This window comes from Heterocephalus glaber, unplaced genomic scaffold (assembly GCF_053883595.1).
Source record: "Heterocephalus glaber isolate CG9 unplaced genomic scaffold, H.glaber_assembly_v1.0 deba00001773, whole genome shotgun sequence".
Taxonomy (NCBI): domain Eukaryota; kingdom Metazoa; phylum Chordata; class Mammalia; order Rodentia; family Bathyergidae; genus Heterocephalus; species Heterocephalus glaber.
This window is the reverse complement of record NW_028258463.1, coordinates 10370393-10435357: the sequence shown is the minus strand read 5'-3', so window position 1 is coordinate 10435357 and position 64965 is coordinate 10370393. Positions and strand designations below refer to the sequence as shown.

Sequence of the window (64965 nt, the reverse complement as noted above, 5' to 3'; positions counted from 1 at the left end):
AGAAAAAAATAGAAGAGAGAAGACACAATGAAAATATCTGAGGAACATGAGGCCAAAAAGAGGAAGAAGGGGGAGGTGAGAGCCGAGCCAACAGGGCCTTGTATGGGCCCTAGGCTGTGCCTCTGCCTGCACTCAGCATTAGTTGTTCACGTGGACTGCGTTTCATGTTACACTTACACCAGGGCTGTGATGAACACGACTGTGGTGTACGCACACAGAGAAAATAAGTCTAAAAATGTCGCATAGCTTGCTTACAGTCACATAACTCAGAAGAAAAAAATAAAGGACATCTGACCCAACTCTATCTGACTCCAAAATCCATGAAGAGAGAATTGAGGTAAGGAATTAAAAATAAGGAAAAGGAGTCAAGTTCATAAGATTTTAAAATGGCTACTTCAGAAGCTACGGGCTTCAGCATGAAGTCACTCTTTTCTGGTTGTTTGGTTATTGTCCCACAGCTCCATGCCCTGCTTCTCCATTCAGCTTGGTCATGCTGGTGGTCACGCACTGCAAATTATATTCCTGCTTTCCAAGTTGCCCCATGGTGGACCTTGCTCAAGCCTGCCAGCACCCCATCTTCAAAGTCCTGAATCCTAGGCCCCTGGGGACTGTCCTCAAGTTCAGCTCACCAAGATGTGCCAAGAAGAAACGTGAATGCCAGCTCTGCAGGACCTGGCCTATAAACTTACACATTTTAATAGCTCCGGAATCTTTCCTCCTTATAGTTTCTATTTCCATGATTAGGTTAGAATCTTCCTTTCAATCATTTAATTACTGGTCAAAACTTTTATGCCTAGGAAATCATTCTTTATATATTAAATTCTCTTTGCTGGAATGACTGGATTTTGGTTTTCCCTGGACTCCAAGTGACAGAAGAGTTTGTACCAGACATGGTCCCAGAAGTAGACCTTCGAGAAGGGAATGCTGGTTGCTTGCATAGAGATCCTGAGCTTGCATACAGGACTAAACTTCTGACTAACAGGAAACGGGATGTATGGCACTCAAGAGTACCACAATTATTACTTTAGTTGGTTTTTAGATAAAGCACCTACTGAAGCAAATGGCTAGGGGGCCCAAGTGGTGCTGCTCTTGTCTCTTACAACAGTCACGATGAATACAAGGGACCCTGAGGAGGATGTCTTCTTCCGACTGTACTGCAGCACTTTCTAAAACAAAATAAACTTGAGATCTTAATATCTGAGATGAAGTCATAATGAGAGACACATAAAAGATTTTATGAAAGTTCTAAAGGATCATTTGTTTCCTGTCACCACAGGACTGATGCTGCCTCAAGTGAACACTAAATGTCTTTGTGTGGGCTGCACAATTGAAAAGTCAGTTGACTGATTCTCATCTGGGTCCTGGGACTTCTTCCAAGCTCACTGTTTTTTTGGCAGATTTGTTTCCTTCTCTTCTTTTCACAAAACCCCATCCAGCTTCAAAACAGCAATAACAGGTCAAGTCTTTTTTATATTTTTAACTTCTCTAGCTTCTCTTTCTGTAGCATCGCCTTAACTTCCTCCCCACTCTCAGCTGGGAAAACTGCTATGCTCTTTTTTTTTTTGGTACCGGGGATCAAACTCGGGTCCTTGCGCTTGCGTAGCAGGCAGCGAAACCACTAAGCTAAATCCCCAGCCCGGTATGCTCTTGATTATACTGGGCTCAGCTACACAACCCAGGGTGCTCTCCCGATCTTGGTGCTGATTAGTAACTTCAATTACATCCAAAATGTCCCTTTTGTCAAGTAACGTGACATATTTGTGGGCTTGACACCAGGCCTCAGAGGACGCGGGGGATGAAATTCTGCCGACAGTAGGATTTATTAGACACTGATCCCTAGAGATACAAAATGCCACTGTTTTACCAATGAACATGGTGGCTTCTGGTGGCTAAAGATAGTTGGAATCTTAGTCCATGTTTAAATCACTGTAGTCCCAATAAATCTGTAGATTCTTTCTCCAGTTTGTGCATGCCCAACTGGAAATAATCACTTTGACAACAGGCAGAATTCCCACATGGACACTCCAGCCTGAGGAACCATGAGAAAAACAAAATAGAAGTGCCTCAATACAAGGACAGTTTAGCTAAAATAATACTAGATCTGTGGGGGACTCTTGAAGATGAATACCATCGTCAGAGACCTGGGAAAAGCTTGGATGGTGATACTTGCCATCCCCCCATTTAGCTCACTTGTTTGTCCTACGGGGAAAGCAGACAGATCCTGGAGAATGATTAGATTAATTACACATTATTATCTTAAACTAATTCAGGTGGCAAGCTCAACTATCACTGATGTTCCAGTGTCTTTAATGGAGCAAACCACAGCCCTGGCATGGGCTATGCAGGTATTGACATGAAAAGAAAGTCTTTTCCTCCAGGTGGGGACGTACAGAAGTAGTGTGTATTGACCAGGGCTGACCCACAGTAATACTCCAAGTGCAGCCTCAGGATTTCCTCAGCTGTCCTAGCTGCTGTAACAGGCTTGGAAAAGATCATGATCATCTTCACGTTCCACACAACCTTGTATCAGCCCATTGCACTGTCAACGTCATGCTGATTACATCTGATGAACAGGAAGTAGAGAATACTTTAGATATCTTAGCCAAACATATGAGGTGTTCTAAAAAATACAGCAAATGTTTATAGATTACAGCAAGAAAAACTCATTGTCAGGAATCCTCCTCAGAAGACTTCCCCCTTGCTTTGAACACACTTATCCCATCATTCTTAAACTTTCTAAAGCAGCTCTGGAAGTCCTTTTTCTTGAGTGTCTTGTTGTGTTGTCATGGTAGCCTCAATGCCTGAATAAATTGAAAACATTTACATTTCACAGTCATTCTGACTTTGGGGAAGAGCCAGAAGTTACATGGTGCCAGATCCAGCGAATAACATAAATGATGACACACTATAATGTTTTTATGAGCCTGCTTTTCCACTGAATGGCACCAGTAGGAAGTATTCACTATATTTTTTGATCAAGCCTAGTAAAGACATTCATGAAAGAGGACTTCCAGAACTGCTTCATAAAATGGCAAGAATAATGGGATCGATGTGTTAGAAGTGAGGAGGATTGATGGCAATGTGTCTTTTTTTATTATTATTTTTATTGGTGCCATTTAGATATACATAATGCATAATAGATATTGTGAAATAGGCAGAAATTATTCAAAAGGAAAGAGAAACTAGGGAGGGGGAGGAAAAAGGAAGGAAGAGAAAAGAAAAGAATCAGAAAAAAAGGATAACATGGAAACAAAGCTTTGTAAATAAAGAGGGGAAGAAGAGTTGGAAGGAGGGGAGGGGAATGGGAAAAAGGATGAATCAAGATATATTATGTACAGGCAATATGTCTTTTACTGTAATAATTTTTAAAAATTTAAATATTCACTGTATATTTTGTTCACCCCTTATATGTTAACTCCAGGATGAGAGAAAAACCTTACAAAAATTTGTAAGCTCACCACTGCTGTGAAGTTTCTTGAAGTCCAATTGTCTGGAACATATTGAGATCTATTTTTCCAGATGGGAGAAAAAGTGTACACTGAACTAACTTTAGCTAAAAACATCACAATTCTTGGTGGGCCTTTTGGTATTTTGGAGTCAATGTACACTATATTCGACTGTGCCAGTCTAATCTACTTAATGATAACTCAAAATCTTGCTGGTTTTTATCAGGAGCAACAGCAAGCAAAGGCACTGAAATGTCCCCATTATAATACAGGCTGCTGCTTCCTTGGGCCTTACAAGCCAGCAGATGCAGTGATGTTTGAAGTGTCTATGAATAATGTGGCTTCTGCAGGTAGCCTCTGGTAAACACCAATAGTAGAGTCACAGAGCAGACCTAGAGGGTTTAAGAGACAATCTACACCTTCTTCTGAAAATAACTACTATCCTTCCAACAAACTACTTCTGGGTTGCTCTTCAACAAGACCTCCTGGAAGGGTCTGAATGACCCTTCAAACTCAACTTCCTATTAACTGATCCACCAAGCCACAAGGCTGGGTGTGGACAGAAGCAACAAATGAAAGTAGAGATGTTGGAGGAGACGTGAGGTTCAGGCACATCCACAGGGAACAAGGAAGTAGAAGGAGCAGTAGCCAGACTCTTTTGATGCCAGCCCACAGTGTATTGGGTCCTCTTCCTCAATCCACATGTGTGGTCTCACAGGTAATTCCTTGTGAGCATCTTGTTGAGAAGGAAAAATGTATGGTTTAGAGATTGTTCTGTATGACGTCATGGCACAACTGGAAATGGATGGCATCATCACCACAGACCCACTGAGGAGTGGCCCTGAACCCCAGTGGTGGGGAGAGCCTTAAGTAGTGCTTTGGTTGGTCACATTGTCTGGACTGAAAGGTCCCCGGATGTACAGATCCATGGTGATGTGTAGCTAATAGCTTGATTGGACAATGAGAAATTTGGGAGCAGAATTAGAATACTGGTGACCAGGAAGTCTAAAAAAGAGATTTGCAAATGCATATCTCTCCTGATAGACATAGAGTGTGAAGATACATTTGTTCCAGGTGAATGTTTACCAAAAGGCAACCTCAGCTCTCAGTAATCAGCTAGACAAAATGGCATGTTCTATAGGTGTCATTTAGCTCTTCCCCAGCCATACAGTGCTTGCTCAATGGATCACAAACAACGTGGCTATGTTGGCAGTGACAGAGGCTATGCATGGGCTGCACAACATAGACTCCCCCTTCCCAGTGTTGACCTGACTACTGAGCATCTAATCTGCCAAGAGCACTCTTTAGCAATGAGCCTCCGATTTGGTATCATCACCCAAGAGGGCCAGCTACCCAGCTGCTGGCCAACTGATCACACTCTATCCCTTTCATTACAGAAGAAGAGACATCACTTCCCTGGAAGCAGCAGACTGGATACTGATGTGCATTTCTTTCACCACCATTCCTAGGCTTAAGGAATTTTTTGTATTTCCCATGACGTTATTACACATAACATTGATTCTGATTAACTAATTAATTTCAGAGCAAAAGAAAGTGAGCAATCGATCTAGACCTGTGGAATTAACTTGTAGTAATGCATCATTATTATCAAAAAGTAGTGACAGGTTGGGGATTTAGCTCAGTGGCACTGCACCTGCCTCAAAAGCGCAACGTCCTGAGTTTGATCCCCAGTACAAAAAAAAAGTGACAGGAGTCTAGTGGTCTCCCAAAGAGTGTGACGGCACCATTTGGGAAGGGGGGGTGACATGCTGAAAAGATATAGTTCTTCACAGAATGAGGAATATACTTTGAATCTGAGACCCTGACATAAGACTCTCTCCCAGTTACCAGCATTGAAAGACAGAAGTGAGAACAACTCCTCTCCTCTCACTGTTAAACCCAAGAGCCCACATGTTGGTTTCTTTTCTTGCTTCTTGCCTCAGAACTTTGAGTTCTGCTGATTTAGAGGTCTTAGTTCCACTAGGAGGAAAACAATGCATTAGAAGTTGAAGTTACCCCGCCTTACCATCTCAGTGAACCAGGGAGAAAGAGGGGATCACTCTTTACTATTTGTTTTTGTAATTGATCCTGATTCCCAAAGGAACCTTGGGTTGCTGCCACCAGTGGTGGGAGAAAGGGTTATGTCTGGAGCTGATGGTACCAACTTGAAAACTGGTCAAAGTGAACGAAAAACTAATACTCACTGTGGATGCACATTCTTCAGGATCGAAGGTTTAGATCACCCCACCAAGGTTAAGAACCCTGATCAGCTGAGGTCCAGACAGAAGGTAAGGAAAACAGAGGTATAACCTCGTGACCAATAAGAGAAACAAGGACTGTCAGAACTGTGAATATCGTCTTCCTGGCACATTTTTCTTCCTTTATCTCCTTCCTTTGTTTACTGCCACACGCTGGACTATAGACCGAGTTAACTCCACGTGAACTTTGTTTTATTTACTATGTGCATGGATCCTGTGAAGCTCATTTAGTTATCTCGGTTTTGCAGATGTGTAAACCGAAGCTAAAAGAGGTTAAATCCTTTGCTTACAATCACACAGCTCATAAGTGAAGACAGAAATATGGATCCAGCTCTGACTCTGAAGCTCAGAAAGAGGCAATAGGATTAACTGGAATTGGAAACACTGGAAGTAAAGGATGACGCAGGGAGATTCAGCAGCTCTGGTGATGCTCTTTTGGAAGCTGTGGGCTTCAGGGTAAACAGCCCCGTCCAGCGCTTGTACTGCCCCTCAGCGCCTTGCCTTGTTCCTACTGAGCTTTGAGGTGCCAGGGATGATGCCCAGGCCACCCAACCCGGGCGCTGCCAGCCGCGCTGCTAGGCTTTGCCGCTAGGGGGCGAGAGAGGACAACTGCACAGCTGGAAGAGGAGGGAGGAGCTTGCTCCTTTCTGCTTGCTTCCTTCTGCTTCAGCATACGCTAGTAGATGGCGGGGTTATCACCCCAGTAACCCTGCTTCCCTGCAGCAGGTGCTGATGGTGGTTGGCATAGCAACTCCTAAACTCAGTCTGCATTTTTCTCAACTCCTGTGGAACCAGGGGCCCTGTGCACGGATGCGCGCGCGCGCACACACACACACACACACACACACACACACACACACACACACCGTAGTCACCAGCACCCCAGTACCCCAGTCCTGCTCTAGGGTAACTTCAGCTTTACAGAGAAACCCCCTCCCCAAGGTGCCAAGGTGGTCAGTCTCCATTTCTTCCCTCTGCTCTTTAAAGATAAGGCTTTAACCTATCTCTTTAAAGGCTTTCTGTGGTTCCCCTTTGTGATATCCGAAGATTTATCCAAAGATTTTCCTTTAGCCTTGCGAGTATCTAGCTAACAACTTAGTTAAAAATTCTTCATCTAAAATCTGTCCAATCTGAATAACGTGTGGCTCCTTTCCCCAATCTGGATGCTGATGTACTCCTACTGCCTCTAAACGTTCAGATTATTTAGTGAAGTATGCGTTCAGACTTTTTACTGCCTCTCCTTGGTTAATCACTCTTACCTGAGTATGGAGAAAGAGTTGGGGCTTTGGAAGTGGCAGCGAGAGAATCACATTGTTCTGGGTCACAAAGAATTTAATTGGGAGACTAGAAAGATTGCTCAGGACCCTTTAGTCCTGTAGTTAAGAAAGTTCCATCGAAAGCCTCCTGGAGGGCCAGGGATTTAGCTCAGTGGTTCCACCGCCTGCCTCACAAGCGCAAGGACCCGAGTTTGATACCAGGTACCAAAAAAAAAAAGCCTCCTGGAGAAGTGGGCTGTGCCAGGGAGACCCTTCTTCGATTGCCGACATCCCCAAAACCATAACCCTGACATAAGAAAACTGATTTCTACCACAATTGTTCATTAAGTGCCAGTAGGTAAAATTAGTTTTAAAATCTCAAGTACACTAAGGGATTTGAAAAATTTAAAAAGGAGAAAATGTGGATCATCACCTCAACAAAAGCCTGACAGCTCTGGGTAAGACTGGGAGTAGTGAGTTAGGTAAATTTGCTTTTGTGAAGTTAGAGATGAATTCAAAGCTGCCAATATTAATCCTCACAGGGCCTACTCATTTTGAAGCACAGCCTTGTTTGTCCCTGCATTGCAAATATGAGATAAACAGGATTCATACACTACATGAGCCTAAAATCAAACTCCCTGCCTTTTATTGGGCCAATTGTTAAAATATGACATTTCAAGATTTTTGCTTTCTAAAAATTTTAATATAGTATTTCTTTTTGTTAGAAGAGACAAATCAAATCTTTTCCCAAAAATATCCAGGGAAACTTGCTCTACATGAGGCCAGAGTAAAGAACTCTAATCAAGTCACCTGTAAGATAGTATTCACCTACTTGTAAGGTGAGACCTGTATATCTGGGGAGAGAAGGTCCTAGTGGGTTATTAATATTGAGGGGTGGAGAAGTGAAGTAACTCAAGGTCATCAGAGCAGTAGAGGTCAGGACACATTTGAGAAGAGTTAGATGTGACAGAGTTTGAGAGCCACGGCCACAAAGAACTCAAAGCAGGAGGAATTCAAAGTCCCCACAGGAGGGGATGGGGGAGACCAAGTAATAGAATTCAGGACACTCTGGCGTTAGTATGGTGACATTTTATTCTAACACTTATTGTTTAGTGATCAGAAGAGACCAAAATGAAACAGTACTGCTCAAAGATTGGCCATAGAAATTAGAGGGAGCCAGGAGCTGAGCGAGACTGCTTCTCTGATGCTGTTTTAATTGTGTGTCAAATGTGAGTCCCAATACCTCACAGTATTGCCGTGTCAGATAAAGTCATTAATATTCATATGCCTGGTACATGGTAGGTGCTTGATAAATAATTTTTTCTGTTTCTCATCTTCCTTCAAATACATGTCTTCTGGAGCAGAAACCCCTTTTGGCTAACAACAGGACAGCAATGGCCAGACACTCATGTGTGGAGAAGGAGAAGGAATGATATTTTACTCAGGGTGACATTTTACTCTATTTGAGTGATTGGTCCTTCTTTATCCAACTTAATCTGCACTCTTAAAATTGTGGGAATTTTTCCTCATGTTACGCCCCTTCTTTCTGCTTTCTTCACATACTTCTTCCTCATGACCAAGAAGCCAAATTTTCTCTCAAGAATACTGAGGACTAAGATCTGTTTTGTTTCATCCTATCCCTCCAGCTAAAATTTCCAACTGCATTTAAATGTAACTCTCACCTCTTCAGACAAATCACAGATATTAATGAGAAATACAGAATGGGGAAGAATTCAATACTCACGGCCTCTGGGTATAAATTCTGCTGGGGGTTCAGAGTGACCACCTCCACCACAGGCAAGATGGTGGACAGCCTTGGGATTGGCTCTCTGGGGGTCTCTACAAAATGGGGGTTATCTACAAAATGGAGGATAATTAGTATCCACCTCATAAGGTTGCTGTAGAAACAAAATGACAAAATTTTTTACATAAAATTTTTGTATGGGTTTGCTGTTAGTACATACCCAACTACTTTTATATTCAGTAAACTAGCAACTCGAATATATTAAAGTTATAACATTGGCTAATATTTAAATATGTAGCATACAAGTCTCTTAAATTTACCATAGAATAATTATACGTTTAAACAATATACTGTTACATATTTTAATATTATACTAATATCTTACTATTAGATTTCACATAGTAAGTAGCTGACACTTTATTTTTCCAGTGCCAGGCATATGTTAGGCACTCCAGTTTTATTGAATGTTCATTTTATCAGCTAGGTGAACTTTAGTTACATTCCTACCTTACTTATTTCCATATATATTTTTACATTACTTAACTGCATATAATTGTCTATTTGGATACTCTGTAGCCTACAGTGACGCATGAGAACTAAACAGCAAACCTCCGCCTTCCCAAGAAAAATGTTTCTAGCCAACAGAAGCTGGCTGAACCACAACCTGCAAGAATACTGCAGGTGCCACACAGCAGCCACTGTGAGATCAGTGCTGGTGTGGTTCGGCGACACCGCGTAAATCCACGTGGGACCGTGGGACCGAGTCGGCACCTTGGGGCTCGTTTGCCTGCACACCTGTTGCGAGCATAAATTCCCCTCAAGTAGAACACACCACTGCTTCCATTTCAAGGCCAGCCAGCCTGAGGGTAGCTATCAGTGCAAGATAAAAGGTGGCAAAAGTTCTGTCGAGCTTGACTATAACCCTAAATTGGAAACAATCTGATTTTTTTTTGTTCCAATACAAGTAGAAAAAATGGTACTAAAACTGAAGTCCACTATTTGGCCCAAGACCAGAATCCTTTGCCTGCACGCTAGGTGGACATTGTGCAATGTATGGATTGATGTCCATCCTGAATGGGACTGGCCATGCTTACTTTCCATCTATTTTATGAACAAGTTCTCCAGCAGTTTAAAGGATCGGGCAATTCAGAAAGGAAAGGCCAAATGCTTTTCCTCACAGGCGCCCTTAGAGGACGCCAACCCTAAAAGGGCATCTGCTCTTGTGGAGGGACAGAGCACTCCCACAGCTTCACAAAACTCCAGCGTCCCGGGGCGGGAAGCCTCCCCACACCCCTGCTGACTCACGGTGCTGCCCAGAGAGCCCTGACCCAGCAGCAGCCCGCAGGCCCACTCAGCTGTTGGACACAGATGGTGGCGAGATGCAGAGAGGCTCACCGCAAAGCCTGCGTGACGCACGTAAAAGTGATCATTGCATTCCGGCGATGCAGGATTCCGCCTGTGAGCTGGCCCTGCGGGGTCCTCATCCAGCTCTGCGCCTCCACAGGCCTTCGGGACGCTCCTCCTTGGCGGGTCCCCCATGGAACTTGCCACGGACCCTTTCCCACCCCAGACGGCAGCTGTTGCTCAGGGCTCCTCGGCCTGTGAGTAAAGCCCAGAACTCATGCGATCTTGGCCTCTCTAGCAGGACAGTCTGTCGCTGCTACTTTCAAAAGTGACCTGTGTCCAGCTCATCCACTCCCAGTTCAGGGCTCAGCCTCCCGCCTGGGGTCCCCACCAGCCCTGCCTGTTCCGTGCTTGGCCCTTGTTTTCCTCGGAATCTGAATCATACCTTATCCCTCCCTGCTTTAAGTCAACCAGCGTAGGAGGAACCCCTTCTGTGCTGTGTAGCATGACAGGATGGCTTGGGTTGACAACAATTAACTGAGTAACAGGCCTAGGAGAGATATTTTGAACATCCCCAACACAAAGAAGCGGCGTACGTCTGAGAGGGCAGCTGTGCCAGTCGCCCCGGCCTGATCACTCCACGTCAGGTATGTGTACCGAGGTGACACACTGCACCCTGTGAATCTGTACTGCCACTGTGTGTCAACCAGAAAGAAAACATATCTAAAGTAGATCACACAGCCAGTGGATTCTCAGTGCCCTTACAATAACATCTGATGCTGTAGAAGGACCCAGAAAATCCCGGCTGGTCTGTCGCCTGCAGGAGGAGCAAGGAACTGTTCCTCACTCTGTGCTTTAACACCTGGGCATTTTGCTGAATGAAGTAATAAATGAAAAAGTGGCTGAACATAACCTATCTTTACGTACAATGTAATTCCACAGAAATGCCGACTGCATTTGTAAGCGTGAGATGTTGCCGTATGATGAGCTCTTGTTTCCTGGTTGTGGGACTTGAGAACCAACTACTTCCTGTCTTTACCCTCAGTTTAATCACCTGGGAAATGGGCACAGGAATGGCACTAACCTTGCATAGCTGTGAGACACAAGGAAGGAGATGTGCATGAAATGTGAAGCACGGTGCCCGGCACATGGTATGCACTCAGTAAATGCCAAGTATCGGTGCAGGATTAGTGCTCCCCTTACCTGAAAACAAAAATGCTAGTTTTATTTGGGGGAACTCATGTACCACCCAGGTAGTGGTTCCCCAAACCGAGTGCTGTGATGGAAAACACAAGATCAGGTTTTCTTCTGCATTCCTACCAGGAGAATTCCCATCATGAACCACGAGCATCTCTGAGCTGGAATCTTGCCCTCCTGCTCACTCTCCTAGAATGCCCAAGACCCTCCCAACGATGGCCCTGTCTTCAAGTGATCTCCATCTTCCAGTACAGTGTTTTGATTAAGAAATAAGCTTCAGAATCAACTTCCTTTATGGTGTCGTGCATCCAGCCCCACCTTTCCCACCTACTTTAGCCTCAACTAACATTCTGTCTTCCTCACCTTAGTGGGAGAAGCACCCCCACTGGAGGAGGGGCCGTGACACGGTCAAGGACACGGGACCTGCAGCCGCATGGGTTGACTCCAACGCTGAGGACTCATTAATGGCAAGGACCCTGCCCCGCATGGCCCTGGGCTTGCTGTGGGAGTGACAGGGGACAATCTATGCAGAGCACTCAGCAGCATTGCTCTGCTCAGTGCGTGAAAATGATGGGCCCCCACTCAGAAACTGTAGCATCTTTCCCAAGTGCAAATCCACTCTGCCACATACCTGCTTCCAACACCTGAGAAAAGCCCAACTGCCTCCCTTCTGACTGGCCCGGCCCAGTCAGGCTTCTGGTGAGAAAGCATCTTACTTCAGAGCAGGCTCAGATGGCGCCTTTGAGGGCACTGGGCAGGGTCCCGCACGCCACCCACATGTGCCCCTGCCAAGCCTGTGTGAAGGGGATAAAGGACAGGGACTTCTCCCACAGAAACAAGCCCGCTTCTCTCTAAATTCCATACCGTCATCCTCACCGAAATTGCTGGAGCTCCAAAGAATAAACTTAAAACTCTTTTGCACCTCTCCAGCCAGTTAGTAGAGTACCATGCACCATCTTTGGTCCCTGTTGGAATAGCCATCAGAAAGACCACTTATCTCTTCCTCTGAAGAGTAAACAAAAACGTAAGAAGACTTGCAGCTAGCTGCCTGGCATGCCAAGCCAAGCCGGCATTGCTGCTGTGTAAGGGTTAGCAGATAATGACTCCGGCCTTTGAAGACGAAATGAAGCCTTCCACACAGTCCCCCCCGGCCAATGTGAAGAGTCCAAATCTGACAGCAAAGCAACCTAAATCCCTTTTATGAGGTAAGAAGTGTGTCTGAGGTAATGAACACTTAAGTAATTAGATGGGTTTTATGGAGACAACTCTAACCTGAAACACGGGGAAAATAACCTTGGTAATAGGCTGACGCCCAGGGAGGCCGGTATATAAGGGCCAGGGCAGGAGCAAAGAGCACTGAGACAACCACACACCTCTCCTGTCAGCCAACACCAGCCCGCCTGCCAGCGCCATGGCCTGCTGTGTCCCCCGCGGCTGCAGTGTCCCATCCGGCCCTGCCACCACCATCTGCTCCTCAGACAAGTCCTGCCACTGCGGGGTCTGCCTGCCCAGCACCTGCCCACACGAGATCAGCCTCCTGGGCCCCACCTGCTGTGACCCCTGCCCCCCACCCTGCTGCCAGCCGGAAGTCTACGTGCCCACCTGCTGGCTGCTCAGCACCTCCCACCCAACTCCCGGCCTCAGCGGCATCAACTTAACCACCTTTGTTCAGCCGGGCTGTCAGAATCCCTGCGAGCCCTGCTGCTAAGCGCCCACTGTGAGGAGGACCAGGGACACAGCTGCTCAGCCTCCTCCCCATCACCCTGTTTTCCACCCCAGGCGCTAACCCAGTCCAAGGCCCAGGGCCAGCTCCCCCTGACCTGACTGAACTTTCCGGCCCCGCTCCTCTGGTAGAGATGCCTCCCTTTAGGCAGTTCCATTTCTTTGAGAAACCACCATTTTGACTGTTCATCAATAAACTTCATTCTGGCTTAGCAAGTATGGCCTTGTGACTGTCTCTTTCTGCATTGTCTCTTTCTGGCTAGATCTTTGGGAGAGGCTTAAAAGTGAAAAATTCAGGAGGTTCCTTTGTAGGGTCTTTTTATTGAAGAAATGTTATTGAAGACAGCTACGATGTCATGAACTAAGCTAGAATCTAAAGGTTAATATGCTTTCAAAATATTTGATTTAAATTTAGTTTACATCAGTTATGACACTGACTCCTCTTTCTTTTAATAGACTAAATAAACTGATCATTGTACTGGCACTAGAAATAATTTTTACTTCCTTGGTCAGAGTTTTCAATGAAATTGCAAATGCAAAATACAAGGCAAAAGGAGATAGATGTTAGGTAGATAGACGACAGTGTGGTAGAAAAATATGCTGTGCTTAAATTTTAAAATGTATGACAGTACAAGGGACTTTGGCATTAATCCCCCTCAAAATAGTCTCCCTTGCTTCCACCACACTTATCCTATTACTCTTGCAACTTTCTGAAGCAGTTCTACAAGTCCCCTACCCTGAGTGTTCTAAGTGGCTCTGTCACAGCTGGCTCCTGTCCTGAACTGATCAAGACCATTTCCCTCTGGTGGTCATTTTGACTTTGGGGAAGAGCCAGAAGTCACACGGTGCCCGACCTGGTGAACAAGGTGGGTTAGGACACACACTGACGTCTGCCTTTCATCGATGTCCCTGAGCAGCAGCATTCACTATAGCTTTTAGCACACCTTGCGAAGTCACTCGAAACAGTAAAGAGGCTTCTGAAACGGCAAGAACGATGGGATGAATGTGTCCAATGTGAGGGAGGACTTTGAGGGAGATTAATGGCAAGGTGTCTTTTATTGTAGTCAAATTTTTATGAAAAAAAATTTATAACCAAATAATGAGAATAACAATAGTACACTGTATCAGCATCTTCAAAGTAATTGCTCAGAGTAGACAACATCAACGAAAGAGATTTCCTCTTAAAAGAGGAAGCAAGCAGACATTAACACAAACTTTCTTCTCAATAAGATTTCTAGGGCCGGGGATGTACCTCAGTGGTTCTGCCGCCTGCCTCGCAAGTGCAAGGACCCGAGTTCAATCCCTGGTATGCACAAAAAACCCAGATAATAAAATTTTTAAATTTAAACATTCACCATATCTGTCAATCTCCCCTTGGAGACTTTCAGAAAAGTCAATTTTTAATGACTTTTAACATTTATTGAGTATTCCTTGCCCTCTTAAATGAGCTTGTGTTGGTGTCCAATAGTCCTAACTATGCATACAGGTTTGCTGGTCCAAGGGACATACACTTTCTTGTCATTGAAATGTCCTCTAAATATCAGACCACAGTGCAGTGTTTTCTATATACCAAATATAGTCACATAATTCTAAAAGCCAAAACATACAGTTTCTCTTAGAAAAACAAAAAAAAATTTATGGTAATCACTAATTCATCACCTTGGTTGTACCAGAAAAACCCAAGTGCAGTAAGTTCTCTGCAGAATGGAATCTAATTGTGCATTTCTGTGGACTTGAGCTAAGAATGGGGGGCAGCTGCCTCTCTTAATTTCAGTCTTATTCTCCTTGTAATTACAGTATTTTCCTACCTGTGGCTGCTTCCCCACAGCATCAGTGTCCTTGTTATTATTCTCTTCCCTGCTTATATCTAAGGGCTATTGTAAGAGCCAAAGGACCCTAAGAGTAGACGTCACTGTGTCCTCAGCACCCATTCCATGGGAGTTTTGCGATTCCTACTCTCAGAATGGTTCTCAACTTCTTCCCCAAAGGGTAGCTTTGTGTTTCTTGAAGTATGCACTGTTGTTGGGCGTGGTGGTACACACCTGTAGTCTGAGTTACTCAGGAGGCTGAGACAGAAGAATCCAAGTTCGAGGGCAGACTGGACAACTTGGTAAAAATCTGTCTCAAATTACACATTTTAAAAAGTGCTGGAGATGCAGCTCAGTGGCAAAGAGCTTGCTTAGCAGGCGTGAGGCACTGGATCCAATCTTTAGTATGAGGAAGAAAGGGAAGGAAGGCTGGAACTTGCAATCCTCCTGCTTCGGCTTCTCAGAAAATAAAATGTATTAATTCTTTCATTTTTGTCCATAAATATATTTATAAGAATCAAAGAGAAAAATCAGGATTGATATAAGATCAGTAGTCAGTATAAGTCAGTAGAATGGGCTGGTTGACCAGGTCATCTCTAAAGTCCTTTCAGTTTAACTTGCTAGGTTCTAGGTCATCCAGAAGCATTCTAAGCAGCAAGTGCTCCGTACCACAGATGATGCCATTTTTACCGCTTTCTGCGATCCATCACCAGCACTGGTGGGTATTTCCCAGATGTTCTAGCAGAGCAGGTTCCTCATGTACACCATTTCATTGGTCCTTAACAAAAACTCTAAGAGATAACTGCCATCATGCTCTCCATTTTATAGGTAAGAAACCGAGGTCGAGAAAAACTAAGTTAATTCCAACAGTTCACAAATCATAAGTGACAGAGAAGGAATTAAACCTAAAACTGCCTAAACCCCATCTCTTCCCTTTCCATTACACCAAATCCCTTACCTCCTTCCCAGACAGCAACATGTTGCAGAGAAATTTGATGGCCCCTGGCTGTCCATTCAGGAGTAAGTACACACCGCCTAACAGTCCATCCTCTACTCGCCCTCTAAATTGTGTATTTGCCTGTACAGAGTAACAGCTTTCTCTGGGGTGATTATAGCGTAAGACAAAATGAATGTATACAATGAGCGTAAGAAAAGCTATTTATGTTTCTAAAGTGAGAGCAGGGATGAGGGATGGACAATGATCAAGATATGATACGTGTGTGTACCGATCCTCAAAACAAATGTAACTATGAGAGATGGCAAACGGACACTAAGAAAAAAATTCAAAAGTTTTTCAAAAAGAAAAAAGTGAGACCAAACCATCTATTCATCTGAAGTCAGTCTTTAAATGCCGGCTTGCAGTACCAGCCCAAGGTCCTTAACCTTGAATTGAAGCACAGAATGTTGGGCAACTCAAACCCACTTTCAATTCTCCTGGTAAATTTCAACAATCTAGCCCCAGGTAAAATGAAACTACACTTCAAGTTAATAATTATTTTTTCTTGATAGCAGAGTAGAAAACCAAGGAATTTCACCTTCCCCCCAAGCTGTTCTTCCTTTCTCTATCCTTATTAACTCTAGGTTGACCTGGGCCCTGGTCCTGGCTAATCTCCCAGTTGGCCTTGAGTCAAACACCTTGTGGCCCTCCCTCCGCCGACACCGCACCTTGGTCAGACCAAGCTTCCAGCCCTTTAAAATTATTGATCAGATTGAACTGCTCAAGGCAAGCTGATGATTCAAGGTGTTTGGTTGAGTCAGCCCTTTGGAGAGACTGCCCAGAGCCTGCCTAACCTGGTGCAGTTATTCTAGCGAATCTTCCTCGCTGCTGACCTTGGGGTAACACGTAGCTAGTGCTCCAATCATAACCAAGCCTTCTATGTAATAGTGGGGGCTACGTTCTTGGAAAGACTGTCTTGCTTTAAATTGCACCTCTACCTCTTATGAATTATGAGACAAACTGTTAAATAAGATTAAAAACAATTTGTATCTTGTAGAACTGTAGTGAAGATTAAATTAATTAAAATAGATGCAGCCCTCAGAACAACCTCTACATTCACCTTTTCTCACTCAGCTTTGTGATACTCGGAGAGGGACTAGTATTCCTCTGGCTGGTTTTCTGTAAGGTTCTACCCACAGAGGGCGCTAGAAGGAGCCTGCAAGTCCTAAGAAAGGAAAGAGGCTTTTGTTGCCCTCGGAACCAATAATCTTTTATCTGGCAACAATGATAGTTTGTAGTTCTTCAGACAGGAAGGAAGGAAGGAAGGAAGGAAGGAAGGAAGGAAGGAAGGCAAAGAGGAAGGGAAGAAGGGAGGAAGGGATCATTGTGCCTCCTAGAAATACCAGCACCCACAGAGTAAGGTGTCCCTGAAAAGATCCAAGCCCTGATCCACAGGGCCTCTGCTCAGGGAAGCACCCAGAGGCCAGGCCCCACATTTCCAAGCTTCTCAAGTCAAATAAACCCAATCTCTGTTTTTCATTCTCCAACCCTAGAGCTGGTAGCTCCTTCCTGTATTATCTCAGTTTTCCTATTTTGCTGTATCCATGCTCCAGTACTTAGTTAACAAATCCCTTATATCAGAACTCTCTCTGTTGAAAGACTTTGTATAAAGTTTATCTTGTTTGAATATTTCTCTGAGTAAACTTGTTACAAAAAATGATGTGATAAATGCTGGCTTTCATTCTTTTCCAACTTTTCTTCCTTAAGGGTTTATTCCATATATCCCAGCCTCTAGACTCCACCCCAAAATCCAAGCACTGAACTGAGTTGTGTACCAAAACTGCAGCAAAGGACTATGGTTGGGTGTGGGATTCTGAGTCTGCAAAGGGTAAGAGCAGGACAGCATCATCCAAGCCGTCACTGTTTTTCTTGCCTGAAATGCACTTACTTGTTTTATAACCATTTCTGATCAAAATCAGCTTAATACCAAATCTCCATGAAGGCTATCTTGATCATCTCTGCCCTGTTTCCTAGCATTTCCTTGTATGAGGATTTGCATGGTAACCACAGGAAACCCTGTCATGTACTGAATCACTGTCACACCACACACAGTGATTATGTAATTCTCATTTCATTCATATAAGTAATGAATTATGTAAGTAATTCTCACTGGATATTTATTTAATCCTTGCAATGAGGCTATAATAGATCACTATTCTCCCCAAATTTGTAGTTGTGCAAACTGACTTTCCTACAGTTATTTAAATAACTTGATGTAAGTTACAATCAGGATTCAAAACTAGCTCCAAAACTCCCTCTAATTCCTCACCAGGAACTTAATTCTATGTTGTTTGAATCATATGCATCTTCCATCAGACACCAGACCATGCACTCCTGGTAAACAAGAGACATGTCTTCTATTTTTCTGTCTCCACCACACTCTTCAGACTATATTAAAGATTCAATAAATACTTGATTTAATGATGTATGTGTTAGCTGATCTGTTTTCTAGACTGTAGTCACATACTAACTTTACCCATAATGTATTGCCAGTATCACAGAATTAAAGTGAAAGGGATTTTGGAAAGATTTTTCTGTCTGTCTGTCTATCTGTCTGTCGATCATCATCAGGTTGGGAGTGCTTTTGAAAAACTGAACAAACAGGTCAACAATTTTGTTTTTCTGAAAAGAAAATCATACTGTTTTGCAAAGAGATGGGAGCTCACTCTTCGGGCCATACATAGTCTCCTGAACCTGGGTTTTTATCTGCTCCAGTTTGTGGTTTAAACAACCAACCCTCTGTAAGACTGAGGGCTTATTTGTATTTATTTATAATTGCACATCTAAATAATGTAGTGTGAGCTGTAGAAAAACATCTAGAAGGCTCTGCACCACCCAAGCAAGACCATGCTGCATAGCTTCATTACTCATTTATTCCCTCAAATCCATGGCAAATACTGATATGAATCTGGGAGAATGAAGTCCCGCACATTTTCCCTTCCCAAATGTGTGAAGGGTACGAAATCTGAAAAGCATCATTTCTTAGTTCCCTGGACATCACTCTTGATTCTTCACCCTCAGCAGTGATCACTTGTAAGAAGACATTCTGGTTGTAGAAAAGAGGAAAACCAAGGTAAGTACGGATGTGTTTACATGTCACAGACACCATTTGGAAACTGCAGCAGGAAGCAAGTTTGAATGTCACAATGCAACCAAATAAAACAGAAAGAGAGCTTATGCTCCAGGTGATACAAGAAGTTAGTGCATTATTTGTGTAGGATTATGCAAGCAATAACAAGGAAACAACCTGGTGGATAGAAGCCATGTTCTCTGAAATAGGTGGGTATAAAAGACCCACCACGGACAACTCCATAGAGGAAAACCTCTCCCAGCAACAAAACACCTGCCTGGCTGCTGTCACCATGGGTTGCTCTGATTCCTGTCTCCAAGGCGGCTACACTGCCCGTACTGGCCCTGCCACTAGCCTCTGCTCCTCTGACATCTGCTGTCCATGTGGGGTCTGCCTGCCCAGCACCTGCCCACACAAGATCAGCCTCCTGCAGCCCACCCGCTGTGATGCCTGTCCTCCACCCTGCTGTGTGCCTGACTCCTATGTACCATCATATTGGCTGCTTAGCAAGTGCGACCCTGCCCCCAACCTGACCAAGGTGTCTGTCACCACCTGCATCCATGCTTGTGACTGTGAACCTCCTTGCTGCTAGCCACAGCCCTCTCACAGAACTTGCCCACGTTGCCCTAAGGACCTTCGGTCATCAGTAAGAGACATTTAGGAGACAGCCTTTAATTAGGTGCTCCGGAAGATGTCTTGATCCTGAGCCTTCAGTTTTCCAGAAGTGCTCCTTCTTTGTTTTGGAGGATGATTTCAAAGAAGTGGGAAAAAATGTTATCATGAACCTTGCTTTAAAAGTAAATAAACAGCACTACTACTTGCCAAACCACATACTGTCTTAATGGTTAATGCTATAATTGGCCAAGGACTCTTGACACAGGCATCATGAAGCCATAAACACATCCAGCAGAATTATACTTTGTGATATCATCAGTGTAAATCCTATAGCCCAGAGAAAGTCTCCCAGGTACCTGTAGACATCTGGAAAAAAAAAACCTGCATGTGTAATAAAATACATTCACTCTAAGCTGGAAAATGTTTTAAATTCCAAAGTTAGAACCTACGTTTAATTTTAGTTTTCCTGCCTATTTAAATAAATTCACGTGTCCTTCAAGAGGGAGGAAAGCTGGAAATTAGCAACATACATTTTAATCTGTAATTCAATCCAGTTCAATAAATATTTACCAAATGCCTACTCTGTTCTAGGCATAGCCCCAGGTGCTTGAAAGAGACAAGTGTAGATATAATTTCCACTTTCAAGAATCTTGTATTAGAGAGAGAAAGCCAAAGGTAAGTGAAACTAATACATACTGAGGAATGCAACATCTGCATGGAAGGGCGATTAGCCCATTCTGCAGGGCAGAAGAAAGAGGAAAATGTCTAGAAGGATCACCTCATTTCTTTATGGAGATAATTGAGCCAAGGCTGGAGGAATGAGTAGGATTTGAGAAGCAGAGAATTGATCGTGGAAGGGCAATTTAAGCCAAAGATACCACATAGTGAGGTCACAGAGGTGCAAAGTACCCAGGATGCTCACTTCATTTGTATCTGGTGTGCCTTACCATGAATAGCAATATTTAAGCCCAAGGCAAACCAACTGCTCTCATAGACTCTTCTTACATACAGTGTTTGACCCTCACTGAAGACACGTGGTGTTTTCCACTGGCTTTTTTTGGTCATCTTTCTCTTCTTTTAAAGATCGTATTGGTTTTTTATAACATCCTGTCAAAAACAACTCTGCAAGGAATCTGTACTTCACATTTATTCAACAATGACTTGCCATTTAGCAAATTATAGAAGTCGGATTCTGCTAACTGAGCAGCTGTGTAAACTACTTTCCAACTGAGGAGGAGGTGTGTAAAGATATCAAAATCACAGACTTTTACACACTAGAGATTGTCCAGTCCCACTTCATCTGCCAATCTTCCAGAAGGCAAATCAACTCCAACTGAAGTGAAGGATGTTGCAGAAGGCATTCGCCAGAGGAATTAGTAATCTAGTTAAAGATCCAAGAGAGAAAAATAAATAAATATGCCAAGTAGGAAGTCCATGAAAAATGATTTATATGAATGATACAGCTCTAAGCTGTATCAGATCAGATCCCCTTCCAAACCCTGCTGCCATTCTGTGAATCTTGTGATTTCTCCTTTTGGTTCAGTTATTTTGTTTTCTCTTATTTTAAAGCATGTGCATTGCTCATGTAAAAGTGAAGACTGAGCAAGTTTTCTTTGAATGGTACATTTAATAAAGGATTGCAACAGGGTGGATCTTTCCTCTAATGATTTTGACTCACTACAAGGTTGGTATAACTTTAAAAATACAGACACTATAAAAACAGAGTAACATGACCTTCAGAAACTCGCTATTGATTTACTTAAAATAATAAAAATGAGTTTAATCCTATATCATTCTGTCACCTTGCTTGCTCCCTAGAACTTGAATTATATCATCAGTAAATAGGACAAATATGTTTGAGATGCATAGAGTAATCAAATAAAACATTCATCTATAAGTAGCCCTATCCTTGTTGACTTTATTGAATTGAAAATGATCCAATTAACTGTTTGAGTTGTTTGCTCTAAAATTAGTAATTAGAAATCACAATATGTTAAAATTAAATTGCAATGGGCTGGAGATTTAGCACAGTGGTTCCACCGCCTGCCTCGCAAGCACAAGGACCCAAGTTCAATCCCTGGTACCAAAAAAATAATAATAATAAAATTAAATTAAATCGCATCATGTTAAAAATAAGGAGGAGGGAACAAGAAGAGCTTAAGCTGTAAAACCATAGCTCACTCGGCTTGATCACCACCACTGTAGTTCATGCAACACTGGGCATTACAGAACCCTGTGGAGATAAAATATGATGATCTTGTGACAAAAATAACAAGTTAATGAGTCAAAAACTTGATTAGTTTAATAAGGGCCAAATTCTTAATAGACAAGAAAATTCCAAACTGATTACAAAATCTTAGTGGAAGAGTGTCATAAACAAAACTAAGAGTGGAAAGCCTTTTTGCTTGGCCCAACCCACTGGGTTGGGTATATAATAGCCCCAAAGTGAGAAGAAGAGACATTTGAACCTCAGAAACCTCATCTGTCTAAGAAACCCAAAGCAAACCAGACTCCCAGCGCCATGGCTTGCTGTGTCCCCTGCGGCTGCAGTGTTCCCTCTGGCCCTGCCACCACCATCTGCTCCTCAGACAAGTCCTGCCGCTGCGGGGTCTGCCTGCCCAGCACCTGCCCACACACCATCTGGCAGCTCGAGCCCACCTGCTGTGACACCTGCCCCCCACCCTGCCACATTCCTCAGCCCTGTGTGCCCACCTGCTTCCTGTTGAACTCCAGCCAGCCAACACCAGGCCTGGAGAACATCAACCTCACCACCTTCATCCAGCCCCAGACCTGCTGCGATCCCTGCCTGCTCCACGGCTGCTGATCTTCAAGGGGCCAGACAAGACGACCTCTAGTCAGTATTCACTTGCCACAGGAGGTTAAGGTAGACCAGATGGCCTAGGCTTGGGACCCTTACCTTTGTCTCCAATGGAAAGAAAACCAAGATATTCCTCCATGATTATTTAAAGACTGAATAATAATTTGGTTCATTTGGGCAGGTGAACATCTTCTATTATTAACATGCTATGAAAATCTTTACAACTTCAGACTATGTTTTCTTGGTGATGTTGCCTTCTGGATCTTATTTCTTATATTCAGTAGTTTCATAAAAACAAAAAAATCTGCACAGCAGTTTTCTAATAAACTTTATTTCCCTGGCCACACGTGTTCTTTGTTTATATTAGAGTTTGGGGTATATTTCTTCTATTTAAAAAACAGATAAAGATAATTTTTTGCTTCATTAAGGAGTCACCGAAACTCACTTACTAACATGGCTTGCTAACTTTTAATTGGTTCTCTTTCATGCTCACCTCCTGACTCTTCTTTTCCTCTGAAAAATACTATGTTGGAATGAGCCAGTGCTTACCTAATTTTTTCTAGGTGAATCATGTGTATTCATTCATTTAACTCTCAAAATAGCACTAGTGGATGAGAACAATGGGGATTTAAGAGTTATTCAACTTGCTTAAAGTCACAAACTTAGTTACTAAGAAAATCAGAATTTGGGCTGTGGATGTAGCTCAGTGGCACTGCGCCTGCCTAGCAAGCTCAAGGCCCTGAGTTCGATCCTTGGTATGGGGGAGGGGGGAGAAAACGAGAATGTAACCCCTGGTATGTCTAGCTCTAAAGCCCAGTTCTTTCTACCATATCACAGAGCCTCCAATACTAATACAGGCGGAAGCTTAATGAACAAAGCTATGACATCAGTTTAAGATATACAAGAGGGATAAAAACTATAAGTTTTTTTTTTTGAGACAGGGTCTCCCTCTGTAGTTTGGGTTGGCCTTGAACTCACTATGAAGCCCAGTCTGGCTTTAAAGTCCCAGCGATCCTCCTGCCTCAGCCTCTCAAGTGCTGGGATTACAGGCCTGCGCCATCACACATAGCCAAAAACCATAAGATTCTTTAGTAAAATCAACGCAATTATAATAGAAAATGAGTATATTGGCTCATAGATTAAAATCGGCAAGCATTCAGTTCCAAGATCTAGGTCACTTCGTGGGCCAGCCTGTTTCAATTCATTCTCCCTTAGAGAGTACTTGCAGGGGGCAGCTCTGGTAGCGAGGCACTGGAAATGGACCTCTCTTTGCCACCATACCAGGATTAGTGCAGAAGTCCCACCACCGTGCTCAACACGACGCCAACAGTGCCTGGGGCGGCTGGAGAGATAGGGCTAAAGCATTGATTAAACCTGGCTTGCTGCATTGATTAACTTTATCAACCTGCTCGGCTTTATTGCATGCAGATTATGCTTTGCTGAGCCTAGAGAGGATGCGTGTGTGATACGTTTTCTGTGCAATGCAAGTATGTATACAACACATGCAAATATATCCACACATATAGTACACATATAAAAACACAAGCTCAAATCTGAAAAAGCACTCAGATAAAATTGAGAGGAGGTGTGTGGGCTGGAAAAATGTAGGGCAAGAAAGAGGTGAAGCAAACACTTTAAACAGATACGTTTGTAAGCGTCCTTGAAGTACCTGGCAGTCTCTCCAGAGAGAGACTTCTTAGAAGATCCCACAGACTTCTTAAGAGTCCAGCTTCGAATGGACAGAATCCAGACACCATGGGGTAGCAGGGACACACCGAGGACACTGTCGATGAGATATTTAGTAAATTTGCTCATTCATTTGGCCAATATTTTTTGCCAATATTTCCTGAGTGTTTCCCCTACTTCTCGCACCACCTTCAAACTAGAAGGATAAATAAAAAAGAAATGTTATTATGGGGGCAAGGAAGGCAAGGAGGGTAAAGAGATTGAAAATGATCAAGATGTGCCATGTGACCATGCCAGCTCCCCCAAATGAACATCACTATTCTGTGAGACAGGCATAGAGGAATCAAGAAAATTTTTTAAATTTTACAAAGGAAATCTTTTACCTAAAGCCCCCTCAAGATTCTCCCAAATCTGAGGCAGCAGACAGGCAAGTTATTGCAATCACAGCACACGTGTGTTAATTCCACGTGCACAGAACTACAGCGCTCTCTGCAGCCCTCTGTGCTGAGGGCCCCACACGTAGGAAGAGGAACCAGGCCCAGCTCTACTGTCACAGTACTAGGGAGCAGCATGCGCAGAGCCGCTTTGCTCTTGGGATGAACAGGCAGGAAGGAGTGGGAGGCGCTGGTCCAGAGGGAGCAGCAGCTTAATAAGTCACAAGGCTGTGGAAAGTTGGATGAGTCTGAGCGACAGGAGGGCACTGGGAAGGAGCCAGTGAACAGGAGCAAGGCAGACTGCAGCTGGGCTCCCAACACAAAGGCTTTCAACAGAAGTCTCAGAGCCACGGAAGACTGGAAGCCAGACTAGCACTCATACTGTACTTGTGGCTTTTGATTGATGTCTTCTCTGCCACAGAGATCCCCGCTGACTGAAGAGAAATGTAATGAAAACGTGTGTGTGTCTAGATTTTCAGCACTTTGAAAATCTGCCATTTAAACAAGAATTCCCATGTTTTTCTTCATTAATGCAAAGGAAAAAAAGAGATTTTTTTTAAAGAAAAAAATAGGTTTTGTAGCTCTGATGCATGGTTTAAACTTCCATTTTAACTACATACAGGGTATCACAATTCCCGTGGACTCTACATTCAGTTTTTAACAAGTGAGTCACCAGGTCACCTGAGGACAATGATCGCTCTGCTCCAGGACTCTTCGTCCTCAGTTATAAACAAAGGTGGATAATCCCCAGTTCTCTCAGGTCACTGAAGAGAAAATATATCTTAATAAAGCACTATAAGTCTTGTCAATAAAAGATGAGTTTATCATTCACCATACACTTGCTATTTGACAGCTGTTTCTATTCTACAATCTTAAGTCTTAGCTAGAGAAGCAGGATGTTCTACATAAATAACAATTATTTTAACCTTTTGTGGTAAATTTGAAGGACTGATGAGTTGTGAATAAGAAACTGACATCTTTCTGCAAATAATTCTAACTGTGTCTGCAAGCCATTTTTCCTTTGCAATATTTCATTTAAAATGTCAAAATAATTTCCTTCCTTTTATTTTTGTGGGTTATTTTTTCTCTTGGTACCTACTTTTTTTTCTTCGCACTATAAGGCAGAGTAGCAGCAATTTATAATAATATATTATGTGTGTGATAAATTTTTCCACCGGACTATAAATTCCATGAGAGCAGGGATAATGTTTATTTTGTTCACTGTCATATTTCCGACATTTATTACAGTATCTGGCACATGGTGAATGCTCAATGAATGTCTATCAAATTGACTTTTTAGCTATGAAATGAAATATTTATCAGTCTTAAATTACTTACTCCATTACCAAGTAGGCAGTTTGGTAGATATTCACACGAATAAATCTGGGGGAGTCCTGGGCCCTCGCCTGATGTCATGAATCCTCTTTTTCAAAGCACAGACATACAAACTTTTTCAAAGTTTTTAACTTATTAATTTATATGCCGCAACTTTTTCTTCTTTATGTTTGAGTATTTATTCATTCATTATAAACTTTTAAGAGTAATATTTGCTATTTCCCACGAGGTTGCTCTCTTACTTCTCATCGGCTCCATATTTCACCTTTTCCTTTTGTCTATTTCTTTTGTCTTTACTTTGCTTTGAACTTGACCTACACCTTACTTCAGTGATGATAATGATTTATCTTTGGGTAAATTATCTTATGGTTGTCTATGGATTCCACCACTTTTTGTCTCACATGACCCTCACAATAATCCTCTAAATGAAGGAATGCAGACATTAGTACCCTTCTTTTGTAGAGAAGAAAGACAGCTCTAAAAAGTGAAATGCTTCCCTGACATGAGAGGTAACCAGCACTTCCAGCACAGGAAAGAGCTCTTGGGCTCCTACTTCCCCATTCCCAAAACATCCCTATATGCTCCCCATCCCGTGCTGATAGACCGAAAGGGGAGCTGGACAATGTGAGAAGAACCGGGCCTTGGAGGATGAGCAAGCCCAGCCATGCTGAGGGGAAAGGATTTGCGGTTTAGGGTGATTCTGGCCACGAACCCAGCTAGTGCTCACTCTGAAACTCTGAGTTATGCCTGGAAGTCAGGGGTGCATTGGAACTGGAATGTGGGTCTTCCCTACCATAGCTGCATTCAATTTGGGAAGAAAATGCAATGCACGGTGGCGGAGGAGGGCAGAGGGGGTGAAATCAAAGTCTACACATTAACCTCGCTCAGGTCCACCGTTTGCTTCCCACTGGTAGCAACTTTACCTGAATTTTAGCATTGTGGGTTTAAGTTATTCTTTCATGTAATCTATGTAGACTTAAGAAAAAAAACTCAACTTGCCTACAATTACCACTGCAGGAAACAAAGTAAGCTAATTTTCAACAGAAAGATAAATACATACAAGAATGCTTTAACCTATTTATGAAAGAAACACAATACAATAAGGAAATTTCATTTTCACTCAACTAATAACACTTTTAAAATATCATTATACGTGATAAGGAAGTGGGAATTCTCAGTCAAACACAGCTGATGGAACCAAGTAGAAAAACAACAGGTAAATAGAACTGTCTGGCAATGACTATCAAACCCTTAAAAATATTGAATATTAGCATCTTCCCTGATAGTTCTACCTAATAGTTATTTCTGTTTCTGAAATAGTCAGAAATGTGCATGAAGATATACATACATAGTTGTTCTCTTTTGCCACAATTATCATAGAGAAAAATTGAAAATAACCTAACTGCTCAATAATATGGAAATTTTAAGTAACTTAGAAATGGAATTATATGAAGAATACAATGAAAAATTAAAAGTAACATTATCAAATATACCTAAGAATACAAGATAATGAAAATATATGCATTTAAGTGAAAAAGTAAGTTACGGAGCCCTCATTGCAATGTGATTCTAGTGATGTGATACAGGGATCAATGCAATATACAAAAATGATTCTCCGTATGAATGTAAAATATTGAAAGATAACTTCTACTGATGAGATCATGAGTGATTTGTCTTTATGTTTTTCCATATTGTCCAACCTTTTAATAAATATATAATGTTATAGTTAAAAACTGAAATAATGAATATTTTTTTAAATTGCCCATATTTCTCATTAGACTATTTCTCCACACGAATGCAATCTCAACCTCCAAAAGCCTCCAAGCTAAAGGAAAGTAACAAACATTAAGTTCAGCTCTTCAGACCGATTGACACAGACAAAGAGAATAAAAAGTGGACACGCTGGGGAGAAGACAGACATACTGCAGATTTCTAACATGCCATAGCTCCCCGCAGGGCTGGTGCTGGAATTCTAATAGCAGAAGCCTTTGGTGATAAACCCATAAAGCTTGCGTTCCCGTGACGAATAGCAAGAATAATCACTTAGATTTAGAAATGAACTCAAATAAAAGATAATTAGGAGAATAGTGACTCTTTACAGGCATCTAGATGTCAGAGCAATTAAAAGATAATGAGAACACTAACATAAACAAGAACCAGGAAAGAAGCCTTCTGGCTTGGCCCAACCCACCAGGTTGGGTATATAAAAGCCCCAAAGTGAGAAGAAGAGACATTTGAACCTCAGAAACCTCATCTGTCTAAGAAACCCAAAGCAAACCAGACTCCCAGCGCCATGGCTTGCTGTGTCCCCTGCGGCTGCAGTGTTCCCTCTGGCCCTGCCACCACCATCTGCTCCTCAGACAAGTGCTGCCGCTGCGGGGTCTGCCTGCCCAGCACCTGCCCACACACCATCTGGCAGCTCGAGCCCACCTGCTGTGACACCTGCCCCCCACCCTGCCACATTCCTCAGCCCTGTGTGCCCACCTGCTTCCTGCTGAACTCCAGCCAGCCAACACCAGGCCTGGAGAACATCAACCTCACCACCTTCATCCAGCCCCAGACCTGCTGCGATCCCTGCCTGCCCCGCGGTTGCTGATCCTGCCGGCCTTGTGCAGCGTCCATCGTGGGAAGAGTCAGCCCAGGAGCATTAGCATTCACCTGTTGAACCTTGGTTTCTCTGCTCTAGAAGCTGGAACACGGGTGGCAGAATCACTGACATCACCCACCGCCACCACCCAAAATGAAACCAAGACACTTCCAAAGACCACGTAGTCACTATCTGTTACCAAGTGCGGTGTGACTAGCTGCATGTCTAGGGACTTCCTAGAGTTGCTTGATTCTTTCCTATTAAATCTGTTTCCAATCTTGGGTGGAATCTTTCCCCAATTTGACGAACTTCCTCATGTCCCTCCTAATAAATTGTATGTCTCCAGCATAGCACAAATGTCTATAATTACTTTTGTTTCTGTGGATTCATTAAATGTGTTTCTTAACTACCAATGTCGGCATTTTAAGAAAAACTGGGAATATGGGCAAATCTGTAAATGGTGGCAGCACAGGAATATTTCTTATTTTTGTTGTTCTTGCTGTTTTAAGGAAACTAAACAGCCTCACCTATAAGATGATCCAGTCCACCAGCATACTTGGAAGTAGATTTTTCCATGACTTGTCCTCCCAAAATAGGTTAAGATAGGTTGAGAAATACTGAACACGAGCTGAACACCAAATATGATCAGCCCTATCAACTAATCCAGATGACCTGCCTAGCAATGAAAAAAGTGATAATGTAACAATGTCACTCATTCAACTAACTTTTATTAAATATCTATTATATATCCTGCATTTAGTTGTTCCTATTCAAAATAAGTAGTAAATAACTGTCTAACAGGTAAGGCAGATACAACCACAGTAACTAATTTGATCCTTCATACAGTTTGTAATTATTTATTGAATGCCAGTTGCTCTCTTATAATAAAAAGTGCAATACCAGGAGCATTAGTAAAGGGACCAAAAAGTTGAGAACATTTAAGATTATTGCCATGGGGCTCAAGAAGTTAAAGACAAATTGTCAAAGACATAGTCAAAAAGAAACTAATGTAGAGCTGTGGTCAAAGGAAATGGAGAGAAGGTGGTGGGGTTATGACACCAACTGGCATGGGAGCAGAGAAGGAGGAAAGAATTCAAGAGTTCTGCTCTAGATGTGTTGAGTTGGAGATGCCAGAGGCAAATTCAAATACAGTTTGGACAGCTGTTCTTGAGGGGAAGGAGTTGGATGTGGGCAGGTGCAGATATCTGCCTAAGAGGTCTTCTCCAGTACTTGTTCAAGGCTGGGTTTCGTGTATTCAGGTTGAAATTTCACGAGAACAGCAGAGTGGCCGCTGGGGGATTAGAAAGTAGCAGAGACACCAGAGATTATTTGCTACTGGTAGACACAAAGTTCCAGCCCACCAGACTGGGAAAGGCTCTCTGAGTACCTTAGGCATTCAACTGATGTTCCAGAAGGGATGGACCAAAAGAATAAAGATCATAACCTAGTGTATGGAAACCCTAAATTATTTTCATCCTAACAAAGTCTGAAACCAAGCCTGAGAAGACCAAAAGGATCTGCCCATGATTTAACTTCCTGTTAGAATAAACAACACTCAAAACTCTACAGCATAATCCTGTTCCAAAACATATCTCCAAGATGAACAACATATATATTAAAAATTCAGATATGTGAAGAAACAAGAAAATGCCACCCAACATCAAGAGAAAAACATCAAGAGAAAATACAGCCAATAAAAATAGTTCCAGAGATTCATAGACATTAGGGCAGTTCTTACAGTTTCAAGGATTTAAAGGAAAAAATGAGCAGATGTGAAAGGAGAAGAAAGGAGAAGATGAGGGATCTCATCAGAAAAGTGTAGTTTTAAGGTTTCATTTAATAATTTAAATTTAAGTTATTTAAATACAAGGAGAGAAACAAATGAAAATTATAGAACTAGAGTGTACAATATCCAAAATAAAGAATTCAAAGATGGGCTAAATAGAAAATTGGGCACCATCAACTGGGAATGAGGTCAGTGAATCAAAATAACTCAAACAGAGGCCTAAAGAGGGAAAAAAAGATTGAGAAAAAATGACCAGAACCTGAGTGCACTCAGTCCACAGATTTTTCCTGAAGATGTCATTGCAACCAATGAGGACATAATCTTTTCAATTAGTTACATGTATAGAACAAAATAAGCATAACATATGCTTATGTTGTGGAAAAAAATAAACTTTGATTGTAGACATCATCCATAAAAATTAATTAAGGCATTTGAGCAGCCTAAATGTAAACCTTAAAATTATAAAGCTAACAGAAGAATTAAGATAGCAAACCCTAAACGGAAAAATTACCTTGTGATATGCAAGTATTTCTTAGAGAGGACACAAAGAATCCTATGAGAAACTATAAATTGAAGTTTAAAAGGTATGTCCATCTAGAGCATAAATAAGAAAATAAAAAGGCAAACAACGCATAGGGAAAAAATATTCAAAATACACGTATCTGATAAAAGACTTGTAACCAATACAGACAAAAGATTGAATAGTTAATTCATAAAAGAACATGCCCAAAAGGCCAATAAAGGCTTGGAAAGGGGATGCATATACTTAGTCATTAGGAAAATGTAAATTTACAGCAGACTGGGGGTGTGTGTGTGGTAGTTTCTTGTAAAATATATACTTATTAAATGACTCATCACTGATAATTCTATGCTTTGTAAAACTTATGCTTATTCAAAGACTCAATAATTCTATGCCTGGGTATTAAGCCAAGAGAAACATTACAGAATGTTACAGAAGTTTTGTTCATAAAAGCCTCAAACAAGAAATAACACAAATGTCCATGTAAAGAGGAATAAGACAACTTGAGTGTTCAATAGACTATTCCTCAGCAATTAAAAAAAATGTTAGTGAAGCAACAAGGATGAATTAATATGGTCCTGAGTGACAGAAACCAAACACATAAACAAGCATATTGTGTGATTTTATTCATAAAATTCAAGAATCTAGAATGATAATCTAAGGGCCGGGAATTTAGCTCAGTGGTTCCACTGTCTTGCAAGCGCAAGGTCCCGAGTTTGATCCCTGGTGACAAAAAAAAAATGGATGTTACAGAATGACAATCTATGGCAGTAGGAGTCGGTTCAGTATTTCTCTTTTTGGAAGCTGAGCACTGGCTGAGGAGAGGAACTAGAGAACATTCTAGAATTATGGAGATTTGGGGGATCTTGACCATGGTGATTATGAAACTATACACATTTGTCAAAACTCCATTTATGTAACTGTTATCTCTATTAAAAAGACATTAAAGAAAGAAAAGAACATACACTTGGCAATTATAGAGTCCTTGGGGACCAAGATGCATCAACTGAAGATTTTATGTTGGCGTTAGGTTTACTATTTATAAAGTGAAATATACTTGTATTATTTATTATTTAATAGGCATATGCAGGTACTATTTTCCCTAAAGGGGTTGCACAACTAGCTAAAGAAAATACAGCTGGTAAGTACTAACAATGCTAGAACTAGAATGTAAATATTTTGATCAGTGGAACAATGGTCTGTCGTCCACACATTTTTCCTCTCCTTTGGTGCTAATATTTTTTGTAAATAATTGTGTGTCAAAAGAGGAATTCCTATCAATCTCAGTGGATATATATTTTTTTCCATTAAGTTTATTGGTACATTTCAGGTATACAATACAGTTACATTCCTCATTGGGATCTTGTACCATTACATGAGTATCTTGGTTCTTATTTTTTTCCCCAGTCCCCAACCCTCCCTGCACCCCCTCCACCCTTCCCTATTTACAAAGACTTTGTTTCCATTTTTTCCTTTTCTCGTATTTTTTCTTTTCCCTTCTTTCTTTCCCTTTACCCTCCCACTTCCCCTACTCCTTTAGACCTTTTCTTCCTATTATACAATATCAATTATACATTTTTAAAAATTACAATATCAAGATTTAGAGGACATTACCACAGATTTTACAGAGTTTAAAAGGATATAGAAAGCATATTACAAAAACATTTTTTGAAATAAATTTGACAACTTTTATATAGTACCTTGGAAGACAAATTAATGAAACTGACTCTGGAAGAAGTATAAAATTTGAATAGCATCTATTAAAGAAAGTATATTCCTAGCTTGAAAACCTACCTATATGACAAAAACAGGCTCATATACATTTTAACTGATAAATTATACCAAATATTTAAAGCAGAAAAAAGAAGAAACACATCTCCCCTCATTTTAGGAAATCAACATTGTGCTAATCCTAAAACTGGATAAAGATAATAGAAGAAAAAAGTATGAACATAGATAGAAATGTGTTTAACAAAACAAACTATTAGAAGTCAGATCTGGCAGTATGTAGAAAGTGGTTTTGTTATAGGGATGGCAGTGTTGGTTCAGCATTGGAAGATCCACCCTCATAAGTCATCATTTTAACAGAAGAAAGGAAAAAGCCATATGATCCTATCTGTAGTTGCAGAAAAAATACTGGACTAAATTCTACAACTGTTCATGGTAAAAGCTATCAGGAGACTAGAGGTAGAACAGAAACTTCTCAACAGATTAAAGACATATACTCCATATTTCCTGCAGAAATGCCTTATATGAATGGAGAAGATACAATGCTTTCTCCCTAAGCTGAGGAACAAGGGCAGATATGCCTGCTCTTCATCTGTCCATTAAATTTTGAAATATAGGCTCAAACCCAAATAGTCTGGCAATAAAAATAAATAAATAGCATAGGATTGGCCAGGTAGAAGTAAAATCTTTATATGTAGATGAAATGACCATCTACAGAGAAAATACCAAGAAATCTCTAGGAGGCCCTAGAACTTGTATTTCAATTTAGCAAGATTAGAAAACACAAGGTATATATAAAAATTCAGATCTATGTATACTTGCTATAAATGAAGAATTGGATATTGAAATTTAAAAGTTATGTAGGAATACAAAGGACTTGGAAGAGTAAAAAGAAAAAATTTACAGTGTTGGAAGACATTTATTACCTAATTTTCAGACTTCTTCAAAAGCTACAGTAATCAAGGCAATGTTGGCATAAGGAAAGACATATAGATCAATGGAATAAAACAGAGAATCTAGAAATAGAACCACACATATATGGTCAACTGATTTTTGAAAGATTATTTAACATTAACATTTTATAGAACATAAACTCAATTAAAGAGCAGAGGAAAAGATATTTTCAACAAATGGCACTAGAACACCTGGTATCCATATGTAAAAGATTAACCTCAACCCTTTATTTCCATACATAAAAATAACTTGAAAGGATCTACAAACCTAAACATGAAAGACTAAAACTATGAAACTTTAAGAAGAAATTATAAGGGAAAATGTTCATGAATTTAGGGTAGGCAAGAATTTCCTAGGATACGAAAAACATGATGTATAAAAGAAAAAAACTGATAAATGAGATTCCATCAAAATTTAGAACTTTAAATGACATCGTTAAGAAAATGAAAAGTAGTCCTTAATCAGAACATACTTATAATACATATAATCTATGACCAGAATATATAAAGAATTCTTACAGCTCATTAATAGACAACTCAATAAGAAAGTAGACACAAGAAGATAGTAAATAGCCAGTACAGCACAAGGAAAGGTGTGCGACACTAGAATCAGAAAAATACTACTCAGTACAATAACAAGATCATATCATACACTCATTAGGGAGATTAAGTTAAAAGTTTTAAAAGAACAAACGTCAGCTTAGGTGTGAACCAGTTAGAACTTTCTAATACTGCTAATGTGAATGTAAAATGATAAAACCATTTTGGAAAACAATATAGAAATTTCTTGTATTACTGTTAAGAACCAACAGTTCTGTTCTTAAGTTTTTACTTAAGAGAAACGAAAATACATGTTCAAAATAGATTTGTATGTACAGGTTGGCTGTCCTTTATGTGAAATTCTTGGGACCAGAAGTGTTTCAGATTTTGAAATCCACTTGATCTGCAAAGAGGATAGCTATTCCTGTTTTTTTTCAGGTTCCTGTCACATGGAGTATTGTTTTCCACCCTTTAACTTTCAGTCTATGTGTTTCTTTTCAAATTAAGTGTGTTTCTTGTATGCAGCATATTGTTGGATCTTGCTTCTTGACCCATTCTGCCAGTCTATTTCTTTTGATTGGTGAATTGAGACCATTAACATTGATGGTTATAACTGATACATATTTACTTATCATAGTCATGACTTTTTCTTTTTGTTGGATTCTCCCCCTTTGCTTTTAATTTCTTGTCATGCCCAATGGATTCATTCTTCTGGGCTTTCTGGGGTTGTGATCCTCATTGTGTTTCCTAGGATATTGTCTAAAAATTTTGGAGTGCTGGTTTGGTATTCATGAAGTTCCTAAGGTGCTCTTTGTCATGAAAGTATTTTATTTCTCCATCAATTTTGAAAAATAGTTTTGCAGGGTACCCCAATCTGGGTTGGAGGCTGTTTTCCTTTAGGGCTTGAAATACATCACCCCAAGCTCTTCTTGCCTTGAGGGTTTGCATTGAGAAGTCTGCTGTGATTCTGATGGGCTTGCCTTTGTATGTGATTTGTTTCTTTTCTCTAACTGCTTGTAGAATTTTGTTCTTCTGTTGGGTTTCTGGAATCTTAACAATTATATGCCTATGTGTAGATTTCTTTTCATCACGACTAGTTAGAGTCCTATGTGCCTCCCTTATCTGTATGTCAAGTTCTTTTCCCCTGCTTGGGAAGTTTTCTGCCATCACTTTTGTGAACAGTTTTTTTATGTTGTCTGCACTCTCTCCTGTTCCTTCATTGACTTCAATCAGTCTTATGTTATTCTTTGCATCGTCTAGCAGCTGCTGGGCTGATTTCTCATGGTCCCTTACTATTTTAAAGAAACTTTTCTTTTCCTGGTCACTAACTGCAATCTTACCTTCTATATCTGAAATTCTGTCCTCACATTGGCTCATTCTGCTGCACAGACTTTCAGTGGAGTTTTTAATCTCCTGGAAATCTGTTTGCATCTGTTTTATGGATTCCATTTGTTTCCTATGTTGGGATTCCATCATGTTCCTCCTATTTTTTTAAATCTGTCTCCTCTCTAGATTTATTAATCATTCCTTGCACTATGGGCACAATCTCTGCTGTTATCTGAGAAATTATTTCTGATTTCATTTTTTCCAGATCCTCTTTCGTTGCCAGTTCAGGGAGTCCAAGTGGTTGAGTTTCAGATTGTTCCATCTTGTTTCCCTTTGGGCTTGCTTTAGGTGATCGGGAAGTCTGGTTTTGAGGCTTGTTTACATGTCTTCTCATTTCAACAGAGGCAGCCTGCTGTGCCTTTGTTGAGCCAACTTTTTGCTCATCCAGTGGTCTTCAATTCTCAGCAAGCCACAGAGCTGCCTTTTCTCTGCTGCTTACCAGTACACTAATTCCTGGGTTCAGAAAGGTGGCCTTCTGGATCTCTGAACTGACCTGTTGTCTGGGTGGGCTTCTGGCTGGGGCTTGTGCACACTTGGGATGATATCTAGGTGTGCCACTGGTTTGGCCCCTAAGTAGCTATTGTCTGGGAGGGCCTTTGGCTGGAGGCTGTGCACCCCAGTTCCTGTAGTGTGAACAAGCTTCGGCTAGGGTCTCACGCACTGACTGACGGTATTGGGGCAAACCTCTGGCTGTTGCTTGTGTGCCTGTACAGCTCTTTTCCAGGCAAGCCCTTGAATTGGGCCAGAGTGCCCAGGCCTCTGGAGTGGGGTGGAGCCCTGGCTAGGATCTGCTTGCAGCCATGCTGCTCTGGTCCACAGCACTGCTCTCCCACCTAAGGTGATCTGGTGTGCCTTTATTGCAGAGATTTTCTTCACTTTTCTGGTGGGCTTTAATTTTCATCAAGGGGCCTCAGAGAGGTCCTCTTCCTGTTGTTCATTTCTACTCTATCTTCTCAACCTCAGAACAATGTCCTTTATGACCCCTGCAACTCTGTGGTGTAGATCTAGATAATGGCTCAGCACCACTGCGGGGGGGGGGGCTGGCACTGGTGCCCACACAGCTCCTGTCCTCAGCACTCTGGGGTGGTGTTATGGTGGCCCAAGAGGCTCACCTCCCGGTGCTCTGGGATGGTAGTACAGAGGCCCAAGAGGCTCACCTCCTTGGCCCTCTGGGGTGGTGGTATGGAGGCCTGAGAGGCTCACCTCCTCGGTACTCTGGGCTGGTGGTCTCAGCAGATATATTCTTAGCACACATTTTTTAGGACCTGTTGAATATATGTCCCATGTGCAAAGGACAAATAAGATACACATGTCTTAAATTAAGACAGGTGTAACAGCGATATATGTGCACCCATGTTTATAGCAGCACAGTTTGTAATAGCTAAAGCTTGGAAGCAGCCCAAGTGCTCATCAACTGGAAACTGGATAAAGCAGATGTGGTTTTTTTATAAAATGGAGTACTACTCAGCCATAAAGAATGAGAAACTAGAGTCATTTATAGCTAAATGGATACATATTGAGGCCATATTATTAAGTGAAATAAATAGGACACACATGTGTAAATACCAAATAGTTTCTCTAGTGCGAGAAACTGGAAGTGTAAATAAGGATTAAAATGAATAATTGATAATTTGAAATAGGAAAAAGTCCAAAGGGGTAGGGGAAGTGGGAGGGGAAGGGGAAAGGGAAGAAGGGAAAGGAAAAATTATGAGAAAGAAAAAAAAATGGAAATTGTGGGGGCCTTGCCCCCCCTAGAATTCTTAAGTGCCTTTTACGGGCATATCTGGGCCTGCTGCAAATCTACCCGGCAACAAGGAAGTAGCCCCAGTACCCTCCCCTTGCTCCTCCCCTCTAGCCCTACGGTATATATGTTGCAGCAGCTTCCGCAATAAACGAGACTTGATCAGAAACCTGTCTTGTCTCCATCTCTCATGTCCCCTGTCCTTTGTCATTCTCACTCCCCCTCTAGGGTCTCCATTGACTTACCCGCGGGACGGGACAAGTGGCGCCCAGCGTGGGGCCCGAGAACGGGGGATCCAGTGAAGAACGCTGCTCGGGGGCCCAATAAAATAGAAGAGACAAATAAAATAGAAAAAAGAGGATTGCATCTGACGTGAACCTGCCGTCTTTCCTGCACCTCAGTGAGTTGAGCAGCGATTATGGGACAGGGGATTAGCCAACATGAGTTATTTGTACAAGGTCTTAAAGAAACTTTACAGACATGAGGGGTAAAGGTTACAGTCAAACAGTTGTTAAAATATTTTGATTATATTAGAGATCTCTGCCCTTGGTTTCCCGCCGAGGGTACCATTGACGAGAGGAGATGGAAAAGAGTAGGGGAGGCCCTTAAAGGTTATTATGCTACTTGTGGACCAGAAAAGGTCCCGATTACTGCATTTTCTTATTGAAATCTTATTAATGAAATTATCTCCCAAAAGACCAAAGATCCGCTGGTGGCTCAAGCCATCCAGGTCGGGGAGACAGCTCTCCGATCGGAGGAAGGGTCGATCATTGTCCCTCGGAGTGAGGAGTTTGTAAACACCCCCCGAGATGCCAAGATGGCACCGAGGCCCGAGCCCCTGCGGGACGGGACTTCCTCAAAAAATGAGGAAAAAGACTTGATGTCTTCTGATAGTGACGATGAGCCAGACAAAAAAAAAAAAAATGCAACCGATGAGGGTTTACAGGCGGGCTCTGCCTCTTCCAAGCCTTTTAAAGAAAAGCTTCAGCGCTCCTCAGCTTCCGCCTCCACTCTTTCAGCCCCTGCCTCTGACCCCGCCCCGCCTGTTAAGGAGGAACCGGCCTTGTACCCTTCCCTCCGCCACCTCAGACACCCCCCCTTGCCACGGAACGATCCGGGGGAGGCTGACTGGGCCAATCTTGAGGAGGAGGCAGCCAGATATCATAATCCTGCCTGGTCGCCCGTAGTCCAAGGTCCTCCTCCTTATGTTCCGGTACCCAACACTCCCAATGCGCCCGCTTTGGCATGCCCTGCTGTTGATCCCCAAAAGGAACTCCGGGACAAGATAGAATTTCTAAAAGAACAAATAAGATTAGAAAAGGAACACCAGGAACTTATTACCCAGCTCGAGGGCTTAAGAACAGGCAAAACCCATGAAAATGTCCGTAGAGAGGACAAACTTAAGCCACGACCCCCCGTTAGAGGGGCGGCCCCTAGGGTGCCATCCGGGTCGGGAGTATCCCTAAAACTTAAAAATGCGGAAGCCTTTCCCGTAACTAAAACTACTGACGCACAGGGACAGGCGTGGAGACACCACAGTGGTTTCAATTTTAAGGTCATTAAAAAATTTAAAATGGCCGCAGCTCAATACGGGGCCACTGCACCTTACACAATGGCCATTTTAGAATCGGTGGCAGAAAATTGGCTCACCCCAATCGATTGGCTTATGCAGACTACCGGCTCCTGGCCAGTTGCTCTCGCTTCTTATACAGGCTTAATAGACGATCACTGTCCTCCAAACAAACTTATTGACTTTGCCAATAGACATGAGTTCATTTTCCCAAAAGTCACTTCCTGTTCTCCTCTAACAGAAGCCCTATTAGTCTTTACAGATGGTTCTTCTACCGGGATAGCTGCCTATGTGTGGGACAATAACATTGTCCACTTCCAAACCAGCTGTTCTTCAGCCCAAATAACCAAGCTACATGCAGTCATAGCAGTCTTTTCTGCATTCCCTGAACAAGCCTTTAATCTCTTTACTGACAGTGCTTACATTGCTCAATCTGTTCCCCTGTTAGAGACATGTGGATTGGTAAAACACGCTTCTCAAACTGGTGGTCTTTTTATTCAATTACAAGATCTAATCAGAAAAAGATCCAAGCCTTTTTTTATTGGGCACCTTCGTGCCCACTCTAACCTACCTGGCCCACTTACAGAAGGCAACCGGTTAGCAGATCTGGCCACAAGACCTCAGGCTTTTGCCTACTCACTAAGTATTGATGCCTCCATTCAGATTGACCAGGCACAGAAGGCGCACCAGTTACATCACCTTAGTGCCCACACGCTTCGCCTCATGTATAAACTTACTAGAGAACAAGCTAGACAAATTGTTAAAACCTGCCCTACGTGCACCCTCCATCTTCCCACACCTCATCTGGGAGTTAATCCTCGTGGCTTAATTCCAAATGCCCTATGGCAAATGGACGTCACACATTACCCTGAATTTGGTAATCTTAAATATATACATGTCAACATTGATACATATAGTGGATTTATATTTGCCACCCTACAATCTGGGGAGGCTACTAAACATGTAATTGCCCACCTTCTAGTTGCCTTCTCAGTACTTGGATGTCCACAGCAAATTAAGACAGACAATGGTCCAGGCTATACCAGTTCTGGCTTCTCGAAGTTTTGCAAACAATTAGATATAACACACATAACGGGAATCCCATATAATCCACAAGAACAAGGCATTATAAAACGAGCCAACCTCACACTCAAAATTACATTAGATAAAATAAAAAAGGGGGAATGGTACCCTATCAAGGGGTCACCCAGAAACCTAATATCACATGCACTATTTATTCTTAACTTTTTAAATTTGGATGCTAAGGGATTATCCGCAGCTAACTGTTTCTGGCAACCAGAGACACAAAAACAATTTGCCTCTGTGATGTGGAGAGACCCCCTGGACCACTCATGGCATGGGCCTGACCCCATACTCATCTGGGGCTGAGGGTCAGTGTGTGTTTACTCCAAGGAAATGAAGTCGGCCAGGTGGCTTCCAGAACGCTTAGTAAAACAAGTTGATAAGCGTGTTAATGATGCCGATGATCCAACATTGTCCAAGTTCAACCAGTTAACAATGGTGCCTACAATTATAATCTAATAATCATAAAGAGAATAGTATAATTCAATTTGGCCAGTTATATTTGAGTGCACCCTAATTTTATACACTGTCTCATATGTTTGTCTATTGTCTGTTGTTTGTGTTCGTACAGTTGAGCTCAATATGTTCCTTCCTTTTCAAAGGATATTCGCCTATTGTTAAATTGACTTACAGATAAATATTATTAAATTAAAGACATACCTTCCTTCCCAGGTTGCTAATTGATCAAAGTGCCACTGAGATTTATTTTGTGAAAGTAATGTGTATTGTCACCTACATGCAATAATCAAATTGCAATTGACAGTTGTAAAATAAAAAGATATATATTCTTAATTGTTTGTCAAAATGAATATAGATGGGGACTCCCTTTGATGAATATAGAAGTGGCCACCCAGAAAATGATTATTCTGGTCTTAATTCATTAAAGGGACCCCCTAGTAAATTTTATATTATAATCTTATGGGAGACACATCACAACGAATATTATCTAAATATGTTATAAATTGATTACATTGGTTATTCTTGATATTTAAGCACTGATTATGTTGTTACAAAATATTTACATTGGTTAAGTTTTAAATATGTTATTGTAATATGTCCACATTGGTTATCTTCAAAAACTTAATCAGGTTAGCCTAACTCTCTTATCTACAGCCCAGCCTTGCTTACATTGCAGGACGAAATTTTGCTTACAGGTTAAAAAGATGACATCCCTGAATTTGTTGCATGGTCTGTTGCTGTTCCTGGCATCGCTAACAAAAAGCGGATTTCAACCAGTTAACAAAGAACAACTGCTCATTGCCCTGTATGGTAACCCCTGTGACTGTGCTGGGGGTTCTGGCAGGGCTGCACCCACAAGTTACACTCGTAGTACTGATTGCAGCGACAAGATTGCCTACTTAGTTTATGAGGCCGTGCTAGCGGAAGGATATAACCAAAAATGGGATTGCGTCACTAAGCCTAAAATCATACCAACAGTCAATGGCAAACCAGGGCCATGCCCTGCCGGTTGTGTCATGGCCACAGAGATGCATTCTACCTGTTACACTGAAGCCCAACAATGTACATATTCTGATGGAAAAATATATCTAACTGCTGTTCTACGAAGAACTTACAGGGGCTCCGTCGGAGGTGACTGGGACTTTTCCAGCCCCACTGGATATCCTAAATTTGGCCAAGCCTCCTGCAACGGCGGTCTCAGCAAAGATGTCTGCTGGCCGCCACAGGCCCCTATCCATATATCTGATGGTGGTGGGCCTTCAGATCAGCTCAGGGAAGAGCGAGTGCAAAATCAGCTCGAGACTATCATCCAAGAGATGTAGCCCTCCCTAAATTATCATCCACTGGTTCTTCCCAAACCTCGAGGCCCAGACCCTGACCCCCAAACCCTGAGTGTCCTAGAGGCCACTTATCATTTGATCAATACATCCAACCCAGCCTTTGCCGCGGATTGTTGGCTATGCTTGACTCTTGGCACACCCCTGCCCCTCACCTTGCCAGTTGTCGACCAAATTGACTATGCCAACGGTTCTACTTACAATTGCAGTTTTTCTCTGCCTTTCAGGGTCCAACCAGTACAGTTCAATGCCTCAGTTTGTTATCTAAATTCGGGCCACAACAATAGCTTCGATATACATGTTGGAGTCCAAAATTTCTCTCTCTGCTCGGTAGTGCTTAATGGCCCTGCCGCCATTTGCCCTGCCCTGGGTGACGTGCTCGTCTGTGGAGGGAGCTTGGCATTCACCTCCCTCCCCACTAATTGGACTGGGCTGTGCGTGGTGGCGACTGTCCGCCCAGACATCTCCCTCATTCCTGGAGATGAGCCAGTGCCCTTGCCCAGCTTTGACTATATCGCTGGGCGACATAACAGGGCCGTTTCACTGGTCCCCCTGCTCGTGGGGCTGGGGGGTGTCCGGTGCCCTTGCCACTGGCTCTGCTGACATCTGAGTGGCGTTACACTCCTATGCCAAACTATCCAACCAGTTGATTAATGATGTTCAAGCTCTCTCCAACACTCTTACAGATGTACAAGATCAGATCGATTCTTTGGCTGAGGTGGTCCTTCAAAATAGAAGGGGCCTGGACCTCCTCACGGCAAAACAAGGAGGGATTTACGTAGCCCTAAATGAACATTGTTGTTTCTATGCCAATAAATCTGGGATCGTCAGGGGAAAAATTCGCGAACTTCAAGAAGATCTAAACAGACGACGACAAGAATTTGCTCAAAATCCCCTCTGGACTGGCCTCAATGGTTTCCTCCCTTATCTTCTCCCTTTGCTGGGACCCTTATTGGGCCTACTTCTGCTCATTTCTTTGGGGCCCATAATATACAACAAAATCATGGCCTTCCTTAGAGCCCGGATAGAGGCAATAAAAACAGCACCCATACAGGTCTACTATCATAGATTGGCAATGGCTGACCAGGACGAATGCCGGACCGTCGATTAGGTCCTTGCCGTGGCGAAGTGTTCTCGCCCCACCTGGTGAGTGGGCTGGCAAGCCAATGACGGGCAACTGAGCAAGCGTGCCATGCAATGAGAGCGCCCTCGTGCGCCGCCTAAGACAGGTGCCAGAGCCTTGATTCTCTGGTTAACCGATGACGGGTAAGGTGCGCGGTGCAGACACGTATGTTGCTCTGACCCAAGACAGGCTCAGCCCCCGCAGGCTTGGCTCTCCTGACGCCTTTCTTATAATTATAATTTTAAAGGGAGGACCTGTGGGGGCCTTGCCCCCCCTAGAATTCTTAAGTGCCTTTTACGGGCATATCTGGGCCTGCTGCAAATCTACCCGGCAACAAGGAAGTAGCCCCAGTGCCCTCCCCTTGCTCCTCCCCTCTAGCCCTACGGTATATATGTTGTAGCAGCTTCCACAATAAACAAGACTTGATCAGAAACCTGTCTTGTCTCCATCTCTCGTGTCCCCTCTCCTTTGTCATTCTCACTCCCCCTCTAGGGTCTCCGTTGACTTACCCGCGGGACAGGACAGGAAATGAAGTCCATGTAAATAGGGAAGGGTGGAGGGGGTGAAGGGTGCACAGGAAACGGGGAAAAAAATAAGAACCAAGATACATCATGTACGGGTACAAGCACCCAATGATAAATGTAAATGTATTGTATACCTAAAATGTACCAATTAATATATAAATTTTTTTAAAAAGACGGGTGTAAACATAAGACTGATAAACATAAAATAAGACCAATATACATAAAAATACATACTGAGCTCAAAGCAATGTGACAGCTGCCAGAAAGCTAAGGTCCCTGTGCAGGGGCTCTGGGAAGAGCCCTGTTGCAAAGGCAGCCAAAAGACATTTCCACTGACTTTGTCTCCAAGCTCATCCGGCAGAGAATGGCATCCACCAAGTGTGAAGAGCGGCTGGAGCTTGGGTTTGTAAGACAGAGATCAGAACAGGAACCCCGAAAGGTAAATCAGCCCCACATTGAGAAAGGTCCTGTTGCCAAGGTAGAAAGGCTTGTATTTTAGATGTGCTGAGATAAGAGGATATTCCCACAATGGAACGACTGTTGCATTTACCATGATCATTCGTGGTGTCCTTTATTTTCCTCTATTCCTAGTGTTCTCTTCCCTGGAGGATGGCGCGCTACAGAAAGGAATCCTTCCCAATCTCCATGATCTAAGAGGAAGCGACAGCTATTGGTCATCACACAGACCTCCTAATTAATCAAGACCAAAATACAGAGTTCTATCCTGTGAGTACAGGCAGTAAGCCCCAGCCAACATTTCCCAATTAGAAATTAGTACAAGAAAAAAGAATATATTTCTGATTTTAACCCCGGTTACTTTAAAATAATAATACATTATTTAGTAGGGCATTTTAATTAACTAGAGTCTACAGTGGGAAAACCGATACAGGTTCTTTTCAAATATATTTTTCTGGGGCCAGAGATTTAGCTCAGTGGTGCCGCCACCTGCCTTGCAAGTGCAAGGTCCCGAGTTCAATTCCTGGTACCAAAAAAAAGAAAAATTTCTTTCCACTGATTAGATTGACTGCAAGGTTGTGATTTCCTCTCAGAGTTATAATTTTCAAATGTTTTTGAATCTTGAACTCATGCCCTTTGCATGACAGTGTCAAGACAGACAGCCCTCTAAGAATTTTTAGCACAAGTATTGAAATGTAAAGAGAATCACTAAACCCAAACCCACCTCAGGCAGTGAATCATAAATCCCAAGAGACCCTTTTAATTCACCTATAAATGTTCTTCTGGCTTTTACTTTTTGTTTCCACTAGCAGCTACCTAAGAAGTAGTAATAAATTTATTTCAGATTATGAAATTTTTAACTTTGTCAAATTGATGGGAATTTTCCCTGTAACAGTCTAGAAACAACTTTGTATACTTTTGAAAATGAAATCAACACCACAATTAAAGCCAAACAAAGTGGAACTCACTGTATTTTATAACGGAAGTAAAATTCAAAGAAGAGTCTAAAAAAGTTCCATCCCAAGACCCTATCCATCTCTACTGCTCCAGCAAGCCTAGCTAATCAGATTGCTGGTTTGGAACCCACGTTACAGAATTTTATTTCCAAAGTTCCAGTATCTTTAGTCTTCACACAATGGAGGACTTTGTAACTAAATAACACAGACTCCATGTCTCAGAAGATAAGACTTCCATGGCTTCCCTGCCCCTGCTGTGGCGCATCGCCATGAGAGTTTCCCAAGAGACTAAAAGATTGTAACTCAGAATTTATATTTAGCTCTTATTAGAAATTACAGATGAAGGCTGGGGTATAACTCAGTGGTAGAGTGTGTGCTTTGCATACACAAGGCCCCAGGTTTGATCCCCGGCCTAGAAGGGAAGGAGGGGCGCAACAAGTGAAATACAGGTTTAGAAAGTAGTATAACTCATCTAAAACTGAGATGTAAGACAGGTGAACACGAGTAGCAGAAAATCAAAGATCACAGCTCCAGGGCTACATAATCAGTGTGGTCCTGGGACGCCTCTTGTTCCCATCAGTTATATAAAGTGACTTTTCAGTGTGTGCACAGGGAGACATGGTTCATACACACACATGCACACACAAACATGCACTTTAAACCTGAACACACCTTGCGGCTCTACCATGTACACACCTGCTTTAGGAGCACAGCAAGCCTTGCAAGATTGCCAATCAGAACAACCATTTTCATGGTGGTGGCACAAACAAATTAATGTCATTTAATGAGCTGTCATATTGTTTTTAAAAGTAGACACAAGCAGTCAATCCACAGAATCAAAATCTGTGGGTTATTATTTTCCTTATTTCTATTGACTTGCATCTTTAATTACTGATTGACCAAATTTTCTCTTTGGTTCCTTATTTCATCCAAAGGATATTTTCCTGAAATAAGTATTTATCCCACAGGCCTGTGGAAGTGGTGCAAGTCCTGATTTAGTAACCTAAGGTTATCCTTGTTTTGTGAGGCATAAAATTCCTCCTCAGTAAATAAACACTAATGAAATGTTTGCGTGAAAACAGCACCCACAGTGGTAAAGAAGGCATCAGTGCCCTCTGTAAATACCCATTTGAGCGCCATATAAAAGTGACAGAAGGGAAGGAGGCATTTGGAGTTGAGGCCATTGGAGCTTTGCAGCCTGCCTGGTCCCTACCTGCAAGACCATGACTTCCGGTGGTTCCCCGGTATGCAGCCCTTCCGAGTCCTGTGCCGGAGACCCAGGCTGTGATGCCGCTCGCCTCCCCAGTGCTGGCCCGGTGCCTGGGTGTCAGGCACCGAGCTTCCTCCCCAGGGCTCACCTGCCCCTGGGGTGCCTGGCACCGTGCTACCTGTCTGGCAGCTGTGATGGTCCCTGCCTGGTAGAGAGTGGAGTTTGGTGTGAAGATGGGGCATTCAACTGCCATGAGAAGGAGACGATGCAGTTCCTGAATGACAGACTGGCCAGCTACCTGGAGAAGGTGCGCTCCCTGGAGGAGACCAACGCAGAGCTGGAAAGCAAGATTCAAGGACAGTGGGAGCTGGATGCCCTGTTCGTGTGCCCGGATTGCCAGCGTTACTTCCACACCATCGAAGAGCTCCAACAAAAGGTTCAGTGTCTCGCTGCCCTGTCTCAGGTTTGCTTTATGCCATCCTGCCAGAGGCTGTTTGGTGGAAATAAGCCAAAGGAGAGGAGAATGTCAAGAGCTAGCATGCTATGGAGGAGCCCAGTGCTGCCGCTGATTATCGAGTGACCACAAAAAAGTCATTTATCTGTAGACTTTACCTTTATCATCTATAGAGTAGGAAAACTGTATTATATCTAAAATCACTCCTGTGTGTAACACTGTACATCGCAGCTGTATATGAGACTGCATGTTTCTGTACTTCACACAGATACTGAACTGTCATCTTTTAAACTTTACCTCCTATTTCTTTCCTTCTCTTACTGATGAATTTCTATGGATGGGGGAAACTGTAGCAGTGTTCAACTTCCTGGGAATGTTGCGAAACATCTTGGGTCATGTCAAAAGCGAACCTCTTTATTCCTATTCATTGTCTCTAAACTGGCATGGCTCTTTTCCTCCTGAAGCGACACATTAATTGGAAGAGCAGGCTGACAGCGACTTTATACTTTCTTACAAGCACTTTCACAAGGCAACAAATGGCATTGCTGTTAAAGGAGCAGATAAGCAGGCTTCTTTCTAAGGAGAATCTATTTACGGAATAATTCACTTCTCAGATCTTGTGCACGAAGGCAGAGAACTCCAGGCTTGCTGTGCAACTTGACAACTGCAAACTGGCCGCCGCCGACTTTCGGTCAAAGTAAGTGGAACTGTAATTAGGAAATAATCCATGCATCTCTCACACTCTTGTCCTTGTTCTCCCCCACCCCCAGTATTTGCTACCTAATATTTTTAAGCTGAGCATGCTTTCAAAGCTTGAGCCTAGCATTATTCGGGGTGCATGTAGAGGAACTATGGCCCCTCTGGAGTCTGTGTGTCCCTCACTAGCGTCCCCCCAGCATTCTGCCCAGCAGAGTAGCACTGCATGCATCTCTCTCGCTGCAAAAGGTACGACAGTGAGCTGTCCCTGCGGCAGCTGGTGGAGAACGACATCAGCGGCCTGCGGGGCATCCTGGGGGAGCTGAGCCTGTGCAGGTCCGGCCTGGAGGCCCACGTGGAGTCGCTGAAGGAGGAGCTGCTGTGCCTCAAGAAAAGCCACCAAGAGGTGAGGATAGCGCCCAAGGATGCTCAGAGGGACAAAGAGGAGCTGATGGATTTTACACATTGTGCGTGTAAACTGAATGTGGGTATTGCAGCTAATGCTGGACCAAAACTCCTTGAGGTGCTCTTGCCCCACAGCCTGCCCATCCCAGGGAGCTGCTGAGTGGGGATGTGATGTTCCTCTCGAGTCACTGAGTGCAGCATGACCCCGGGGAAGGAGCCCCATGCTCCACCTATAGTTAAGGCCACCCCTGGCACTGACCCACAAGCTACAAAACTCAACCCAATCAACACAGACAGTGAAATCCATCCCAGAAAAGAGAGAGAGGTTTGGGCAGTATTTGAATCCATGTTGTTAAATATTCTGCATTTGTAAATGTCTCTAAATTAGAAAATATTAAGTGAATGCTTATTCCATATCAACAAAGGCTGAACGATGTAGCAATGTTTTCCCTTTGAATATTGTTTGATGATAATAACAGCCAACCCTTACTGACACCTTGCTACCCGCTGGGACTTTTATAAGTTCTTTGTGTGCATATTACATCTCTTGTATCTTACAATAACTCCCAGAAGAGGCATAATTATTGCATCCATTTTGCAGATGAAGATACTGAGGCAAGTACAAGTGGTAAAAAGAGTCAGGCCAGGCCATGTGAATCAAAAGCCCCACACTGTTACCCACTATGCCCAGTACTAAACAAGTTGCTACTGGTTACCCAAGTGACATTTTTATCCCCTCGCTCTGTGCATGCTTCCCTCCATTTCCACCTCCAGGAGGTCAGCGTGCTTCGGGGACAGCTTGGAGACCGACTCAGCGTGGAGCTGGACACGGCCCCCACCGTGGACCTCAATGGGGCCCTGGAGGAGATGCGGTGCCGGTACGAAACGGTGCTCGCCAACAACCGCAGGGAGGCGGAAAAGTGGTTCTCGGCCCAGGTCAGACCCCGAGCGGGCCTGGGGCAGGCTTGGGGTTCGGGGCTCGGGCCTCCCGGGGTTCTCTGACTGGCCTGTGTTGCAGGCGGAGGAGCTGAACCAGCAGCAGCTGTCCAGCGTGGAGCAGCTGCAGGGCTGCCAGACGGAGATCCTGGAGCTGAAGCGTTCGGCCAACACTCTGGAGATCGAGCTGCAGGCACAGCAGAACCTGGTGCGGGTATTTCCCACTTGCAGGGATGATACTGACTGGGCTTTCTCTAAGAACCAGTGTTGTCCCAGGTGGAGGCCAGAGGGACAAGTCCACAGCTTGCAGGGCCCACAGGGTGCAGCCTTCCCCTGGGCCTGAGCCTGAGCCTACAACACCGTCCAGAGACAGGAAGAGGGGTGGAGCGGAGCAACAGAAGGCTGTCTGAGCCAAGGCACTCAGGCGTGACAGTGGGTTTAAATACCTTCATGGAGAACAGTTGCCCAGGTTCTCCACCATATCTACAGCAAACAGTAGTTTTCCGATTTTTTACCCTACAAGGATGGTAAAGTCTCTCGGGACCGCACCTCCGCCAGCCCCACCACACCCAGCCCACTCAAGCTAAGGACACCAAGCACCAGCCTGCGCTCCAGAAGGCCTCAGGAGAAGGCCCAGGAGGCCACAACTGGGCCTCCCTCCTGCGAGGGCCACAGCACAGCCCACACCTGGCCATAGTCTCCCCAGGGAGTCACCTCTGCATCCCACTGCACAGATGAGGGACACTGGGGCTCAGACTGAGGATCTGAGATCTTCAATCCTAAGAGGCAAAGCAGAAGCTGAGTCCCACTGGTTCGACCACTGAGCCCATCTCTTTGTAACGGCTCTCTACTGCCCCTTCCCGGCAGGGGCCGGGCCTCAAACGCTCCTCCCAGATGCTGTCAGTCCTGTTGAAGCTGTAGAAATAAGTCACAAGCAACAGTAGTCACGGTGGTGGAAGAATAGCTGGCACTTTGACAGCACTTAGAATTTTTCCAGGAAAAGTTCTAAGCCTGCTACACATATTAGTTCTTTAATCCTCACAGTCCTCTGATGACCTAGGTCCTTTGCATTCCTCATTTTATATAGAATAGAAGTGAGGCTCAGAGGAGCTAAGTGAGGACCCAAGAGAAAGCGCCCAGGGTCCTTCTGACAGTGTCTTCCTCCCCACAGACTGAGTCTCTGGAATGCACTGTGGCTGAAACCGAGGCCCAGTACAGCACCCAGCTGGCCCAGATGCAAGGCCTGATCGACAACGTGGAGACACAGCTGGCTGAGATTCGCTGCGACCTGGAGCGGCAGAACCAGGAGTATCAGGTGCTGCTGGACACCAAGGCCCAGCTGGAGTCGGAGATCAGCACGTACCAGGGCCTGCTGGACAGCGAGGACAGCAGGTGAGTGCCTCAGTTCCTCAGGAAATTCTCTGGAGTCTCAAAGAGGCTGATGTAGGCAGACCCCAAGGTCTAACCGAGGGCTAGATATGTTGAGGATTCTTCTTCAAGATAGAAGGAGGGGAGGAGGAAGAGGAAGGAGAGAAAAGTGGAAAGTGGCCAAGGCGAAGCATGTGACAATGAACATCCATAAGATGATATTTGCAAAATGAATCAAATATAGCAAAATGTTATTCAAAGGCCACTGCTCCTGTGACTGTGAAGTATCTCTGTAGGTCCAGAGATGAAATAAGCTTAAGCCAAATGCTGTTCTGCAAAGAGTTTTCTACAGAACATAATTTGTAGGGCAAAATGTAAGGTTTCTAAGATGAGATCTTGTAAAATCGATCCCTCCCCCCGCAGGCTCACCAGTAACCCATGTTCTATAATGCCTGCGTCGAGCAGCACTTGTGAGCCCGTCTCAGCCTTTGTCCTCTGTACTGTGGAAAACTGCTGTGCGTGAAAGTTAAACTCCCAGCCTGGTGGATGAAAGAATCAAAGCCTAGGAAGGAGACAGCGCTGCATCCCAGGACAGCAAACCAGAATCACAAGTCCTGAGCATCTCATGTCCTAAAATTCTCCTCTCACAACCCTGGCGTAATGATACTTTCCTCCCCTTTGGCTCATTTGTGGCAGTCTGGGAGCTCGTAAAGCTTTCTTGCTAATCTCCAAATAAAATGTGCTTCATTCCTTTAGGATGGTAAATATAGATTTGTGGCTCATTGTCATTGATGTAACAATAGCCCTTTAATGGCAGAAGAATTGCCCAAACCCATGAATGTAGATTAAATTTGCATAAACTCAGGCTGAAAATATTTTCTAAGAGCTCAAATACAAATAAATCAATCCATGCAAAATGTTGTATATCATAGAAGATAGCTGCATGTACATTTCTCAGAGGAAATTTAGGAATAAAATATACTGAATTATATTCCTTTTTAATTATAAAAGTTTCAGGTTCTCTCCTTTTTAAAAAAAAAAAAGGCATTTTAAGGGAGGGAAACACTCATAATTCCATCCTCTAAACACCCATTGCTAATACTTTGGGGAATTTCCAGTTTTAATTTTTATAATTGGCTTTCTATATGGTCATCATCAGACTCAGACATGAATACCCTTGTGCAATCTTTTCTACTTATGCCATGCAAGCCTTTTCAATCTTAATAAAAATGTAAGCTTGCATTGTGGCCACAACTTCAGTGGTTGCACAATAGGCCATAAGGTACATTTGGTCTGTTACTGGCCATTTAATTTGTAAGAACAATTAATCTCATATTTAAAAAGCAAAGCAGGTCCGGGGATTTAACTCAGAGGTTCCACCGCTTGCCTCACAAGCATAAGGACCCAAGTTAGATCCCCAGTACCAAAATAAATAAATAAATAAATAGCAAAGCAGAGAAACTTCCACTCCCAGAAAGATGTGCATTTCCTTATTCCTCCTCCTAAGTATCGATGAAAATTCTGGAAATCACATATAAAAGAAATATAAAAGAACTGAGAAGTGGAAAGGGAAGCCAAACCAGCTGGAGAACTTGAGACCCCAGGAATGACACTGTGGCGAGATCCATGGGTCGTCCTTTAGCTCTTCTATCCCAGAATGGGAGCTGGAAAACCCAACAACACAAGACACTGAAGATGCACACACAGAAAATCCCCAACAGACTTATTCTCTAGTTACAAAGCAGAAAGGGGGCTGCCCAGCATGATAGAAAACCCTCCAATTACAATCACTCAGACCAGCCAAATGCCACAGAAAAGCATTGCTTTGCCCACTGGTATCCCCACAAGGAGGGACCAGGTGGGGAGTCTAGAGTTCACCCTCACCGGGCTGTAACAAGGCACACAACTCCCGCTCTGAGTGGAGTCACAGAAGGCTGGGGGGGGGGGGGGGGCGGTTTCCTTCGTACCAGGAGAGAGACCCACTTCCTCCCCCGGGTGGGTGGAGGCTATCTGGGGAGCTCGACTCACCTGGCAACCGTGACGCTCTCCTCCTTGACTCTTCCGGGGTGGCTTCCAAGTGCCACAACTGGACAGTCAGTAATTCGGGGGGTCACCCCCTGCAGTGTCCCGGAAGGCCCATCAGACACAATAATCAGACACCTTGTCTCGGTCAGAGGTGGCATCAGAGGAGCCTGCAGCCCCAGCCATCCTGACACCGATGAGGGGCGGAGCTTGGGCGTCCACAGAGAGGAAGAGTCTGAGAACCCAGACTTCACTCCCTCCTGGCAGCACCAGGAGCCATCTGCCCTCCCCGGTACACACAGCCTCGGGAGGACCCCACAGCTCCAAACGTAACACTCCAACGACCAGGTTTCTACCACAACTCATTCTTCATCCGGGAACCCGCACGATCTCAAGCGACAACAGACCATCAACAGATTCCAACACCAAGATGGCAAAGATGTTACAATTATCTGACAGGGATGTAAGAGAGTTATCATAAGAATGCTTCAACAAGTGATTTCGATAAACTCCTTAACAAATGAAAAACTAAAAAATTCTCAGCAAAAAATGGATGACCTAAAGAGCCCAGTGAAAATTCTAGAACTGAAAAGTACCACAAAGCCAAAAGATAAACCTCAGTGGATAGACTCAATAGCCAGGGGCCATGCCAAAGGGAGAAACATCGGTAGTGTTGATGACAGAATAATAGATATCACCCAGTTTGGAAAAGAAAAAAACCACAGAATAGTCTGAAGAAAAGGAAGAATCTCAGGGGCCTTTGGGACCGCATCAAAGATCTAACATATATGTCATCAGAGCCTGCAGGGAAGAGATACACAGTGAAGCTCAAAATATATCTGAAGAAATAGAGTAAATTTTTTCTAAAGTTAGTAAAAAGACAGAAACTTACCAATTCAAGAAGCTAAGCCAACCCCCCAGAAGACTAAAGCCAATGAACTCCACAGCAAGACCCATCATGACAAACTTCTGAAAACTAAAGAAAAAAAAAGAATCATAGAAGTAGTGAGAGAAATGACACCTTACCAACAATGTACATGATGACATGTTTGGCACCATAAACTATGGAAAATAAAATTTTTTAAATTGCCAACCCATTTGTCTATATACAGGACATATTTATCCTTCAGAAATGAAAAAGAAATCAAGATATTCTCAGATAAATGAAAGTTAAAAGGAACTGTCAGCAACACAAACTAAATGATAATGAATCTTGGAACATCAGGAAATGAAAAACTAACAAAAAAGGAAAATATGAATAACATCATAAAGATTTCCTTCTCTTTCTGAGTTTTCTAAATTATGCTTCACGGTTGAGATAAAAAGTAGAACATTGTCTCATATGTACATAAACAAAATATGTCAGATAACTATATTAAATGGGGAAGGAATAAAGGGAGATGAGGTGTCTATACGTCACTGAAACTGATAAAAAATAACAGCACACTACAAGAAGTTATGTATGCATTATACATAACTTTAAGCCTGTATTAAATATTATTATTATGCTCAGAAGACAGAAATAGAAAAACTTTAAAAGCTATGCAAAGAGATTACTCAAAAATACTACAAATAACTGGAATTCCAGAACATTTTCAAATAACCCACAGAAAGGCAGGAAAAAGAAAACAGGGAAACAAAAAACAGAAGAAACAGAAAACAAAAACTGAAATGCAGTAATCCCTAAATATCAATAACTACAGCAAATAAAAATAGCCTTAATACATGAATTAAAAGAGGCTGGAAGAGTGGGTTAAAAAAAAATCATGATCCAACTCCATGATGGCTTGTATAAGAAACTACTTCAAATATAATGGTACATGCGTGGTTGAAAGCAAAGAGATAGGAAACTACACCATTGTTCACAGCAGCCCCAAACTGGAAACAACCAGCCAAGTGCCCCCAGGATCTCAATGCCGTTACGCTGAGTCGAAAACCGCAATCTCAAAATTACAGGGATGGAGAATAAATTAGGCGCAAGACAAGGGAGATCTTTGCGGTGACGGAGTAGTTCCATATCTTGATGGCCAGGACGGCTACTTGAAGCTACACATGTGAAAAAATATTACATAGAACTAAACACAAACATTGTTCCAGTGTCAGTTTCCTGATTTTGCAAGCGTACTATGGTTGACCAAGATGAAGCTGTTTGTTGGGAAAGACCAGGGTATGCAGAGCCTGCTGTGCCTTTTTTACAACTTCCCGTGAATTTATAATTATTTCAAAATGAAAAAGGTTTTAAAAAGCAGTGGAAAGCTAGAGAAAAGTTCTCTTCATTTTTCTATTTCTGTCTTCTGTGCATAATAATAACATTTAATACAGGTTTAAAGTAAACTGTCAGGCCTAAAATTTTAGACTAGTCATTTTTATGTAATACTCACCTGATTTAACAATAAAAAGCTGTGAAAATACTTGAATTGTTTTCCAGGTGAATAAATCCATGAAAGATTTTCAAACATTGTTACTTTTCAGACAACAAAATTGGAAGAAAGAAGGGCTGGGGATTTAGCTCAGTGGTTTCACCACCTGCTGCACAAGCGCAAGGACCGGAGTTCGATCTCCAGTACCAAAAAAAAAATTGGAAGAAAGGTAACAGTGTAGTGCTACAAAACCACAAATCCCAGCCACTAGGAAGTGTCTACCAGATGAAGCTCGCAGGTTCTGTGTTCTCTGCCATTGCCACTGGTTTCCCTTTTGCTTGAAGATTGTAGCAAACAGACCCTCTTGTTTAACAGTTTTCTCAGCATCTGTAACGAAATCTCCAAATAACTATATCCAAGTCTTCCATCAAAAAGATACCCAGGGCCACCTTCCAGGAGGTATGAAAGTTTGCATGGCCAGCTAATCTATTTGTATCTGCGAAGTTAGAAGTCTTTTCAGCCAGGGTAAATTCAAAGTGGAATCAGAGTCGGAGAATATCTTTAATATTGGGTGTCCACTTGGGGTGCAGGGCCATGTTGCCTTGGGCCTTCACAACTGTTTTTGCATAGTATCCTGCTGCACATTATATTAATGATAAAGGTTAGTTCCAAATCTGACCTTTTCTTGAGTTATCTATTCTGCTCTAAACGGCACTAGGGTTGGAGGCGCAGGCCTTTCTGACCACAAGTCACCTGGACAGGCCCAATGGTCCTTCCTTTCTACCTTCCAATGATGATCTGAAACTTCCAAACTTCTATGGCTTTAGGTACATTTCTACTTTAGTATTTGTGTACCTATTCATTTATGTTGCAAAGGGTATTGGAAAGTTATAGATCAAACTTATTATTAATATGAATTCGAATCACTGCATACCCTAGAGTTAATTGAACAATGCACAATAAATTAATTGAGGATGCTGATAAACCAAGAATAAATGATACACAAAGAGCAAGAATTTCAGGCATTGAAAGATTCAGATCTCAAAACAGCAGGGAGAGGCTTCTCTGCAGAAGGTGAAATCTCACCTTTCTCACACGGATAGATGTGCTAGGCATTGCTCTAGGCTGTCAGGCAGTGAAATGACAATTGTATTTCTTTCTTTCTTTTGTACCGGGGATCCAACTCACAACCTTGAGCTTGCAAGGCAGGCGCAGTGCCACTGAACTAAATCCCCATTCCGACAATTGTATTTCTTGATGGAACTCTAAGACCTGGCCCTAGGAGAACCCTCATTTTTGGTTAAGAATATATTTCCATAGCATCAACAAATCACTTAACAAACTGCCAATAATTTCAGCACCTAGCATTACATAAAAATTATAATCACCACCTATCTCGAAGAGCAAACAACAGCAACAAAAGCTTTGCACAGTGATCTTGTGTACAGCCCTCCAGAACGCTCACAAAACCCAGTGACTTTGAAGCACATCCGCAGGAAGCATTCGTAACCCGAGGAACCCTGCTTTTCATGGTGTGACTGAGTAGAGTGGTGTACTCCTTAACAACAGGGTATGCTGTGAGGGATGTGTTATTAGGCGACTTCGTTACTGTGTGAGCAGCATGAAGAGTGCTCACACAAACGTGGATGACACCGGCTGATCACATGGTGTGGCCTCTCCACGCCACCAAAAGATGTGATAAATGTGAGATGTGTGAGGCTCTTTCCAGTGTAACACAGCATTCTGCTTTACGGTAAGCTGCTTCTGAGGCAGGAGTGCACATGACAATGATGAGAAGACATGGGGTAAACATCCCAACCAATAGCACAGGCATTTAGTATCGCTATAAAATGTTGGACACCATACATAATGGCATCATTTACACAACTGGCAACTGGCAGGACAGTAGGTTTGTTTGCACCAGCGTTAACACAAACTTATGAGTAATGATTCACCTAGATTACGACGGCTACAGAGTCACCAGAAGATAGCATTGTATTATGCGCCAATATAATCTCACAGGACTACTATCAACTTCACAGTCTGTCACTGGCTGGAATGTCCTGCTACAGCAGATGCCAACGGTATTTGCTACTCCTGGAGCTCCAGCTGGCTCCATGGGGGCGGGTATTCCCTCCCTCTGTCAGCTACTGGGCTCAGGCTGGTCCCAAAGACACCTTCTTCTGTCCCTCGCACCCTCTTCCCCCAGAAGGTTCCGCCCAGGACAAAGTCCTAAGAAAACTCCTCCCTATCCTCCGGAGACGTGCTTTTCCGGAGAAGAGTGTAAATTTAAGTTTTTATGGCTGAGAGGCCCCAAAATGACATATGCAAAAGAAAAGAAGAGAAAGGACTTACGATGGCAGCATCTGGAACACGATTTCTTAGACCCCAGGGCAAGGAAAGAGGCAGGAGGCGCTGGACTAGAAAATAAAGGCTTGGTAACGTCCTGCCGCACTGCAGCGGGACAAGAGTTGGTCCTCCCTGTGCCCCAAAGAAGAGGAGAACCAGATGTGCGGGAGCTGGAGGGTCTCTCCAGAGCGCCCTTGAAACACACAGAGGAGGAAAGGTGAAGGGGACCCCAACAATAGCTCTGCTGTCCAGGGACAAGGCAGGAAGAGCATGGGGAATGACAAAGGATTGGTACAGAAGGTACGACTCTGGGCACACTAGGTAATGTCAGCTGATCAAGACTGCGCTTTGAAAACGTATACGCCCGAGTCATCACCACCCGTAAAAAGACAGGAGACAATACCAAGATGTAGAACATCGGCCTTGAAACCGACTCCAGGGTCCAAGTCCACTCCCTTCCCCGAGAGGGTGCCACTGTTCTGATATCCCACACAGTAGGTGAGTCTGGCCTCTTCCTGGAAGTAAGATGAATGCAATCATCGTGTTGTGCTCCTGTGTGTCTGACTTCAGCTCAGTAATCTTGAGATTCTCCCCTGATAGTGTGAGACCCTCTCATTTGTTCCTTATTGTTGTTGAGTACTATTCAGTCGAACGATAAAATACTGGGGAAAATCAGGTGGGTAGGACAAAATAAAATACTGATTTCTAAGTTAACCAACAATTATTGGATGTTAGTAGTTTCCCTTTTGTAGAGAAGAGAGGAAAAGGAGGGAGGGACTCATGCCTAGTCAAGTTGGATCCAGGGTGGAGAGGTCAACAAGGATTTAATGAACTCGATACTCACACTTACTTACTAATGGACGCTGTTCCGTCTGTGACAACTCCGACTTTTGAAGATGTGCGGTGAAGCTCTAGGCCCGATGGCAAGTGCTGCTTGTGGTGGGTAACAACTTAGTAGCCGCCTCGATGCACATGTTTATGAGACCAAGTAATTCTTCCCAGGTGAGTAAAAAGCAGACTAACGAGATGTTCCTGGGGGATTTGCTATAAACATTAGAAAGGAAAACACCCCACTGTGGTGACACCACCTGGAGCGGAGGCTATATAAGCACTTCAAAGAGGAAAAAGCCAACAGGCTTGGAATTCGAGCTCAACTGAGGGTTCTGGAGCTGGTGACCACAGATGTGGACGTAAACTGAGCTGGGCAACACTATGGATACCCAGGGCTGTACAGCAACTATTTCTCCCTCAACCCCACCCCAAAACTGCTCTGGGATTACAAACTTCAGAGCAGCCTCTTCTAACAACAGCTGTCATCACAGTGGCCCTGAAGCCAACAGCTGCCGACTGACCAACCACTTCCTGAGATCTCCCGAGGGCCAGGGCTGCTGCTCTACTCCCTGCCTTTGCTGCACCCCCATCGACCTGATAGGCAGCTTCAATGGCCGTCCCTGTCCGGACAGCTGTGTCTGGTACTGGGAAGGAATCAACAGTCACGAGAAAGAGGCCATGCAGGCTCTGAATGGCCGCCTTGCTAACTACCTGGAAAAGGTTCAGAAGCTGGAAGAAGAGAACGCAGCCCTGGAAGGCAGAATCCAGGAGGAGTGTACCAAAGAGCTCCCCATCCTGTGTCCCGATTACCTGTCCTACTACACCATCATTGAGGGGCTCCAACAGAAGGTAAGACTCTTAGCAATCCATTTAATCAAGTTGGGAACGGATGATCTCCAAGCAATGGTTACTTGCTAAAACTTTAAGTATTTTTAGTTCCTTCTATGCTGAAACTTTTTCTGGAAGAATAAGAAAAGCTCTAGAATGAAATTACCATCTTAGGGTACCATTCAGGCTTTTAGGTGTTTCCCTGTCCTAGAGATACGCTGTGCCATTCTGTATAACTAGATAGCTCAAGGTCAAACATGTTAACAACCAGTTGCTACCATTTCTTTAGTAAAAATAAGAAAGCCAGGCTCTGAGAAAATTAATTTCTTCTTTAATACATTTCCACACAGTTTAGTTCTTATCCATTTGCAACCATCACCTCCTTTATCTCCTTCTCTGCTTATTTTATCATCTTCACATTTTCAACTGTTTGTTTCTACACCAAACCTAAGTGTCCTATTCAGAGTAAGATGCTACTGCCACATATGTAGATTTATTCAGTTTTATGTGTTCAGCAAATATTTACTGAGCACTATCGACCATGTTCTAGACCATTATTCCAGAATGTGGGAAAATGTGGGTGAACTAGAAACGTCCCTACCTGGATGGAGTTTACATTCTACCAGATCATAGCATGTTAGGTAAATTTAGAACAGATTTTATAGTTTAACAGGAAGACATGCATACATCTTTATTTTAGTAATTTTTGCTGATCGTTTAAGAACATAGCAAGAACTCTGGCTTTCCAAAGTTTCCCAAGCTTCTTGGGCTCTGAAGACCTATGAAAAGTCTAACTGGCCTTCCTCTGCTATCTGAACCACACATGAGCCCCTTGGTTCCTAAAGGAGATCCTGGTATTTGTCTCATTTGTGTGTGTGATTTCTTAATTCTAGATCTTGTGTACCAAGGCTGAGAATTCCAGGCTGGTCTCACAAATTGACAACACCAAACTGACTGCAGATGACTTAAGAGCCAAGTAAGCCCACCCATCACTGTCGTGGATGGCAGAAGTCACCCCAAGTCTGACCTCAACACTGCCAATAAGATTACCCCCACACCTACCACCTCCGGCTCCCTAGCATGCTGGCACTAGCCCAGGAGACATCATCAGGTTCAAGGTCTGGTTAAGATTCACAGCCCTCACAGGTGTACGGCACCCAGGGTTGAAGCGTATGGACCCATTAATTACCAGTGCAAGAGTTCAGTAAAATAGGCAGGGTTCCCATGTTACCACCCAACTTACGGTGAGAAAATTGTGGTGTATGGGGAAGTTGCTTACAATTAATACAAGCCTGGGCCAAATCATAGACCGGGATTCCTGAGTCCTCACCCAAGGCTCTTCTCACACTGCATTACATCTAGAGGCAGAGGTAGAAGGATAAATTTCCTCGCTCAGAGTATAGCAATCTGGCATTCCTCTGGGTCATTTAGGCATAAGAACTACATCATGGTATTTATCAAATGGTTTCACCTCTCCAGAGAACAAAACCCTCCCTAGAAATACACTAAGTGACAGACCAGAGAAAATGTAGAAGGACATTCTGCTTGGCGGGACCCGCACCGTCTCCTTCATGATGTCTTTTGTGTCTGCCACTCACAGGTACGAAACTGAGGTGTCCGTGCTCCAGCTCGTGGAGGCTGACACCAGTGCCCTACAGCAGATCCTGGATGCACTGGCCCTGGGGAAGGCTAACTTGGAGGCTCGAGAACAGTCCCTGAAGGAGGAGCTGCTGGGCCTGAAAACCAGCCACGAGGAGGTTAGAGAAAGACCGAGAGCATCAACACAGTGACGCCTCTAAAATCAGCATCCTTTCCTTTGAATTGTGCTTGACCAAGGGCACCTGCCCTACACACTACTGTGGGTTTGGACCCTCACAATGCCTCTGGCTGCTCCCTGAACCACTGGTTTAATGCTTTTCAAAGCCACGTGTACCCAAAAGCCACCATTGTCCCAATTTTCCTGTCCTCGCAGGTTTCCCATCTTTTTTAGACATCCCTGAATACAGATTTCTGCCACTTCCTGTTGGTGCAAATCAGTGTTGGTCCAAGCCCGCATTGGCATCATAGAGACTGGGGGAGCATTATGTATTCTTCCTTCCTCTTCTGTGCTGAGTCTTCCATTACCCATCCCTAAAAATGACCTAAATTTTTTTCTGGAACTCCGATCTCATTGGCTAATTATTTATTTGGGCACATATTTAAATCCATAGTCGTAGCTGAAACAGCCTTCAGTTATCTTCGGAATCTCATATAAACCAGTATCCTTTTATTGCGGGCTGAGTTTGAGACACAATTAAGCTAAATTACTGCTGTTTGACTGGAATGAGAACACGGCATCACCTGTGCACCCAGTAACTTCACATTCTTTATCATTCCAAAGGAAGTCAGTTTGTTACAGTGCCAGTTTGGAGACAGGCTCAACATTGAAGTGACCGCTGCCCCTTCTGTGGACTTAAACCAGATTCTACAAAAACTGAGATGTCAGTATGAGTCCCTCATGGAGACAAACCGTAAGGACGTGGAACAGTGGTTCAACAGCCAGGTGGGGAGAGTAGAAAAGTCCCAAACGTTAAGCTGACACATTCCCGGGGGCTCTTTTGTCAGCCTTCCACGATTCCTGTGGCCCTTGTGTTTCAGATGGAGGAGCTGAACCAGCAGGTGGTGACGGGCAATCTCCAGCAACAATGCTGCCAGGCGGAGCTCCTCGAGCTGAGACGTACCGTGAACACTCTGGAGGTTGAACGGCAGGCCCAGCAGCAAATGGTATCAGCAGGCTGACAGAGCCCAAGATGGCAGTGGTGCTGACAGCCCTGACACATGTGTCTTGCGATGTTTCCCAAACTGTGCACCTTAGAACCACAGATCTTTTGTCTGTTACAGAGTCTATGGCTGAAAAAGGACTTCATAGTCAAATAAGTCTGGGGAGTGCTGGCTTAACCAAAAGCGAAACAGGGTGGCTTGCTGGAACCCATCAATACGCTGACCTACACCACGAATCTTCAAGAAGGGGCTAGGTGGTATTCAGCACTCCAAAACTTAGTTGACTGCGGCCCTCTTTTTTTTTTAACAGCATCTCACAGTAATCATGATCCATGGATTACACTTTGGGAAACACTAGGAGATCATTTCATTATATGCAAAGCATTTTTGTAAGATATCATAGCGGAATTATAAAACAATCTTATGAGGGAGGTTGAATGATTATCAACCAAGACTACTGATGAAGTTGCAAGAGCTAAGGTGATTTTCCCAAGACAAATCCTAGATGAGGGTCGTCTTTCCTATGTTATAAAGGTAGAAAGACACTGAGTTACTACAGCCTTAAGTGACATGTCCAAGGCCACAAAAGAAAGAAGAATTAGAGCCAGAATTCAGACTCCAAAGCCAGTAGCACTTCCACCTCATTACACCGCTTCTCTACAGAAGGAGATTACTCAAAAGCCCTGCTGTGAAGTGTGTTAGGAAGACCTTCCCCCCAAGTTGGTATTGTCACCAGACACTCGTGTGACCTTGGACAACTCATTTAACCTTTTGGACCTCAGCTTTCTCATCTGTGAGAATTGGGATGATCGTGCAAACACTGGGTTATGGTAACCTAAAATCTCATTGTTAGCCATAGATTTACAGAGTGATAGAACAGGAAAGAATGCTACTCATCAAAGTTTCAACTCTAATGATTTGCATATAAAGAAATTGACCTAGTGAAGGAATTGTTTATGGGTAAACATTGCCCACTTCTGTTTAAAGGTACAAACACTGATTGAACAGGTGACGTGTTTTAATGCCTGGTTGTATACAAGCTCAAAGCATTCTTTCTCTCATAAGTAGGGTAATGTGGTGAGAGATTATCAGATGGTCAGAAAGAACAGAGAGGGAAAACATGGTAAAGAAAAGCAAGCTTTAGCATAATTGATGATTTTGTTCTTGGATTTATTTGGGTGGATGCAGTAAAAGGGTTTGGAGATCCATTAGCATTGTCACAAAGAAACCATTGTTCAAAATGACTTCAACAATAACTTGGACTTAATGGAGTCATCATTCATAACCTGACTTTCCTCCTGCATGGTAGAGAGATTCCCAAGAACGCATCCTGGGGGAGACGGAGGCCCGCTACACAGCCCTGCTGTCCCAGATCCAGAGTCTGATCCACACCCTGGAGGCACAGCTGGCGGAGATCCGCAGCGCCCTGGAAAGACAGAACCAGGAATACGAGATTCTGCTGGACACCAAGTCCCAGCTGGAGTGTGAGATCGCCACCTACCGCAGCCTCCTGGAGAGCTCAGATGGCAAGTATGTAAACAAACAGAGCCCTGCACAGGAAAGGCCACTGGCCTGGGGGACGGCGCTCTGCTTAGCTGGCCCCTGATGGGAGCCGGGAGGGAGGGTGCACCTGCCCTCCCAAGCTGCCCGCTGGGAGCCCTGACCCATAGTTCCTCTGAACTTGGGGTGTAGGCTGAGTGGTGGCTCTGTAGAGCTGCACACCACGTCGAGTCTTTGTGGTTGTCTAGTTTCCTAGAGTTTTACACATTACTAGAGAAACAAAAAGCATTTCCCCAACAATGGACACTCCTGGTCACGTACAGCTTTCCCCTGTATGGAGAGGAGCACCTTGCTTGCCCAGATGAAGAGGACAACACAGGCCCCTCTGGAGGGACACTGTGCTCGGGCTCAAGTCCCCGGTCCTGCCTGGCCACTGATCCTCGATGCCGATAGCAGCATGTACACATGCGTGTTTTGTATCTTTTTAAAATGAAAGTTGAATTTTTAAAATGATAATAAGCTAACCAACCTGAGATGGGCTCACCTCATCCAAACTGATCCAACAAACGCAGAGTTACCTTTGCAGTTACAAAGCACACCTGTCTGGCCACGTTAATCAGAGACCTCTGTCCCCAGCCTTCTCTTCACTGGCCTGTCCACACGAGGGAGCACAATGGATGCTAAAGAGTTCCAGTATTCCAGAGCGTTCTGGTTATCAAAGAAAGATCAGATTTTTTCTTTGTATTGTTATTTATTTTTATTGGCACATGTTTGCATATACATAATGTTTACATCCCTTGTATGGAGTTAGTATGTGTACATAACTCATCTTAATGCCTTTTCTCATCCTCTTTCCTTTCTCTCCCTCGCCTCTCCAGCTCTCTCTTTTCTTTCTTTTCTTTTCCCCCTGTACCAGGGATCGAACTCAGGACCTTGCGCTTGCGAGGCAGGCGTGGTGCCACTGAGCTACATCCCCAGCCACTCCTCCATCTTTCAATCTCTTTCCCATCTGAGAAAAAATTCTATCTCCCTGCTTCCTATTATCTAGCTTTTCTTTTGCTCTTTATAGTTTAGCTTCTCATGTAAGAGAAACCATGAGATATTTAAGCTTGTGTGCCTGATGTATTTCACTTCATATTATGGTCTCAGGATGCATCCAATTTTCTACAAACAGCTCAAGTTTATCTTTCTTTATGGGATCTCTCCATTTCTTTCAGGGGAGTATGGCCACACTCCATTGTGTGTAAACACCACATTTTCTTCATCTGTCGATAGACATATAGACTGCCTCCAAGATTTAGCTATTGTGAACTGTGCTGCTGTAGATATGGGGAGGCATGGATCACTTTACCGTGATGTCTTTAACTTTTAGGGGAAGATACTTAAGGGGAAATAGGTGGATCCAATGGAATTTGTAGTTTTGGTTTTCTGAGGAATCACCATACTGATTCCCAGAGGCCACGCTAGTTTACTTTCCCAGCCACAGTGCAGAATGGTACTTTGAAGGGGCGTATGCTACTGACTGCATACTACTCCAGCTAGCCAAAGACTGTTCCTGCACAGGCACCAGAGTGCTGTCTTTGAAGCTGCTGAAGACTCCTCCATAGATGGGTTTCAGATCACCCACAGTGTGACCAATTCCCCATAAGAAAAATTATCTGATTAATTTTCACACTCGGATGGGGAGCCCCTTGGCTCGGCCCTCATCCCTGTTGATCCCGAGTGTGGCTCCTGCAGTGTCCACTCTGCAGATGAAAAGTCAAAGCCCAGGGCCAGCGGGGCCCCACCCCAGGCTTCCTGGGGCAGAGTTCTCCCCACGGTGCTCTGGCATTTGCTGAACTGACAATGTGATTAACGTAACACTTGTCAATTTAGAGTACTGTTTCCCAGTGAGCCGGCCTGATTCCTGCTCTTCTGCTAATGAATGAATAGCCTGTGAGCTACACACTCGGAAGGACAAATGTGACAACTTTGCCAGCCCCATCTTCCTTCGTTGCCATTGTTATTACTCCCCCTCAGTCCAAGTAAAATTCTATCTTTTCCTTAGGCTGCCTTGTGAGCCGTGCACCACCAAATCTGAGCCTTCCATGTGGGCAACCTGCAAGGCCAGAGCCCGGGAATGCCCTGCCCTCGTGTATACATCCCCGGCCCTCACTGGGACACGCAAGACCTGTGGACCCCTGCCCCGGATCCTGGTTAAAATATGCACCATCACCATGGAGGTCAAGGACGGGAAGGTCATTTCGTCTTACGAGCATGTGCAGCCCTGCTACATCACCCGGCCCCAGTCTGACACCCCAAGGTGATGGACATGACCCACATTCATGAAAGAGAGGCCAGTGCATGCTCCTGCCAGGTAGGGTTAAGCCCCGGGCCCGTCAGGTACCTAGCTTCTTACTACTACAGTGGGTCCCCATCGCTAGACAGAATTCCCTTTATCGGCTCCTCCCCTAAGTCACTGCTGCCAGCATGCTAAGGAATTGCACTTCTTTGGAAGGACACCCTGCCTTTATCTGAGGACAGGCACTGATCGGTGAGTGGCCTACATTGCTCGGCTCCCCCGGTGACAGACAGGTGACAGCCCTTGTTTACTTGTGCACCTCCTTGCAGCCAGTCAGACAAGTTCCAGGGTTGTTTGGGGCCATCGGCACCTAAAGGCAAAAAGCTACGTGTTTCCCTTCGCGCCTCCTGCTTTGAATACAAAATGCAGCCTCCACAGGCACAGGACGAATAAGGGGAAAGAGCCACAGTGTCTGGTTTCCTTGAA

At 43.4% G+C, this 64965-nt stretch overlaps 6 protein-coding genes across 6 annotated transcripts; all 6 read left to right on the top strand.

Annotated features, from left to right (window-relative positions):
• The first annotated feature begins 12613 nt into the window (after window positions 1-12613).
• Krtap3-1 (keratin associated protein 3-1) lies at window positions 12614-13175 on the top strand. Its single transcript, XM_004859416.2, has one exon. The coding sequence runs from the start codon at window positions 12657-12659 to the stop codon at window positions 12951-12953; it is 297 nt and encodes a 98-aa protein (XP_004859473.1). The 5' UTR covers window positions 12614-12656; the 3' UTR covers window positions 12954-13175.
• Window positions 13176-19134: 5959 nt separating this feature from the next.
• Window positions 19135-19550, top strand: LOC147821048 (keratin-associated protein 3-1-like). Its single transcript, XM_087202217.1, has one exon. The coding sequence runs from the start codon at window positions 19135-19137 to the stop codon at window positions 19432-19434; it is 300 nt and encodes a 99-aa protein (XP_087058343.1). The 3' UTR covers window positions 19435-19550.
• Window positions 19551-21930: 2380 nt separating this feature from the next.
• Window positions 21931-22611, top strand: LOC101714794 (keratin-associated protein 3-3). Its single transcript, XM_004859417.3, has one exon. The coding sequence runs from the start codon at window positions 21979-21981 to the stop codon at window positions 22279-22281; it is 303 nt and encodes a 100-aa protein (XP_004859474.2). The 5' UTR covers window positions 21931-21978; the 3' UTR covers window positions 22282-22611.
• Window positions 22612-27975: 5364 nt separating this feature from the next.
• Window positions 27976-28918, top strand: LOC101715154 (keratin-associated protein 3-3). Its single transcript, XM_004859418.2, has one exon. The coding sequence runs from the start codon at window positions 28024-28026 to the stop codon at window positions 28324-28326; it is 303 nt and encodes a 100-aa protein (XP_004859475.2). The 5' UTR covers window positions 27976-28023; the 3' UTR covers window positions 28327-28918.
• Window positions 28919-45702: 16784 nt separating this feature from the next.
• Krt40 (keratin 40) lies at window positions 45703-50379 on the top strand. Its single transcript, XM_004859853.2, has 7 exons — window positions 45703-46125; window positions 46758-46840; window positions 47089-47245; window positions 48019-48180; window positions 48263-48388; window positions 49352-49572; window positions 49972-50379. The coding sequence occupies exons 1-7, from the start codon at window positions 45703-45705 to the stop codon at window positions 50069-50071; spliced, it is 1272 nt and encodes a 423-aa protein (XP_004859910.1). The 3' UTR covers window positions 50072-50379.
• Window positions 50380-57426: 7047 nt separating this feature from the next.
• On the top strand, window positions 57427-64549 carry Krt39 (keratin 39). The gene is made up of 7 exons (XM_004859854.3): window positions 57427-57959; window positions 58832-58914; window positions 59539-59695; window positions 60319-60480; window positions 60576-60701; window positions 62008-62228; window positions 64246-64549. Exons 1-7 carry the CDS (start codon window positions 57492-57494, stop codon window positions 64502-64504), a joined length of 1476 nt encoding a protein of 491 aa, XP_004859911.1. The 5' UTR covers window positions 57427-57491; the 3' UTR covers window positions 64505-64549.
• The last annotated feature ends 416 nt before the right edge of the window (window positions 64550-64965 follow it).

What these genes read in the sequence shown, in the direction of transcription:
- Krtap3-1 (XM_004859416.2), top strand. Translation starts at nt 12,657, where the DNA reads ATGGCCTGCTGTGTCCCCCGCGGCTGCAGTGTCCCATCCGGCCCTGCC.
- LOC147821048 (XM_087202217.1), top strand. Translation starts at nt 19,135, where the DNA reads ATGGGTTGCTCTGATTCCTGTCTCCAAGGCGGCTACACTGCCCGTACT.
- LOC101714794 (XM_004859417.3), top strand. Translation starts at nt 21,979, where the DNA reads ATGGCTTGCTGTGTCCCCTGCGGCTGCAGTGTTCCCTCTGGCCCTGCC.
- LOC101715154 (XM_004859418.2), top strand. Translation starts at nt 28,024, where the DNA reads ATGGCTTGCTGTGTCCCCTGCGGCTGCAGTGTTCCCTCTGGCCCTGCC.
- Krt40 (XM_004859853.2), top strand. Translation starts at nt 45,703, where the DNA reads ATGACTTCCGGTGGTTCCCCGGTATGCAGCCCTTCCGAGTCCTGTGCC. An exon ending in GCCGCCGACTTTCGGTCAAA is followed by an intron (nt 46,841 to 47,088) that starts GTAAGTGGAACT and finishes TCGCTGCAAAAG; the next exon opens with GTACGACAGTGAGCTGTCCC. An exon ending in AAAAGTGGTTCTCGGCCCAG is followed by an intron (nt 48,181 to 48,262) that starts GTCAGACCCCGA and finishes CCTGTGTTGCAG; the next exon opens with GCGGAGGAGCTGAACCAGCA.
- Krt39 (XM_004859854.3), top strand. Translation starts at nt 57,492, where the DNA reads ATGGATACCCAGGGCTGTACAGCAACTATTTCTCCCTCAACCCCACCC. An exon ending in TTGAGGGGCTCCAACAGAAG is followed by an intron (nt 57,960 to 58,831) that starts GTAAGACTCTTA and finishes TCTTAATTCTAG; the next exon opens with ATCTTGTGTACCAAGGCTGA. An exon ending in CTGGAGAGCTCAGATGGCAA is followed by an intron (nt 62,229 to 64,245) that starts GTATGTAAACAA and finishes TCTTTTCCTTAG; the next exon opens with GCTGCCTTGTGAGCCGTGCA.